Source organism: Polyodon spathula, chromosome 1 (genome assembly GCF_017654505.1).
Source record: "Polyodon spathula isolate WHYD16114869_AA chromosome 1, ASM1765450v1, whole genome shotgun sequence".
Taxonomy (NCBI): Eukaryota; Metazoa; Chordata; class Actinopteri; order Acipenseriformes; family Polyodontidae; genus Polyodon; species Polyodon spathula.
Genome location: NC_054534.1, coordinates 101,176,870 through 101,248,958, shown reverse-complemented (window position 1 = coordinate 101,248,958; position 72,089 = coordinate 101,176,870). Strand labels below are relative to the sequence as shown.

The window sequence follows — 72,089 nt, the reverse complement described above, 5'->3', positions numbered from 1 at the left end:
GCACCCTGCTTGGTACAACGTGGTATACAAAAGAACATTTGTCATCTTTATTTTTTTTCACTACACTCTCACAAAGGGTTTAAAACCTGCCCTGATAGCAGCCTCTGTCAGGCTGCTGGTAGGGTGTTGGAAATTACATTTCAGTGACATTTACCGCTATGTTCTGCATTACTGTACAAAACCAAATGGCTTTAAGTCAGAACATCTTTCATCTCCCGTTTTATGAGTTTATGGTTTGTAATGTCAAGGCATATACTGCAGTAGCCGACAGTAGTTGCGGAAAACTGATTTTGACAATTATAAACAAACTTTTGGAAAATTATTTGTGAAAATTGTTTGTCCTCTGCAGTCACTTCTATCTCTAAATGTCATCAGATACATGTCAGTTTTAGAAAGATTTCTCTTTTAGTTAGATGTGGCACAGAGGAAGCTGTACTATGAGCAGCAATGCTTAATATTTCATTTTTTTCAATTAACTGCTCTCAGGTGGAGCTGCGCCCCATCTCTCCTGAGACCCTGAGCTTCTGAAGCTCTTCCAAGAACCGGAAACAACAGCAGATGTCTTCGCTATGCTGGATTCACAGTGGTAAGTGTGTCGTCCAGAAGTGTGCAATCAGAAATCACACACTTGAGCAGTTTATAGTCACTTTGGTAACTCCTATCAAAATGTGCCGAGGTCCACCCCTAAAATCAGTGACGCACCTATGACTAGTTGCCAGTTGTATCAGGTAATGGCTGATTCTATGAAGTGAAGCTCAGAGCACACTTGTGCAGTTCAACTCTACTAAGATGGCTGCTGCATGAGGTCACAGAGTTAGTGAACACAGTGCCACCACCATACAGGAGACCAGGCTTCCCTAGGCGGGATTACCTGCCTGTCGCACTGTTAAACCATGCACCCTGCTTTTTATCTGGCTCAGCCACAACAGGAATGGTGCACTGTTGGTCTTTACAAATATGTTTATCCGACTTCAATATTTCTTCAATAGTCTCAATATTTGTTAGGATCCTCTCAATTTAAAAGTTCCTTGCTATCAGGTTTGATCCTGCAAAGAGGTCAACTCATGTATAGGATTAACAGAAAATGACTGTATTTGCATTGTGTAGTACCTTCAGTAGCGACATAATTTCCGTTGCAGCTTGCTTGAGCTGCACCATGATGTTGCTATTCTTCTAGTAGTTAGCTAGCCAAGTTTAGTGTAGAACTGGTTGTGAATTAAACACTTAACAAAAAACAGTGCATCACTGTCTGCCACACTGTCTTTTTTAATCAGATAGCTTTGCTTCCGTGGATTAGTAAGTAAGCATTTACCTTTGATGCTGAGGTAATTATATTAATATTTTAGTAGTGTGCCCTTTTCCTGAACTGCAGCAGTCTACACTACAGATCAAGTGCCTTGATGAATTATTTTTTTAATTTATGCAAGGAATGTTTGAAGGGTATGGCTGCATCTTTTGAATGAGATTAACTGTACTTCAACTCTAATATCGTCACACAGCGTCAAATGGGTAAACAGTGTTGCAAAAAAAAAAAAAAAATAACTTAATATATTGAAAAAATCTTGCGATTTCTTACATTTTAAACAACTTATCTCAAATAAATTACGAAATCAGATTTTGATACTCGCTCACTTGGGTATCTTGCACCCAGTATATGAACCCTGATGATGTATTGTTTGGAATACAGTTTTCCCTGTGATTTTATTGAAAGAAGAGAAATGTGCCATGTTTTGCAAGAACAGACACTAACCTATGCATGTGTGTCATCGTCTAGGAAATGTGGAACTCCAATTTCACTGGACTGTCATCTGTTTAACTGTGGAGCTCCAATTATACTGGACTCTCATCCGTTTAACTGTGGAGCTCCAATTCCTCCAATTTAATACTTTGTGGAAGCACCTTTGGCAGCAATTACAGCTGTGAGTCTGTTGGGATAGGTCTCTACCAACTTTGCACACCTAGATTTGCCAATATTTGATCATTCTTCTTTACAAAACAGTTCAAGCTCTGTCAAGTTCCTTGGGAAGCGTTGATGGTCAGCAATCTTCAAGTCATACCACAAATTTTTGATTGGATTTAGGTTGGGGCTCTGACTGGGTCACTAAAGGACATTTACCATTTTGTTCCTTAGCCACTCCAGTGTAGCTTTGGCTGTGTGCTTTGGGTTGTTATCATGCTGAAAGGTGAATGTCCATCCTAGTTTCAGCTTTCTTTACAGAGGGCAGCAGGTTTTCCTCAATGACTTCTCTGTACTTTGTTCCATTCATTTTCCCTTCTATCCTGACAAGTGCCCCAGACCCTGCCGATGAGAAACATCCCCATAACATGATGCTGCTAGATATGGATGGTGTTCTTTGGGTAATGCGCGGTTCTGGGTTTGCGCCAAACATAACACTTTCTTGATTAATTGCTTCCTTCTTGTCACCCTACCATACAGGCCAGATTTGTGGAGTGCTAGGGATATTGTTGTCACATGCACACTTTGACCATTCTTGGTCATAAAAGACTGTAGCTCTTGCAAAGTTGCCATTGGCCTCTTGGTAGCCTCTCTGATCATTCTCTTTCTTCCTTGGTCATCCAGTTTGGAGGGACGGCCTGATCTATGCAGGGTCTTGCTGGTGCCATACACCTTCCACTTCTTAATAATCGTCTTGACCATGCTCCAAGGGATATTCAAAGCTTTTGATATTTTTTTATACCCATCCCCTGATCTGTGATTTTCGACAACTGAATATTATATATACTATTCAAATTCACAGACAATTTAGAGGCTCCATGAAATGAGATGCAGGTTAATTGCTTATTAACCAGTGCCAGCCCCTGCTTGTGGTGTGCTGGGTTTTTTTGTTGCTGTGCTGAGTTTTAAACACTCAATTACTCATCAAGAAGACTTTCTGTGTATTGATCTGTTTTTAGTACTACTAAAAATTAATACACATAGCTACAGTTACAGCCATGGTCTACTGGCCCAGCTTTGCAGTGAAGTGATGTAGAAACTGTTTTTTGAAAAGCTTTGTTTGAGCGGCGCTTCTCTATCCTTGCCACCAGGTGGCAGATAAAAATGTAAATGCACAATAAATAAGAGGCCAGTGGGGTCCCAGAGGGGGGTCTTTGCTGGGGATTTTGGAGGGAGCGTTGCATCTGGCGCTCCTGCTGGTTAGGGAGGCAAAATTGGCAGGAACTTTTTTCTCCTAAGTGTGCTACAGCAGACCTTATTGGCCAGGGGCCCAGTGAGCTCAGGCCGATACCTGCAGGGCTGGCCTTTGTCCTCCAGAGGATGTAGCTCGCTTGAGTTCCTGGGTGTAAAAGAGGGAATTGGCTCGGTCGTGGGATCTGAGGAAAACTAGTCATAAGGCTGAATAGAACATGGGAAACTAACGGTTCATATTGAACCTTGCACATGTAGAGTTCATTTCCAGTCACCTCAGCCTGGGATTTATAACAACACTGCAGTCTGCCTGCTTTGCTGCTTGTCTAGTTGTCTGTTACAAGGGCTTTAAAAGGCGTACAAGCCCAAAGAGATTGCTTACTTCCAGGTAATAAAAAATAAGCCGTCTTAGCTCTTTACTGCCGGAGTGGCAAAAATCTGACAGTGCAAAGTGCTCCTTCAGGCTAGAGATTTGATCAATATTTGGAAAGCTTGTGTTCTGAAGCCTCTGTCTCTGGGCTTTACTTAACCCTGGAAGGAGTCCATGCTTTCATCCTTTCAGTGTTAACTCGTTTGAAGCCACTGTTGCTAATTCAGCATGTCTGGTTATATAAGAAAGCTTTATTCAAATGTTATGACTGATAGCTCTATATTTAGAGGTTCTAATTTGAGATGTCTAAATGTGTGACTTTTATTTCACTCTGTAGCTTGACAAATCCCTCCAGTAAATCTGGGTTATAACCAAAGATCAGAATACATTTTGTAAAAATAAATAAATTAAAGGTATTTTGAATGGTTGATTAATTAATTAAAGGAAATTCTTATCAAATTTGAAGCTTTATTTGTTTCCCTTTAGCTGTGTCTAAGTGCAGAAGTACTGTAAAACCAGATTAAAATCTTTGTTTTTAAATTATTGAAAAGCATAAAATGTCCCAGACGGTCACACGCATCCATGGGTTTATGTCTGTTCTTGCAAAACATTGCAAGGTTTAGTAAAGTGAGAAGACAACTGCCAGTCATTCAAAAGATACCACCTGCAAAGAGAAAGTCTAATGAAGTCATGTCTTAGGGTTGTCTTAGCAATTAGGTGAATAAAGCTTTTGCAACAATTGCAAAGACGGCTGTTTGGTTTTCTGTCCATTTATTGGTAAACATTACAATCTGTACATGCACGTTTCCAAAGCAACGCTAAGCAAACAGCAGAATTAAGCAGAGATAACAGAAACTGCAGCAATCATGCACAGCTTCTAATATGTTGTAAGCAAGTATGTTAGAACACAGCTTTGTAGAATACGCTTTTGTCTGTCATAAACTTTCTGTCTTTGTACACTGCTAACATAAAGGTTAAAGGTTAACACTCTCCTCTACCTGAGGAGTGCCTAGAAACCGATAGGCAGAGAAAAAATGAAACCTCTGGGAATCCGTGGCTAAACAGACCACCCTTCCTCCAGGCGGCTAGCTAGAGGTGTTATTATCATCACAGAGAGTGTTATACAGTATTGTTCATAACAGCATCCAGTCCATTCTTGAAGGATCTGATAGGGATAAGGATTCTGCTTCAGAAACTCTGTCCGGCAGCCTGTTCCAATGGTTCAGCACCCTTTTTGCTCCTTCTCCCCTCTGTTCTGAATATGCCCTTCTTCAACTTCTCCCCTCTGTTCTGAATATGCCCTTCTTCAGCTTCCACCCCTCTGTTCTGAATATGCCCTTCTTCAGCTTCTCCCCTCTGTTCTGAATATGCCCTTCTTCAGCTTCTCTCCTCTGTTCTGAATATGCCCTTCTTCAACTTCTCCCCTCTGTTCTGAATATGCCCTTCTTCAGCTTCTCCCCTCTGTTCTGAATATGCCCTTCTTCAGCTTCCACCCCTGGCCCCTGGATCTGTTCTCTGTGACCTGTGAAAAATAATCAGCAATTACTTTGTTAAACCCCTTGACAATTTTAAATACCTAAAGTCACCTCTGGCTCTCCTTCTTTCTAGGCTATACAGATTCAGCTCTTTCAGTTTATCTTCATATGACATACCCTTAAATCCTGGAATTAATCATGTTGCTCTCCTCTGTACTCTCTCCAGTACCTCAATGTCTTTCTTATAGGGGGAACAAACTGGACACAGTATTCTAGGTGTGGCAATACCAGTGTATTGAATAATTAATATAACTTCTTTAGATTTCAATTCAACTGTTTTGTATATATAACCTAACATTCTATTTGTCTTTTTTATAGCTTCTCTGCACTGTCTAGTTGACTTAAGAGATTCATCCACTACTACTCCCAAGTCCTTTTCATACATGGCCTCCTCCGTTCATGCTTCACTTGCCTCTAATGTTTTTACACCTTATGTGCAAGACTTTTAATTTATTCACATTGAGGGGTGATGTAAGTATAGGCGCAGTGCAAATAATTGCGGATGCAAAATTCAAATTGGGGCCAGTCAATTATTTTGCACTGCACCCTATGTAAGTTTAAGAGCAATGCAAATTACTCAACACGGACAAATAATGATCCACAATTATGATAATGATGGTTTCAATGATCGCAACGGTCTAGTTAGCACCCGCACTTGCAGTTAGGAGTACAGTGTGTGTGTCACTGTATGACATTTGTGGAGCACAAATACACAAACCAAAATAAATGTCAGAGGAAGGGCAAAGTCCTGTTGGTGCACAGAAAAGAAAAGAAAGTTTTCTGAGAAGGAGGTATATTGTTCAAATCCTCCTTTAGATGTATTGATTAAGTACATTTGAGATTTGGTTGTCTTTAGTCACTAAATTACCACTGCTCTAACTAAACTATTGACTTCCTCTTTTCGATTCCTTTTAGTGTTAACATATTGAAAAAGCCCTTTTGGATTAAGTTTACTATCTACCGCTACTTGTCTCTCTAATTGGCTTTTTGCTTTCCTAGTCTGCTTTTTTATGTCCCTACAGGCATCTCTGTATTGTATTTGTGAGATTTAATAGAAATATATCATTTTTTTTTATTTAATACCCAGCTTAATAGATCATTTTTGGGATAAAGATCTTGTGAATATGTATCCTGTATTTCTAACATTATATCACAAAATTTAAAGGTTATATAAGGACCTTTTTATTGTATTATGTTCCCATGTGTTGCTACAACTGTAAGTAAGGTGTGTGTATTGTTTTATTATTTTTTCAAAAACTTTTTTTTCCCTGCCTCAAGATGGCTTCACATGTACCTGCATTTCCTATCATTCTCCTGCTCACTTGTAAATCCATCTCAGTTACAGGAGGATGATGGGAAATGTAGTTCTGAGAGGTCCATGCGGGTACATGAGAAGCCATCTTGAGGCAGGGGATGCAATTTAAAAGTTTAAAAAAGTAGTCAAAATGTAAAAAAATAAATAAAACAATATACACACCTTAAGTAAACAGTTGTAGCAACACATGGGAACATGTAACACAATAAAATAAATAGTCCCTTATTGTTTTCAACTTCATTATCCATTAGTATTTTATCCCAATATACTCTGTATTTCTTACAGTACTTCTGAAAATACAACATATTCAGCCATCATTCCCATTGGATGGATTAACCTTGCCTGTATTACGATTTGCGCAATCGACCTGGGCATCTTTTTAACTTTCTGTTTTATCCATCCTGAATGCAGCCCCAAACCATAACTGTACTTTAGCAGGTAGACAAGCTGACATCGAGGAACACGTTGACATTTGCTAAGAAGGGTCTGCAAAATGTCTGCCATTGAAAGACTGCCTGGGTTTCCAGTTGCTTTTGACAGAATGCTGCAGACTGTAAGAAACCTCATGAAAGAAAGATAATTGCCGATTACAACCTTAAAATACCAGCAGGTAAAATCAGGAAGTACGAGTCACACGCTAAGTTGTATTTTAGATGTTTTAAATGAAGCTCTACATGTACTGTGCAGAGACCGGCGTCAACACACTCAGCCTCTCGTGTTTATAAAAGTGAGTAAACTTCTGAAGCACTGCTCTAAGATTTAATTTGATGCAGATATTTGTCTTCAGGTCTGTCTAGTGTAACACTACATTACTGAAACAGTATGGTTTAATCTCCTGCTTTTCATTTAATCTTGAGTAAACTAAATTACAAAGAGGCTTGACATACTCTGTTAGAACTTCAAATCGTAATTATTTATTGTATTGCATAAAAGAACAGTTAACTATGAAAATGAACCAATTCTACCTAGATTTTCCTTTTTTTAATTGTATTTATTTTTTTATTTATTATAGATCTTAGTAAGGGCTTTAGCCCAGATGTTGATGTGATACTGCCACCTGAACTGGTTTTGTTTCAGCTGCTGTAGTTTATATTAAATTACTTTGTGTCAGATGGAAACAGGGGACACTGTTTAATTCATCTCATTTAATTATATATTGTAAAATACATGTTAGGGTGGATATCAGCTTTTATCATACAGCACAATACACAATGTTCAATACTGAGAGCAGAAAAGGTTCACAAGTAGGACAGCTTCAGACCGCCATCACTGAAAAACTTACATTTGCCTTATAAAGCGGTTATGTCTCAGACAATCTAACTGAGTATCTGTCTGGATGTCAGTTTGCGGTTGCTTCACAGCCTTGCCTAGGGTTCTCTTTGCCTAATGAACCAGGGATGGGAAAACTCAGGCTAGCAGTTTCTTGCATAAGAACAAGGAGAGAGGATGACACCATCTGCAAAGGTTATTAGTTAGGAGGCAGTGGGGTTCCAGTGGTTAAAATCCAGGGCTTGTAACCAGAAGGTCACCTCTGCCACTGACTGTGTGACCCTGAGCAAGTCACTTAACCTCCTTGTGCTCCATCCTGCGGATGAGATGTTAAATCTATGTCTTACTGTAAGTGACTCTGCATATAATGTACAGTTCACAGCCTACTCTGTAAAGCGCTTTGTGATGGTGGTCGACTATGAAAGGTGCTATATCAAAATAAAGATATTATTATTATTATTATTATTATTATTATTGCTTTTCCCTGTATATTTATCATTTGAGTGTTTTATAATAATCACTTGTATAATATATTTAATTGTTAATTACCTATTGGTTGCTCTATGACCTAATTTGGGCCAACTAAAAAATAAATAAGATATGATATTTTGGAGTTACTTGGCATTATGTTTCAGCTATAAATGTAGCTGAAAAACCAAATAGTTGCAACCCTCATATTCACTGTGCTTCACATACCACTTTCAGTGAATTGATCCTCCATTGTAGGGTGAACATCCAAGATTGTGAGCAGCAACTTAGTTCAACAAGTGATCCGATGGTAAGCAATAATAACACATTATTAAATAAATCACCTCCTGTATAGCTTGGTCCTACAGTACTTAGCAGTGGTTCTCGAATTGGGGTCCAAATTCTAGTATCCTCTGCTTTGTAACCCAACATAAATATTGAATATATTTACTGTGTACTTTCACTGCTGTGCCTCTTTACTCTCTTGTTAGTGATTTGCTTTCTCCACACTGTAACATTTGGTTGGCCCTTTTGAAAAGTGTTTTTGAAAAGGGGTCCCCTGAACAAAAAAGTTTCAGAACCCCTGCAGGATAGTTTTCCAGGGTATTTCTCTAACTTGGTGACTACAAATTTATTCTGATATTTGCAGCCCTCTTAGTTTATGTCGTGACTGTGAATGGTATGGGAACTTTCTATTAAAAAAAAAAAAGTAAATCTTTGCGCAGTATTTTTGCTATGTTTAGTTGTTTTTTTATTCCATACAAATGATATGCATCTCCTAGAGTTACCGAGAATGTTGTTAAAAGTGAGCAGTGATTTCCAAGAAGGATTATAGTTCTGGTTTAGAAAACAGCATTGCTGATTTAAATTTCTAGAGATGACTTATGATTGAAACAGTCTAACTTAATCTGACACTCATTTTTATACGAGCATTTGAACATGATTTAGAAGGTCAGAGCTGAAGCATAGCCTCGTAATAGTTTTGCACGGCATAATTTTAAAATGCTGTGCAAACTTGATCTTATGTTATCTTTCTAGGAAGCCGTGTCCAGGTGTCTGTTTCAGTCTATTTAGGCATGTGCACCCAAGTACCTGAAATTATACTCCGTGGGGCCGATGTAAGGATAGGCGTAGTGCAAACAATTGCGGCTGCAAAATCCAAATTGTCTAGCGGCCAGGCAATTATTTCGCACTGCGGGTAAGCTTAAGAGCAGATTACTCAACACACACATATATTGAGCTGCAATCATGATAATGAGGGTCTCAATGAGTGCCGCCTGTGCTTCGGGTTATTTAGCGGCCTCGCCTACAGTCCAGAGGTCAGGTGAGTTAGGAGTACGCTGCTGTATGAGACTTGTGGAGCATGAAAATCAAATCAAACCAAACAAAAAATATGTTGGAGAAAGAGCAGCAAAGTCCTATTGGCACACAGAAAAGAAAAGTTTTCTGAGGAGGAGCTGAGAGTCCTTATGACTGAGGTCACTCAGTAGGCAATTATTTGGAAAAGCCTCAGCCAACATCAGTTATGCTACCAAAGAGGCCATATGGTACTCTATAGTGGAGAAAGTCAGTGCTGTCTGTGTTACTAGGAGGACAGTCAACCAGATGACGAAAAGGTGAAATTCAGCTATTAGGTCTAGGATGACCTGCAGAGTGAGATGATAATGCCATACCTTCATCTCCCGCGGCAACCCGTGGGTTTGAGTATGTGGGGCCTTTTTTGCCCTTCTCCTCCCAATGTTTTCCTGCCTGTCCTCCACAAGCCAAGCATCTTCACATCAGGAAGTGTACTACAGCAACCATCCTGAGGCCAGTAACAGTGCAAAGATTTTGAAGGGTAAGAAATTGTCCAAGTGGCAAAACCCTTACATCTCATTATAGCGTTTCCACCCGCTTTGTATTCCAGATCCCCGCCCAATTCCATGCTCTTTTCTTCATTTGAATTAATGATGGCAAAGTGCTATTGATAGGGGTGCAGAACAACAGGTGAAAACCATTTGCATACGCCACATTTTTAGTGGCTGCTGAAGTCCAACTTTATGGTCGCTGAACATGGTTTGGGCGTGCAAAATGCAGATTTTGGCCTCAATATGGGTGTTTTGCAGTCGCAAATTACTTTACATGTATACTTACATCAGCCCCTGTGTGTCTATAAATTACTTACCGTACATGTTTTAAGAAATTCACTGCAGTCAGATATGTGTATTTTCATAAGGAATGTGCAATTAAGTAGAATACACTGTATTCCTTATCTTTTAATTTTTAATATATATATATATATATATATATATATATATATATATATATATATATATATATATATATATATTAAGCTTCGACAGTGGTTTCCAGTTTAGCTAGCCTGTCACCAAAGGTCAAATATCATCTATATGTATCATGCATTTTTTGTGTCAATACCATTTTTAATGGGAATGTTTTTGCATTATGTAGCAAATCCAGGGCAGCTTGCTTCAAAATGTTCCTTGATGTTTAAACTAAGCACCCCTGACAAATGTGTTACTCTACAGGTTTTAAGATTTACTACAGCAATTTGGGCACCTGTGACCCCTAATCATACAGTACACTAGGTAGTTCGAGAAGATCAAGTTCTGACCAATTCAAACTGGTCTGCTGACAATGAAAATGGATGAACCCCACTGTCTAATAAAAAAATACAGTCTTCGTAGACACAACAAGGGGGCAGCATGTCCAATGTGGATTCTCTCCCTTCGTAATTAACAGCTGCTCCTGACTTGGAAAAATCTGCATCACTGAAAGAGCAACATGTCTGCCTCAGGGTCAGCCAAACATCAGTACATCAGGGCTTCACCATTGCTATCAGGACGCTGCCAGAGCTCTGGCACAAATACAGTATGCCTACATGAAACATTGATAGCAGGTTGCATTTTATGTGACTGTGCCTCTTGAAAATACAGAGCAATGACATGAACATTTTAACTCATCCTCGTAAAGGTTCATTTTAGCTGCACTGCAAATATAAGGAAATGGATCAATTAAATCAGTTCAGACTTTAAACAGGCTAAGTATCTGCCACCAGTGGAACTGCTTTTATTAAAATGATACAAACGCAATTTCTCCATTAGCAGTTTTGATGTTGCCATGTAGCGACAGGGAGTAACACATCCCACAAGCTATGAAAAAAGACCACAATTATGAAACCTAATGGCACTAAAAAGCAGCTATTAACCCTCCAAAATGTATTGCTGTTGAGCAGATGTCATTTATAAAAGGAGAGCTTCCTATATATAAAAGTGGCCTTGGTTGTGTCCGGTTGATTTTATACTCCGACAACTCGTTCATTTTCACCGCATTTTAAGTTTTTTTTTTCTTCTTTTTTTTTACTTGCTTCACTTTAGTTTTACAGTGCTCAGTAGTTTAGGTTCACTATGTCAAATTAAATAAGAATCAGAACATAAGAAAGGTTACAAACGAGAGAAGGCCATTTGGCCCATCTTACTCGATTGGTTGTTATTGATCCCTGAATCTCATCAAGCAGCTTCTTGAAGGATCCCAGGGTGTCAGCTTCAACAACATTACTGGGGACTTGGGACTTGGTTCCAGACCCTCACGATTATCTGTGTATTTTCTGTTCTGAATGCCCCTTTATCTAATTTCCATTTGTGACTCCTAGTCCTTGTTTCTTTTTTCATGTTGAAAAAGTCCCTTGGGTTGACATTGTCAATACCTTTTAGGATTTTAAATGCTTGAATCAGATCGTCGCGCAGTCTTCTTGGTTCAAGACTGAATAGATTCAATTAATTTAGCCTGTCTGCATATGACATGCTTTTTCAACCAGGAATAATCCTGGCTGCTCTTCTTTGCATTCTTTCTAAAGCAGCAATATCCTTTTTGCAGTGAGGTGACCAGAACTGAATACAATATTCTAAATTCCAGACCGTTACATTCATGACCTATGTAAGGGTCTGGATGGAAGTTTAATTGGTTACTAGTGTTAGTTTTTATGTACAAATTTCCAAAGTGGGCAAAATGCTGATAAATTGTCCACATCGAATTATATAAGTTGCGTATGATGTGGTCAGTCTTCCCACAGTAGAAACCTTGAGCCCCAGTGTGCTAGAATGCAAACCAGAAGTTGATCCCTTTAAATGTGCTGCTTATTTGTTGTTATGCAAACTGCTTCTCTCTTGCATGCATTGTAGGAAAGGGATTCCTCAAGCAGAGGCGAATCGTACTGACAGTGAATAAACCAAGCACGTTGTCTACTCTGTTGTGTATGGAGTCGGTAAGATCATTACATTAAATATTGTATTAGTATACCAGTCTGACCAAATGCGGTCTAATCAGTTAAAACAGCTGAAAAGTGATAGGAGATAAATAACAAATTTATTATTCTCTCCATTTATGCTTTTAACATTCAAGCTGGTATGAAAAGTTAAATTATGAAGCAAACCTATGATAACAAACGGCATGCTACAATTTATTATACCAGTATTCTGAGACAGACACGGAGTACTGATTACAGGCCTGGGTCTGGTATTATGACATTACAGTCTCAGCAGTGACTTTTTCATGCTCTTACTGAAGTCAAGCAAGGCAGAGAGCTAGCAACTCTGCTGGAGATGTGTCATTTGTATGCCAACTTCAATTTAGTTGTACATATGGAAATTAATTCTGGCACATGTTTAATAGGGTTAGGCCTACTCCAGCAAAGAATTAATTTCTGTGAAGATGCCTACTCTGTAGGTGACCTGAGCAAGTGAGAGCAACATGCTAATAATGAGCAGCTGCTTCAGCATCTATCAGAGTATACTGATCATGTCTTAACATGAATAAATATTTAATCAAGAAAGCAAGGTGGTTGTTAATTTAGCCGTGGCAATAAATAAAAGAATTGCTTTTACATCACTGCAAAGCTTTGAGTTATTGTAAATATGTATTTGCCCATTTAATTTAAACAGTATCTACCTTGTAAATACGATGTATTCCATCTTACCCGATTACTCTATGCTATTGTATAGTGTAGTGAATAAACACTGATTGAACTGTGTGACCATTGCATGTGAATCCCAAAGAGAGGACTGGTTTGTTCTCTCCCAACCCCTTCTTAAGTTTCTAATTTTTCATTTTTTGTTTAAAGATCTTACCAGCTGATTTTGGTAAGCATACAATTAAAGTAGAATCTTCTTTAACTATCTTCATGTTCTTTCTTTATTTATTTATTTGATTTTTCCCCCCTAATAATTCAACAGTGGCAATCTAATAAACTGTCATTATTATAATTCTCTGGGTAAAATAATACCATTCTATATTTAATGTACTGGCACCTTTAAAGAAGGGCAATTTGTAAATCCTTATTCATCCAGCTGTGCTCTGTGCTCTTTGTCTTCAATTTTGCTATGTTGGTAAATACATCACTAAATGTCAAGCAAAGCCTAGTGCAGTATGTCCCTTATGACAGGTATATAGTGGAGCTGTGTCATTTATCATATATAAAAAGCGCTGATGACGGCAGTTTTCACAGCTTTGCTTCACTGTAAAGGGCATTAAGCCACTAGTTTTGAAGGTAGATACGTCACTTGTTATAATTTTTTTTTAAATGCTTGTTCACAAACGCTGCTCTGCAGTGCAGCCACAGAACAAGCTATGAGCCACGTACTCCGTTCTGATGCCAGCTTTACCACAGAGTACTAGGGTGCATTTTTGCACTATGACCAGGCTGTCGGGTCATCTGCTTGTGTGTTTTCGTAATGTTGTCATGGGTCCACAGAACCAGTGAACTGGGTTTGTGGCACGGTTCATGGTTGTAACCAAAGGTGTTGTGGGATAGTGGTTTCCTGCCAAGAGGGCAACGCAAGTTTTACAGCTTGTTTGTTTAACCTTTTCTAAATTATTATGTAGATTATTTTAGTTTTTCTGTAAATAATAAAAACGGTTCAATTGTGTCAATATGTTTAATATTTTAATGTAAGATGGTTTGTGTAGATTATGAAGTCATGCATAGTAATATATGATTATATATGTAATCAAGAGGCTGTCAGTTAGAGAATAAGGTACTGTGTAAACCTTTTGTGTGTGAAATAGCGTGTAAAAATTGTTTTTGTGATCAGAAAAAGGCAGTCCGATGTTCCACCGTCTTCAGTAAGCTAGACCTGCGTCACGGATCTCTTCAAGCCCCCCTCGCCCCAGTCAGCAGAGATTTGACAGCCTTTGTCACACATGCAGGAGAGTTTCGCTACACTCGGATGCCATTCGGGCTCAGCTCTGCCCGAGTTGCTTTCAAAGAATAATGGCCTCCATCTTTGCTGGCATCCTGGGGTTTCTTTTTACCGCAATGACATTGTGGTTCATGGCCCCACCCAGATGATTAACAATGCCCGTCTGCTAAAAGTTTTTCAGCATCTTTCACATCACCATCTCACATTGAATGAAAGACACTGAGTATAACTGCTGTAAGGAGAGTGAATGTACAAGAGACAGAGAGAGTGTAATAAATATGTAGCTGTTCAAAGAAGCATCGTCTGTGCGTGTTTATTAACATTGATCACAAATGATAAAAAAATAAAAATAAAGTTTCACATTACTATAGTGAAATACAATTAAAGCACTTGGTACTACCTATAGTCCATATACATAGCAATGCAGTCCGACATTTTTAATGACCGGGTCCGCTCTTGCATTGTGGTCATGTTCACGGTCGCTTAACTCGGCTCTGTTGTGGTCAAAACACGGAAACGCACCCCGGGTTAGACTCAAGTTGTTAGCCTTTATCGCCACAATTTAGAATGTCCAAACAGGATCCTTTGCTCCAGCCACTCCCCACAGCAACCCTAGGAGAATTGAAGGTTATGGGTGTGTAAGGGGTGTGAACTTCATTGTTTCTGTTGTACACTTATTTTGTATTTATTATTTATGATCATATGCACCAAAAGCAAGACAGAGGTGATCCGACAGGGTTGAAAACTGCTAGATCTATACAACTGTTAAAAATTGCTATGACAAAACTATGATCAAGGCTGGTACATATTCGACTCAGCTAAATCTTAACTACAAAAAAACAAAAAAACAAACAAAAATAGAAAAAGTAACTTGTTTGTAATAAAAGGTTTTTCCTTGCGTTATCCTGAGATCGAACAGTTTTTCACGAAACAATAGGAGCATTGCGAATAGGCTGGTGGCGTGACGTCACTATACACTCTGGCCAATCAGGGTGAACTTAGTACACCATGTAAGGATAGGCGTAGTGCAAACAATTGCGGCTGCAAAATCCAAATGGTCTAGCAGCCAGGCAATTATTTCGCACTGCGGGTAAGCTTAAGAGCAAATTACTCAATGCACACATATAATGAGCTGCATTCGTGAAAATGTGGGTCTCAATGAGTGCCGCCTGTGCTTTGGGTTATTTAGCAGGTGCACCTATAGCCCAGAGGTGAGAAGAGGTGAGTTAGGAGTGCAGAGAGCTGTAGGCGCTGTATGAGATTTGTGGAGCATGAAAATCAGATTAAACCAAACAAAAAAATATGTCAGAGAAAGAGCAGCAAAGTCCTCTTGGCGCAAGCAAAAGAAAAGAAAAGTTTTCTGAGGAGTAGCTGAGAGTCCTTACGGCTGAGGTCACTCAGCTTGCAATTGAGTTGTTTGGAAAAGCTTCAGCCAACATCAGTTATGCTACCAAAGAGGCCATATGGTACTCTATAGTGGAGAAAGTCAATGCTGTCAGTGTTACTAGGAAGACAGTCAACCAGATGACGAAAAGGTGAAATTCAGTTATTAGGTCTAGGATGACCTGCAGAGTGAGATGATAACGCCATACCTTCATCTCCCGCGGCAACCCGTGGGTTTGAATATGCGGGGCCTTCTCCGTTTTGCCCTTCTCCTCCCAATGTTTTCCTGCCTGTCCTCCACAAGCCAAGCATCTCTGCATCAGGAAGTGTACTACAGCAGCCATCCTGAGGCCAGTGACAGTACAAAGATTTTGGAGGGTCAGCATCTTCCCAAGTGGCAAAATCCTTACATCTCATTATAGTGTTTCCGCCCGCTTTGTATTCCAGATCCCTGCCCAATTCCTGCTTTTGTTTTCATTTGAACACATTTCAGTATCATTTTAATTGATTCATGATGGGGATCATTTGATAGGGGTGCAGAACAAGAAGTGAACAGCATTCTTTACATAAGCCACATTTTTAGTGGCTGCTAAAGTCCCACTTTATGGTTATTGAACATGGTTTGCGCGTGCAAAATGCAGATTTTGGGCGCCATATGGGGGCAAATCACTTTACACGTATATTTACATCAGCCCCTGTAGCTCTATAAACAAAGGTCAAATATCATCTATATCTATCATGCATTTTTTGTGTCAATACCTTTTTTAATGGGAATGTTTTTGGATTATGTAGCAAATCCAGTGCAGCTTGTTTCAAAATGTTCTACGATGTTTAAACTAAGTGCCCTTAACAAATGTGTTACTCTACAGGTTTTAAGATTTACTACAGCAATTTGGGCACCTGTGACCCCTAATCATACAGTACACTAGGTAGTTTGAGAAGATCAAGTTCTGACCAATTCAAACTGGTCTGCTGACAATGAAAATGGATGAACCCCACTGTCTAATAAAAAAATACAGTCTTCGTAGACACAACAAGGGGGCAGCATGTCCAATGTGGATTCTCTCCCTTCGTAATTACCAGCTGCTCCTGACTTGGAAAAATCTGCATCACTGAAAGAGCAACATGTCTGCCTCAGGGTCAGCCAAACATCAGTACATCAGGGCTTCACCATTGCTATCAGGACGCTACCAGAGCTCTGGCACAAATACAGTATGCCTACATGAAACATTGATAGCAGGTTGCATTTTTATGTGACTGTGCCTCTTGAAAATACAGAGCAGTGACATGAACATTTTATCTCATCCTCGTAAAGGTTCATTTTAGCTGCACTGCAAATATAAGGAAATGGATCAATTAAATCAGTTCAGACTTTAAACAGGCTAAGTATCTGCCACCAGTGGAACTGCTTTTATTAAAATTATACAAATGCAATTTCTCCATTAGCAGTTTTGATGTTGCCATGTAGCGGCAGGGAGTAACACGTCCCACAAGCTATGAAAAAAGACCACAATTACGAAACCTAATGGCACTAAAAAGCAGCTATTAACCCTCCAAAATGCACTGCTGTTCCAGCAGGTAATCTTGCTCTGGCGGTGGAGGCGGGAGCAGCGTGTAATCTTCCCCTGGTGGTGGAGGCTTAGTCTTCCCCCTCTTTGACTCTGGATGCTCGGCCTCTCTCAGGTGCTGCGGATGGCAGTGGCTTCGTCTCTTGCTCTTTGTAGACCCTGTCCACGACGTCCGTCATCCTCTCCAAGGCTGACATAAGCCTAGGATAACCTCTCCTGATCCCTCTTAGCTGGACTTTGGGTTTCAGCCAGGTGAAATCTATGAGGATATACAAGTTCATCCTCCACTGCCTCCACTCCGTTCTCAACCACAGGGAGTGTATTCAGCCAGCCCTCCTATCTCTCCATTCACTCTTCAAACAAAATTAAAAAAATAAATATATATATATATATATATATATATATATATATATATATATATATATATATATATATATATATATACACACACACCCACAAACTAACTAACTGTATAAAGGTGTACTGCTGACTATTTAAGTATTGCTATTTATTCATCTTTGTAATCTTGTGTATGTTCAACAATCTGTTGTTTAAGTTTTCTGTGCAATAGTCAAATTTGCATTATGGGTTTTAAAGGTGTGTTTGAGTAATGTTTTTAAATACAACATTTAGCTGTTATTTGGGTTTTTGCCTTGTTTTCTTGCCTCCACACATATGACTTCCTCCTTGACTGTAACGAATCTGTATTGTAGCTATTCGGAGTGTTCACATCCCGAATTAGCATGGTAGCTCGAACCTGTCTAATTGAGGGTTAACCAACTGATCGCTTCCCCCTCCCCGGTTCAGGTGCCCATTGTCTCTTTACACCCAGGATCTCAACAATGATTGTCAGTGAGCTACTGGCTCTGTAGGTTTCAGTTCAAAGTCACCAGGGGCTGCTTTATGGTGTGAAGGAGAATGGAATAGAAACAGTCTGCCCATTCTACCTCCCTAACTGGTATATCTGGCAAAGATCGGCATCTTGGCACAACCAAGACACGGATTTACCCTTCCCTGGACGACACACCCAGCATACCAAATGGCTGTGCCACTGCCTGATTAGCCTGTCATGGATCCCATAGTAAATTAATACATTTCTAATTAATCTGTAAGTCTTCTGGGAGCACGACTTTTATTTTTTTAGTAATGTGTTTAATACTCATGTTTTCACTTTTACTGAAGTAGCACCTAACCTTACACAGCACTACATCAGAGAAACCCACATCCCAAAGGTAATCTGTTAATTAATGACTTATTAACAGGGTACAGTTAAATAGGGGGGATAATTATTTTCAGGGTTATTTTTCTCAAAAAAGAATCTTGTTCATAGTTCTCCTGGAGGCACTGTTTTTTATTAAATAATCCGATCAGTTTTTAAGTCATATCCCACAAGCGAAACAGCTGACCTTATTAAAGTGCATTAGTTGTGTGATGTGGGTTTGTGAAAGATGTTCAGGTCTTCCAACACCCACTCCAGTGGAATAAATCATATTATGATAATTCCATTAGGAGAATTCCATTTAAAAGGTAGGGGCTTGGCTCTTAGTGCGGTTGAAAAGTGTCTAAGAAGTTGAGGGTTCCCTTTCAAGTATGAAATGTAACTATTACCTGATTGGATATAATCTCTTATAGCCCGAATTACCTGAGCACTTATATCAAAGCTGCTCCTGTAAGAGCCCTCTATGCGTTGGACATCGTCTCCGCCCGCAGGATATCAATAAGAGTGACGCATAAGGCCCAGCGTCATTTTTTCTTTTAGCCTTGCCTTTAAGTCATAACTACAGAGATTAGTTAATTTAATTAACTTTCTCGCTCTTATTTCATATTCTGAAATAATTCCTCTTTTTAACCCCGCCCTTTCTCAAGGATTCAGTACCTTGTTGCTACTCGGCTTTTCAAGAGCCGATATTAAAATTATTGCTAGCGCCTTTTCATATATCTACACGCACACACATGCACACCAAGTTTCTAATTATTTAATTATTTTCTGTTTCTTTCAGAAATCCAGTGCACGCAGGCTGTCTCTCTGTATTAGAGTCCACCTCTGTACACAGACAGTATACCCGGCTAGCCGTCTTTTTTTCCAGTCAGCTTTTCGTGCTACAGAGACATTTAAAAGCTTTTAGCTACACTGCTCTGTCAAATTGGCAGGAGTCTTTCAACTGGACAATATTCTGAGTGTCTCCATGCCGTTGCTGTGTTTGCTATGCTGCACTGACAACGAAGGCTACTAGATTTTTTCTAGTTAGCAGGCCACTGTAGCCCCTGTCTGTTTTACAGTGCATGCTTTGCAAGTGGCTTTTTCAGGTCTTTACCTAATCGTCACTTGTCCTGGTACCAGCCCGGTACCAGTGACTCAGAACCTGTACCCTGGTCAGTACCAGAGCCTGTATCAGTTGGTACCACAGCCCGTACTAGAGCCGGCACTATAGCCCGTACCAGAGCCGGTAAGTATGTAGACTCTCTCGTGGTGGAAACAACCAGCTCATCTGTACTTTGGCACATCTCTGCGTTGTGTCATGAGGAGAGAGGTGGTGACTACAGATGCTTCAAACTTAGATGAGGGCGCTGTCATGAACGGCTTGGGGGTACAGGGAGTGTGGGAACCCCCATGGGAGGGTCTCCACATAAATGTTTTGGAGCTGCGGGTAAGTATTCTGTCCCTGCAGCAATGTTTCCGAGAGATACAAGGAAGATATGTGTTGATCCATACAGACAACACAACAGTGGTCGCTTAAATCAACCACCGGGGGGGGGTCTAAATCTTTGGTTTCAGTCATGTTCCCCACGGGCTTTTGCTATGGGCTCATGATCACTTGCTTTCAGTAAAAGCAGTTCACTCTCCAGAGGTGGCCCCCACAGCTCGGAATGGCATCTTCACCTAGAGGAGAGGTTTGGGTGCGCATTGTCCTCACTGGTATTCCCTAGTGGAGAATGGTCACCTGTTGGGCATAGACGCTCTGGCCCACAGATGGCCCAGGACTCTACTCTGTGCATTGTCACTGCACTGCAAGATCAGGCAAGATTGGGCCCGGCTGCTCTTAGTAGCCCCAAAGTGGCCTATGAGAACATAGTTCTCGACACTGGCACAGTTATTGGAAGTTGCCGGCCCATCGCAACCTGCTGAGCCAGAGGTGGGTGACTCTGTGGCATTCAGATCCAACAGTTATTGAGACCCTTCAGAATGCCAGAGCAGCGTCTACATGCTCCCAATATGGTTACAAATGGGGTTTATTCCAGACATGGTGTCAGTCGTGTGAACTGGACTCCACGACTTGCCCCGTGGCAGCTATACTGCAATGGCATCTTTTCGATGAAGGGAAATCTCCCTACACACATAATGTCTACCTGGCAGCTATCTCGGCTTGCCATATTAAAATTGACACTTTGGCAGGACAGTTTCTGAAGGGTGCTCAGAGACCTAGGAAGGATCTTGTCTCTCGCTGGCGACTTAATGTAGTGCTGCTTACAAAACCGCCATTTGAGCCCCTACATTCAGCAGAGTTGAAATTCTTGTCATTAAAGACAGCTTTCCTGCTTGCTATTACCTCCACTCAGTGGGTTGGTGAAAGACAACCATTCAACAACAAAAGCCTGTTTGTTTTCTGCGGAAGCTAGAACTACGGTTTCTCTCAGCACTAATCCTGCTTTTCTCCCTAAAAGCATTTCTGCTTTCCATATCAATCAGTCAGTTGAATTGGAGGCCTTCCATCCTCCTTTCCAGTCTGACAGGGAGAGAAAGTTCCACATGCTTTGTCCGAACCACACCCAGAGTTTGAAATTGTTTATTTGCTTCAGGTCTCAGTGCCATGGCCAAGCCCTGTCAACAACACGGTAAGGATTGCATATGATCTAGACAACTTTCCTCCACCAGAAAAGATTGCAGACATTTGCAACGCTGCAGTATTTTTCATGCCTCATACTTTCACAAGGTTCTACCGACTGAATGTCGTAGATCAGCAGAACCCTGGTTTTGGGACCAGAGTGCTAAAAGCAGCCACTCATTCTGCTCTAATACATTATCTATTATGTTCCACTTTAAGTCCTGGGGTAGTTAGCCACACACCTCTTGGATCTCTGGTGTTAAATGCTGAGGTTACTCAGTATACCCTTGCAGCATATACACTGCATGAGGGCCCTCCCTCACTGTACTGTGAACTATATGCCATGGGTCCTCATCAGACCTTGACCAGAAAGCAGTTATCCTTCTTTTTTAGCACATCTGCTGGTGCTGTAAGTCCTTCACTTGCGACGACTTGGGTATTCTGTCCCATTAGGTAATGAAAGAGAATATTAGTTTATTATCATAACCCTGGTTCTTTGAAATAGAGATGTAACCTTTACCCTTCAAGGTTGCTGCTGAAAAGAAAATGGTGCTGAGCCTTATGCATCACTCGCATTTATCTCCTGGGGTCAGAGTCAACATCTGACAACATTTTGAGATACCAGGATAAAACACAGGTGGGCCAAATGGCCTCCTCCCATCATAAATCTTGTGATATGCCTGTGTGCCTGGCCGAACTTTGCATTCCAGGACCAAAATGAGAACCAGGGAACTCTTGCCTCGTCTCATCAGACTGACTGAGTCTGCTCTGATTTTTAAGTCTTGCATGAAGGCACAATAGTGCTTAACAGCTTGCTGCTAATAGTTTCTGATTATGTATCTGTAACAAAGTGCCCGCCCCTGTGTATATTATCTGTTATGTGTTGCGTGTGGTGTGTTTAAATGTTGGTGTATAGACATTGGTACACGGGATATAAACGGGTCTGTGTAACACGAGTGTTTAAAAATGTATATGTGTATTTAGGCACGAGGATTGCACAGCACTTCACGTGCAAGTAAAATGTAGTAATATGTGAGCACGGGGAATTGCACTTTATTAATTCACGTGCTGGGATTCAAGTGAATAATTAATTGGTAATTGAATCCCAGCACAATAGTATATATAGATGCACGTTGTCACATACTGTGGTTGGGTGTTCGGTGAGCGGAGAACGGGATTGGAAACGGAGGAAATAAGCAGTAGTAGTAGTAGTAATGATAAGAGGAGAAAGTATCCGCTCACCGTGTTTGTCAGTGTCTGTGCGTGCACCGTTTTGTTAAGTTTAGTCTGTTTTTGTTTGTCTATTTATTTTGGCGTAGAGTGCCGTGTCCTGTGTTTTTCGTGTTTGGTAAACCTTTTATTTTGTATTAAACCGGCGCCAACAGGCGTCTTCATCACTTCATTTCATCCGTCCTGTGTTTTGTGTATTGCATTACTTTCCTGGTTCTGACGCCGCCCACTTCGGCCGTCTCTGTGACAAGTGGTGTCCTGCGTGGGATTTAACAGCGCCTCCAAGCGTCAGACCAGGAGAGGTTTTTTTTTTTGTGTGGGAGAAAAAAAAAAAAAAAAAAGGGGCGTCTTTGGATTACAAAAAAAAAAAAAAAGAAAGAAATGGGGAGAAGCAGGAAAGAGGATAAAGAGGTGAGGGACAGGGAGGAGGAGTGCCGCCTAAGGGCCAGACATCCCCGGCGATGTAACCAGTCCTTGCCGGGGTGCCTCCTCTGCAACCAGGACCATCTCTTTGCCAATTGTCCCTTCCGCTGCCCCTACCAGGAGGGAGAGGAGGAACTGCCGCAGGAGAGGAAGGTGAGGAGGTGGCAGAGAAGGGGAAAGGGGAAGAGGAAGGCAGAGGTCCCACCGCTGTCTCCACAGCCGCACCAGTCTCCTGCAAGGGAGGAAGAGCCGCACCAGTCCCCTGCAAGTGAGGGAGAGCCGCACCAGTCCCCTGTATCAAGGGGAGACTACACACCGCTCCCACCTCCACCACCAGGAGACTACACGCCGCTCCTACCTCCATGGGCAGGAGCAGAGCAGCAGGAGCTGCCTCTGCCTCCGCCACCTCCACCGGCAGGCGCAGAGCAGCAGGAGCTGCCTCTGCCTCCGCCACCTCCACCGGCAGGGGGAGAGCAGCAGGAGCTGCCTCTGCCTCCGCCACCTCCACCGGCAGGGGGAGAGCAGCAGGAGCTGCCTCTGCCTCCGCCACCTCCACCGGCAGGGGGAGAGCAGCAGGAGCTGCCTCTGCCTCCGCCACCTCCACCGGCAGGGGGAGAGCAGCAGGAGCTGCCTCTGCCTCCGCCACCTCCACCGGCAGGGGGAGAGCAGCAGGAGCTGCCTCTGCCTCCGCCACCAGCAGAGGGTGAATGCCTGCTGGGTCCCTGTCCACCAGCAGAGGGTGAATGCCTGCTGGGTCCCTGTCCACCAGCAGAGGGTGAATGCCTGCTGGGTCCCTGTCCACCAGCAGAGGGTGAATGCCTGCTGGTATCACTTCCCCCACCAGCAGAGGATGAATGCCTGCTGGTATCACTTCCCCCACCAGCAGAGGGTGAATGCCTGCTGGTATCACTTCCCCCACCAGCAGAGGGTGAATGCCTGCTGGTATCACTTCCCCCACCAGCAGAGGGTGAATGCCTGCTGGGTCCCTGTCCACCAGCAGAGGGTGAATGCCTGCTGGGTCCCTGTCCACCAGCAGAGGGTGAATGCCTGCTGGTATCACTTCCCCCACCAGCAGAGGGTGAATGCCTGCTGGTATCACTTCCCCCACCAGCAGAGGGTGAATGCCTGCTGGTATCACTTCCCCCACCAGCAGAGGGTGAATGCCTGCTGGTATCACTTCCCCCACCATCACGAGGAGAGGAGCTGGAGCTTCCTCTGCCTCCACCTCCATCAGGGGGAGAGGAGCAGGAGCTGCCTCTCCCTGCACCACAAGGGCCAGGACTAGATGCTGGCGGTCCTCAGCAGCCCTTGCATAGGCTGCTGAGGGAAGCACGGGGAAGAACCTCCCGGCTGCAGTGGCCGAAAAGAGGGCCAACACCCGCACCCCAGCTTGTCCTGACTGCCAGCCTCGCTTCGCCCAAGGATGCCAGCCTCGCTTCGCCCAAGGATGCCAGCCTCGCTTCGCCCAAGGATGCCTCTGCATCGCCTGGGGTTGCCCGCCGCTCTGCATCGCCTGGGGTTGCCCGCCGCTCTGCATCGCCTGGGGTTGCCCGCCGCTCTGCATCGCCTGGGGTTGCCCGCCGCTCTGCATCGCCTGGGGTTGCCCGCCGCTCTGCATCGCCTGGGGTTGCCCGCCGCTCTGCATCGCCTGGGGTTGCCCGCCGCTCCGCATCACAGCCGGAAGTACTGTGGCCGGAACCCCACGAAGGGGAGCTGCCGGCCACGAAGAAGGGGGAGGAGGTCTGGAGACCGCCAACCCCAGCAGCAGTTTCGCTGCCGGAGGAGGGGGAGGAGGTCTGGAGACCGCCAACCCCAGCAGCAGTTTCGCTGCCGGAGGAGGGGGAGGAGGTCTGGAGACCGCCAACCCCAGCAGCAGTTTCGCTGCCGGAGGAGGGGGAGGAGGTCTGGAGACCGCCAACCCCAGCAGCAGTTTCGCTGCCGGAGGAGGAGGTCTGGAGACCGCCAACCCCAGCAGCAGTTTCGCTGCCGGAGGAGGGGGAGGAGGTCTGGAGACCGCCAACCCCAGCAGCAGTTTCGCTGCCGGAGGAGGGGGAGGAGGTCTGGAGACCGCCAACCCCAGCAGCAGTTTCTCCGCCGGAGATCGTGGGGGAGGTCCGGAGACCTGCTCCCTCTGCAGTTTCTTCCCTGCAGGAAGAACGGTGGTTGAAGCCCCACCAAGGGGAGCTGCCAGCGCCGAAGGAGGGGGAAGGTCAGGAGACCACACCCCAAGCAGCCTTTCCGCTGCTAGGACTACCCTGGCAGGAGAATGCTACCCTGCTGACAGCATTACGACCTGTGGGCCCCTGGAAGCCTCTGGTCCTGGCCAAGGACTTTGGGCGGGACTTTTGGGCTTTTAAGGGGGGAGGTGGCCATTGAGGCCATGTGTGCTTTGCACAGGAGGGGGTATATGTAACAAAGTGCCCGCCCCTGTGTATATTATCTGTTATGTGTTGCGTGTGGTGTGTTTAAATGTTGGTGTATAGACATTGGTACACGGGATATAAACGGGTCTGTGTAACACGAGTGTTTAAAAATGTATATGTGTATTTAGGCACGAGGATTGCACAGCACTTCACGTGCAAGTAAAATGTAGTAATATGTGAGCACGGGGAATTGCACTTTATTAATTCACGTGCTGGGATTCAAGTGAATAATTAATTGGTAATTGAATCCCAGCACAATAGTATATATAGATGCACGTTGTCACATACTGGGGTTGGGTGTTCGGTGAGCGGAGAACGGGATTGGAAACGGAGGAAATAAGCAGTAGTCGTAGTAATAATAAGAGGAGAAAGTATCCGCTCACCGTGTTTGTCAGTGTCTGTGCGTGCACCGTTTTGTTAAGTTTAGTCTGTTTTTGTTTGTCTATTTATTTTGGCGTAGAGTGCCGTGTCCTGTGTTTTTCGTGTTTGGTAAACCTTTTATTTTGTATTAAACCGGCGCCAACAGGCGTCTTCATCACTTCATTTCATCCGTCCTGTGTTTTGTGTATTGCATTACTTTCCTGGTTCTGACGCCGCCCACTTCGGCCGTCTCTGTGACAGTATCCCAGACTATGTCCTGAACTGTGAAATCAAGGCCCGCTGGGTCACACGTCTTTTAGCATTTGCCAAATGCCACTGATCAGAAGTGGGAGAGACGGTACATTTAGAAGATTGTGGCATATGAAAAGCTTCATTCAGTACACCCAATAACACTAAAGGGCTGAATGAGAAGACTGTACTGAGTACTGAGATCGCAGTCATTTTATTAGGTTAGTTCAACAATGGAAGAACATTAGAATGTCCTAAACCTTAACTACAAGCACGTTGGATCTCATTATAATTACTAACAATCAATTCAATTGGGTTATTTCTGAGATCCTATCATACTGTATATAGCAGTATGCACTGTAAGTACCTAAAACTAAGAATGGAAGCTGTAAAGGATCATGCAGCTAGGGCGGAATGTGTTTTATGTGTTATACAATCTAAACAAGGTTTAGCTACTCTGTCTTTTTTTCTCTATCCTGTAATCCAATCCAATACGTATTCCCTACATAGTAAACTGCAAATAATTTCTTCTGAAAGGCTTTTACAATCCAGCACTCTGTTTCTTGTACAGCGTTTCAGCAGACATGCAGTGAAGAGCATGTTGTTTTCATCTGCATCTGTGGGGTGAAAAAACAAGACAGAGCCTCACAGAGCTACAGCTTTCAACTCAGGTAACAGATGCTACAATCAAATGTGGACACAAAACACGAAGAGCTTTCACAATCAGAAGGAGACCAGGCGTTGAATTGACAATGCTGTTTGCTTTGTTGTTTTTTTTCTGTGCTTTTTCCAGTTGCTAGGATCACGATTTCCAAAGGCACCTTTGCCTGTAACTCTGGCTACAAAAATAAAGAATATATGATCTGGATCTAACTTTTAATAAGGCTGTAGAAGTTTTAAAGTTTAAACAGTAAACTAAAATAAATAAAAAAATTTCAACGGCATACAATTTTTTTTCACATTTCACGTGGCTGGTAAGAATGATTTTCATATACAGTTATATGTTATATATAAGATATATATATAATATATATATATATATATATATATATATATATATATATATATATATATATATATTATAATTACTATCTTTTAACTCATCACTTACTGTTACTTCCACATACAGTCTATTATTATATTGTATTGTTGTATATGTTGTATGTCAGGATCAGGGTTCTGATTCCTCTTACTGCTCAGAGACCTCCTGAAGCAAGCAACTATTGCATGAACTCCTTGTTCCGGTACATCTACATTCATGGTGCAGGGGAGCATGCTAAAGTCAAGAAAGAGCATGGGGACCAAACCAGTGCCTATGCTGAGTAACGCTAGTATAGAAAATGAAAAATACAACAAACAAAACACACAGGTACAGTGGGTTGTGAAAGTATTGACCCCCCTTGGAATTTTTCCTATTTTGTTGCCTTACAACCTGGAATTAAAATGGATTTTTATTTGGATTTCATGTAATGGACATACACAAAATAGTCCAAATTGGTGAAGTGAAATGAAAAAAATAACTTGTTTCAAAAAATTCTAAAAAATAAATAACAGAAAAGTGGTGGGTGCATATGTATTCACCCCCTTTGCTATTAAGCCTCTAAATAAGATCTGGTGCAACCAATTACCTTCAGAAGTCACATAATTAGTTAAATAAAGCCCACCTGTGTTCAATCTAAGTGTCACATGATCTGTCACATGATCTCAGTATATATACACCTGTTCTGAAAGGCCCCAGAGTCTGCAACACCACCAAGCAAGCGGCACCATGAAGACCAAGGAGCTCTCCAAACAGGTCAGGGACAAAGTTGTGGAGAAGTACAGATCAGGGTTGGGTTATAAAAAAATATCTGAAACTTTGAACATCCCACGGAGCACCATTAAAGCCATTATTAAAAAATGGAAAGAATATGGCACCACAACAAACCTGGCAAGTATTCAAAATCAATACTTTGTAGAGCCACCTTTTGCAGCAATTACAGCTGCAAGTCTCTTGGGGTATGTATCTATAAGCTTGGCACATCTAGCCACTGGGATTTTTGCCCATTCTTCAAGGCAAAACTGCTCCAGCTCCTTCAAGTTGGATGGGTTCCACTGGTGTACAGCAATCTTTAAGTCATACCACAGATTCTCAATTGGATTGAGGTCTGGGCTTTGACTAGGCCATTCCAAGACATTTAAATGTTTCCCCTTTAACCACTCGAGTGTTGCTTTAGCAGTATGCTTAGGGTCATTGTCCTGCTGGAAGGTGAACCTCCGTCCCAGTCTCAAATCTCTGGAAGACTGAAACAGGTTTCCCATAAGAATTTCCCTGTATTTAGCGCCATCCATCATTCCTTCAATTCGGACCAGTTTCCCAGTCCCTGCCGATGAAAAACATCCCCACAGCATGATGCTGCCACCACCATGCTTCACTGTGGGGATGGTGTTCTCGGGGTGATGAGAGGTGTTGGGTTTGCGCCAGACATAGCGTTTTCCTTGATGGCCAAAAAGCTCAATTTTAGTCTCATCTGACTAGAGTACCTTCTTCCATATGTTTGGGGAGTCTCCCACATGCCTTTTGGTGAACACCAAGCGTGTTTGCTTATTTTTTTCTTTAAGCAATGGCTTTTTTCTGGCCACTCTTCCGTAAAGCCCAGCTCTGTGGAGTGTACGGCTTAAAGTGGTCCTATGGACAGATACTCCAGTCTCCGCTGTGGAGCTTTGCCGCTACTTCAGGGTTATCTTTGGTCTCTTGATGTCTCTCTGATTAATGCCCTCCTTGCCTGGTCTGTGAGTTTTGGTGGGCGGCCCTCTCTTGCCAGGTTTGTTGTGGTGCCATATTCTTTCCATTTTTTAATAATGGCTTTAATGGTGCTCCGTGGGATGTTCAAAGTTTCAGATATTTTTTTATAACCCAACCCTGATCTGTACTTCTCCACAACTTTGTCCCTGACCTGTTTGGAGAGCTCCTTGGTCTTCATGGTGCCGCTTGCTTGGTGGTGCCCCTTGCTTGGTGGTGTTGCAGACTCTGGGGCCTTTCAGAACAGGTGTATATATATTGAGATCATGTGACAGATCACGTGACAGATCATGTGCACACAGGTGGACTTTATTTAACTAATTATGTGACTTCTGAAGGTAACTGGTTGCACCAGATCTTATTTAGAGGCTTAATAGCAAAGGGGGTGAATACATATGCACCCACCACTTTTCTGTTATTTATTTTTTAGAATTTTTTGAAACAAGTTATTTTTTTCATTTCACTTCACCAATTTGGACTATTTTGTGTATGTCCATTACATGGAATCCAAATAAAAATCCATTTTAATTCCAGCTTGTAAGGCAACAAAATAGGAAAAATGCCAAGGGGGGTCAATACTTTCGCAAGCCACTGTAAATACTATTTACGTCATCTGCTTGTGTGGGGTTATTTTGTAACTATACTTTAGATTGAAGGTATAACAATAACTCATGTTACACTTACGGAGTACAAAGCATGGCCCAGGAGCTCACCTAGCGAAGGCACTGCTGCGTGGAGTTCAGAGTGAGTCATGCAAGCAGGAACTTGTTTGTTCGAATCCTGGTCTGCTTTCCACCAGACAGGTGGAAACTCAAGCTATTTTGCCTGTCTGAGACACAGCTGACCCTACTTTCAGGCAGAAGACAAGTGGAGACCAGTCAGGCTGATCTATCATACAAGGTTTCTATATCTTGGCAACATCACCTGCTTATGTATCACTTTATAAGAAGCTGCTCAAAAGTTAACCATCCAATAAAGACATTGTGTAGCTTGTTCCTGTGTGGAAAGTCAGCTAACTCTAGCCAGGCCTGGAATAATATTTACAATACAGTATATAGCATGAAGTTTTTCAACACATGTTGTTAGTTGTATAGACGACCTTGATCCAACACACATTGTTCTGAAAGCGGGAATTTCACTGGCTCCCAATGGTATACAAAGCACCAAGGGCGTCGTTCATTCCAGGAGTTTCAGGAGTTATCCATGTGTCACTTGATAACTGTATGTTAAATGACTCTGCTATTTATTTAAAGGGGATTTAGTCCTTAAGCTGTCTCCTATTGTGTGTGGCTGGAAAGCACTACCCTTGGAGATTTCCAGCTTCCCCATAATTTCAAAATGTACTGCATCGACATTTTATGAACCCTTGTATTTGCTTATTACACCGTGCACAAGGGATGGGTTTGGGGTTATCAAATGTGTTGTTCTGCTTTCCGGAGCTTGGGGATCTATGGAAACGCTGCATATCACATGAGTCCATCCTAGAATAACAAAAGAAACCAGCTGACAGTTATATAACATGTTGCAGGGCTAGATCATGCAAATGGTTCAAAGCCATTTTTGGTGATTCAATTTTTTTTTTTTAAAGTACTGTCGCTACCCTGCGCTGGAACACAAATGGTTTCCTGTCAAATTTCTCACATATTCTCTAAAACTGGTCAAATAATAAATTATTGATAAAAATAAAGGTTGTAACCATGTTTCATTTACAAAATTATTAAGTGCTGTCTCTTTCTGGTTGGGTGGCGTTTGAATCTTGTTTAAAATACAGGTGTGAGGCACTGCAGTGCCATTCTTCTAAATAAAAAACAACACATTGATGATTGTAAACATTTGTTTAAACCATAATTTCACCATGTTGTATTATTCTTGATTTTTTTATTTGCATGTTGTATGTGATTTCATCCAATGGACAGTACAGCTCTCTCTCTCTCACACACTGTCAGAATATTGTGCAGATAATAAGAATAAGTGTGCTGTCCTTAAGGAGACTATGCTCTTACTCTAGTCATGAATTAACTCCTTTCTTGATTATATTTTTAAAGGAGAAAATGTCAAAATTAATGTTACAAGACTAAGAAGCTAGAAACTTAAGAGTGAATTGTATTACAATGTGGTTTGGTCCTAGCAAATTGAACAGAGGTTTTTGTCTTTTAAAAAATAAACTTAATTAAACACTTGAGTAAACACTTTGAAAATGTGGTCATATGGCTATTAGAGCATCCTAGTTATCTTTTCTATAAAAAAAATAACCTGTTAATGTTAATCAATACGTGAGATGCAGATCTGTGTAACATATTGTCACGAGCAACAGATGTGCTACAGTGGCACCAGTCACAGAAACCTACAACACTGGAGAAGAGGTGTGGGAGGTAGTATGGATTGCTGGTTTCTGTAGCCCTGTAAAATATCCTATGTCTTTAATGTGCCTTAGGCATCAACATAAATGCACACTGTGGTTTATCCTGACCCTGGTTGCTTTGTGGGATAGTATAACTCATTTTGTGAACACAAGAATAATGAGGTGACTCAGAAATGACAGATAAAATGTCTCTCTCTCTCTCTCTCTCTCTCTCTCTCTCTCTCTTTCCCTCCCTATCTCCCTTTGTTCAGGTTATGTTGTTTTTATCATCTAACGTAGATGACCGATGACTCATATCAGAGCATAAGACTACACCATTCGCACCCACACAAAGAGACATATAGTCAACTTTGTGGTGCAAGAACAGAGACCATTTCTAGCTTTGGCTGTTCCTAATCCAGTTGCCCTACCCATTAGTTTCAGACTTGAGATCCCTTGTACTTTGCAGTCAATCATTTGTTTTTCTTTCTCACTTCACATGTACCATATTGTTAATGTGTATTGTAAGAGTCTATGTCTGTGCAAGGGTTATTAGGACATCCCTTTATCTCATACATTTTTGTGGACTCCTTGCTCCCTGACCCTAAGCTACTCACAAGCATGTTTCCATGGTGTGGAGTGGTTGTCATGGTAATTGGAGGCATAGAAAGCAAGCCATGTTTATTTTTGTTTGTTAACAGTACATGGTACGTTGATGTTGCAGATCTAGGTCTAATCCATTCAATTTTTTTTCGTTCTGCAAGCATTGAGTCCTAAGAGAAACAGAGCAATGAAACCCAACAAGGGCTGCAGTTGGAAAAGGTTTGAAAAGATGTTGCATGTTAAATGGACAAGACAACAAAACTGAGATATAAAGTCTATTGTGTAGTGCAGCACACCACTGCCCCTGCACATTTCCAGTAGGGCTGAGCCATGATCGATGATTTTGATAATTAGTTTAGTATATAATAATAATAATAATAACTATGATAATAAAAATTTTCGACAGCTGTACAGACCTTGTCAGCCACACCCTATCTATTCGAGCATAAGCTGTTTTTTATACTAAAGGGAAACAAATTGTTTTACTCTTGACATAATATATATATATATATATATATATATGATATATATATATATATATATGATATATATATACCAATAATATATATTTGTGTTGTGTGTGAAAAACCAACAGCTCTAAAAAAATAAATAAATCCATATCCATATTACACATATGTCGACATTAGAATGGGACCTTCATGTCTGGTTTGCAAACTATTGAAACATCAAAGGCTTTCTCTAAGATCATGCTCATTATAGATAATAGATAGATAGCTAAGACCAAATAGATTCCCCCCTCCCTGACAAACTCTGACAAATTTAATGAAACGACTGAAAAGCATTTTCAAAAATGTAAAAGCTGAATCAGAATGGGCAAGAAACTACTTGTTTCACTGCATGCTGAGAATAAGAATTCTCTAATAAGAGGCTGCTTCATTCTTCCTTCCTGTAAAGCAATTCTGCTGTGTGTCAGAGATGAAAAATGACTTGAATCAGCTGGCGTGACTCCCCTTGTTCTACTTCATTGGGCATATCTCCAGCCATCTTTATCAGGAGAGAATGCAGTGGGCAATTGTTTTCCCATCTAGAGTAGGTTTCTGCACCACTGTATTATGGGTTTCTTACCTATTACTGTGAGTCTTTCAGAGTCTCCTGTTTGCTCATGAGTTCAGCTGCTTCTTTAGTTCTTTTGATTTAAAGGAATTATAACCAGCGCTTTAAACAATACAGTTAACATTAGCAACATTATTGCTGGTCATCCCTTGACGTGTTATATAAAGGCTGGGCATTGCATCAGTGGTATGCAGTATACTTCGGTAGCAGTATTCCATAGAGAATACTATTGTACTCAAGGCAACTCAGTCATGTACGTTAAACAAAGGGTGCGCTATATTCCAAATACTGCGGTATGTTAGCAGAACCAATAAGAGAGGCAATGCTTTACAGACAAGGTTGTGTTTTAATAAGCTGGTCAATGGATCATGATCAGATGCTGGTGGTGCACCGGATCCATGTGCTGCAAAGATACTGAAGCAGGGTCCCTCAGAAAAGAAGTGGAGAAGTTATGGGATAGACCAGGTGGATGAGGGAAGATGGTATTCAGAAGGTGTGGGGGTCTCAAATTAAATTTAAAATCAATTCACACTACAAGACAATCTCTGTTCCAAATATGCAAACATCCAACAGAATAGGAATTCATCCTTAAAATCACCGTCGTGAACATAAAGTGCAAACACTATTAACTGTGCTCAGTTAGCAACCACAACAAATAAAGGGTACCTGTGGCCTTACACATCTCTTTTTACAAACGGATGCACTTCTGTTCAAAACCTCAGTCTCATTCGCTCTTAAGCGGCTGCAATAGGACAGTGAGACAAACTGATTCTGTACCGGTTTTACTGGTAGAGCTGGACATTATTTGCAGGAGAACCTGCTCAGTGCACGGTCACTGAAGATGTTATAAATGACTTTTTTGGCAAACAGAAACAACATTGCTTCACGGGCGCTTTTAGCGCCCTGATTGGTCTGCAGTTAATGCATTGCTTCAGCTGCTGAGCAATCAAGTGCTCTGGTCTCAGTAGCCAAGCTAACGCTCAACTCCAGCCAATTGTCTTCAGCCGGGTTGACAAAAAAAACAAGACAAAAGCCTGCGCAATTCAGACAAACCTGAATCAAACTAGCGTTAATGGAAAAATTGTGAGGTCATTATTTATGGTGGGTTTTTTTTTTCATATAAATTATAAAATAAGCACAATGTCAAGTCCAGATGACAGGATTCCACCATTCTACTAAAAAAGTGATTTCTGACTAAAGCAGAGGCACTGGATTTTTATTTTTGAAGCGTCAGAAAGCTGGTTCAAAGAAGGATTGGATACATTATTGTATTGGTAAGAGCTGGTATATACACATTTCAGTTTTTGATCAGAAACAATAATCATAGCATTTATACTTAAATAGTAGTTTTTGAAGTAAATACATTGCTGCAGACAGGTGTGTGTGTGACGTCATTTTTTGAAGGCCAGGAATTTAAATAGTTTGATTAGCATCTGAAGATGTTCTTTGTCAAGAACAGAGAATTGTGGGAGTCTGGAACCAACTCCTCAGTAATGTTGTTGAAGCTGACACCCTGGGGTCCTTCAAGAAGCTACTTGAAGGGACCAAACGAACAGGATGGGCCGAATTGCCTCCTCTGGTTTGTAAACTTTCTTATGTTCTTACTGTATGTTCAACACCATTTTAGTTTTAGCCATTTGCATCTTTACAGCAGTCGCAGCATTTCCTGTTTCAAATTTATTTTATTTTTTTTAGAAATATAGCAAACATATTCCAAGCCTGCCTTCTGCTTTGTCTTTGGTTTGCAATAGGAATAAGCTCATGGAACGTTTGGTAGTAAGCTTGCCCCAGGAGAAAGTGTCTTGAAACCCCTTCGAAGTGAATGTGAGTCGGTAGAACTGCACGCCGGCCAGTGTGTTATTGTGTTTATGAAATGGACTACATTACATTGACTGTAACATTTTAAATAATAGTGTGATGTGGTACTAAGACTGGGAGCAGTGTTGTGGTACCTAGACAATTTTGGCCAACCAGAGAGTTTGTCCACACACTCTGTTTTCAGTAGTGCACATATAGCACATGTGAAGGGCTTGAGAGAAACTGAAACCTCAGGGTTTCTAGATTTTTTTCTATGATAACAATAATGCAGATGAAGGTTTTGGATAATCTTTTGTCATGAAAGTAACTGACTAATCACCTCAAAAACAACAGGGAAGGAAAATCTACAGTTGTTGTTTTTACCTTTCATGTGCAAATACCCCTGAGCACTTGACATTGCAGCAGTGAGGTATAAAACTCTGCCGAAAGTCTGCCTTGAATTTTCTTTTGTTATTTATCTTTTTAATTATTTACCTATTCAACCCCCGGCAAATATTCTCATTTAAAAAGAAGGCCTCGATCCCTCAGTGCAAAGGATTCTCGAGTGTTTGTTTTTTGGTCTTTCTTTGAAATAAATGTGTTGAATTTGGTGCTGTCATAAACCCATGGAACTGGAGCCACACTGTGAAACACAACAAACTAAAGAGGGCTAAATCATAGTTCAGAGTCTACGCCAAGCTCGTTCCTGTTCACAAAGATTCAAATAAATACAGCAGTCTGACTGCGGTGCGACCAGAGTAAGGGTGGATATGTAAAAAGTCACATAAATGAATCCTGTTTTAAATACCATCAACACAGTTGTAACAAAGACTACATTCACACAATTATTGTTTTGAGATTTCAGTGACAGGCAGGAGATTGAGACGGAGGTTTAAGTTGATATTCCCCGTAGGTGAACAGGATTTATTTACATATCAGCACACTGAACAGCTCACGTGACTCTACCAGCAATGGCAGTGTAAGGAGCGCATACTACACACTGCATGAAATGCTGTTCAATAATAAACAAACTTCGGTTACTGGCCTGGCTGTCGTGGTTTCGACTTGCTTACTCAATCTTCTATATCCAACCCTGGTTCTGGTTCTCACTCACCCACTCGCTCACTTACTCACACGTCAGCAAATTTCAGCTTTTAGCCCAGTTGGCTTTGGTTTTGCAGCAGCCCTGAGGTGAATAAATTGAATCTTTTTATGCCTGACGACCTGCTGGAGCACACCTGCCTGCTGATTTAGATTCCAGACCTGATAATCACACACAGCAGGCAGACCCTCCCAGGAGAATCAGACACATCATTAATTCATTACAATAAATACACACTATTTACAATATACATTTACGCAAAAAAAACCTCTTCATGCCCTGCCACAGTGCTGTATACACTTATATTAGCGTCGGTAATTTACACAGCAGCAAAATTTGTAGGGTTACAAAAGAAAAGAAACTTTGAATTGCAAGCACAACAAGCTTTCGCTTTCCTGTAGCCATTTTGCATAGCGCTGCACATGTGGTGACGTTACTGAGAGAGATTGATCATGGCAGATAAACAGTTAGGGCAGATATGTGATGGGTGCATACTGGACGGATTAAAAATTGTTTCTTTGATTGTAGTTTACTTTATTAAATCCCAATGTCACCTATTACACTCTGTTATTTCTACTTATCTTTTAAAGTCTTGACAAACATGGTCTTCCTTGCAATCAGAAATCGTTTGATCGTTTTTTAAGGGCTTTGGTTTGGTGTTAATAGCACTCGATACAGCCTTTAGCTTTTGTATGAAAAGTGTTCCCTTTGCTTAATGGGATTGAAGAACATTTTCACCATGTCTCTCCTTACACCATGACAGTAGACAGTGTGAATGGAAGACTTACATGTACTGTACAGTGCTCCTTTCTGCAGATTTCACTACAGCCATGGGATCAAGTTCTGAATAACCTCACCTAGAATTTTAGGATTTAGACATCATTTTTTAAAAAAAAAACCTATATGAACAAAAATTAGATCTTTTATTTAACATCATGCAATCAAAGAAACTACAAGATGAGATTGCAAAAGTCTACCAGAAGCCATAATAGTAGTACAATATTTCATGCTAGATTTGGAAATGTCCCAGTTTTTGAATTTGTCAGTTTTCCATAAAGTATATGGAAAACTACAAAGTGGTATGTAATTCAATATGTTAACATAACATTATTCGGCAGATTTGACTTTATGAAGCCAAATTAGTTCATTCTATAGGGTGGTGCAAAACATTTGGCAACAACTGTAGCCTATCTAACAACACCGCTAAACATACAGCTATTGGGACATATCTGGACTATACATCCTGTGGTGTGTTTTTGCTTTTTTGTAGTGCTCCTTTGCCTTGTTGTCATAAGAAAAATTGTATTTACAGTATAGTGCAATAGTGTATAGCATGTGTTTAAATGTTAAGGGGTGTGTGTTTTAGGAGGTTTCTTGACTAGTAAAATCAAATAAGAAATGTTACAACTTGTCACAAAGACGGCCGAAGTGGGGGACGTCAGACCAGAAACAGGAACCAGGAAATAACCAAAGAGAGGTGGAGTTTTGGTGAAGCTGAACGCTTCCTTGTGCTCAGCATTTAATGAATTAACAGAACAGTAAATAAAAAGGTTGTAACAAACAAAAACAAAGGACAAAGCACATTCACCAAAACAAAAAAGACAAACAAAACAGACTATACAGGCAAAACACGATGAGCTTCTATTTTACCTACTATTATTATTATTATTATTATTACCTCTGTCTCCAATCCCATTCTCCTCTCACCGAACACACAACCCCGAGTGAGTGAAAACATGCTGCTTTTATGCAGCTGTACCGAGACTCGATTGCTAATCAATCATTCAATTGGAGTCTCGGTATAACTGCATGTGAATTAATAAAGTGCAATTCCCCGTGCTCACATATTATTACTTTTTACTTGCATGTGAAGTGCTGTGCAATCCTCTTGCCTAAATACAAATATACATTTTAAACACTTGTGTTACACAGACCCATTTATATCCCGTGTACCAATGACTATGCACCAACATTAACAAACAACATACAACACCAAATACACACAGGGGCGGGCACTTTGTCACACAACTATAATTTGATTAATCAAATGATCTGATTATGCAGACAACCCCTGGTCCCAATTAGTTTGGATAACAGAGTAACAGAGGTTTTGCTGTAGGTAGTTCACCTGACATATATATTTTTTAATGGTTCAAACTGACCTAGGGAAATAACTATTTTGTCACATATTGTATTTCTCAATAAATATGACAGGAGCATGAGTTTAGCTAGCCTGTCTGAAAAGGTTAGATGTTTGGCATACTGCCAAGCTGCCCACTTGCGTTACAGAATGAAGCACACAAATACATCTTGAGTGCTTTTTCTTACAGGCCCCTATTTTCTGATTTTATTTTAATAGATGTTAGCAAACATTCCTGGAAAGACACAAAGAGACAACAGCAATCACAAGCACACACAAATATGATTTGATAAGTACAGAACAGCCAATGACCATAAGCAATAACATTTATCATAAATAGGGGTACTGATTTTCAGGGGGAAATTGGGCATGGTATTTGTTTTGATTCTTTGTTGTTTGTTTATTTTGGCCACTGTGCCATTCTGTTTTGTGGCAAAGTGTTTTGTTTGTGTTCTGTTTAAAATTTGTATTTGATTATTAAACACGAGCACCAGTGCTTTATACCTCACAATATTGCTGTCATTCTCTTCCTGCTCTGATGTCACCACCAAGCTATCTGTGACATAAGCTGTCCGGAAGTGGGATACAGTGCCTCCATGGACGCAGGCCAGGAAAAGTACTGCAGGTATACATTTTATTTTTATTTTTTTTGTGCATAGAATGGAGGTGGACACGATCACCCTAATGGAGTGGTTCCTCAGAAACAAAGGGGCACCCAAGCAGAGGGTCCCCATGGCCATTAACATTTTGGAGCAGAGGGATGGGGACCGGTGGACTCCTTGGGAAGAGTGGCACAACCCGACAACATTGCCGGACATCTCCGAGATGGTCCTCTGGTATTTATATACTAACCTGGATGATCCACTATCCCCGATGCCAGAAGACAATCAGAGGACGTCCAAAATAAGAGGGTCCGGAGGGGAAAAAAGAAGCCTGTACTAGCTCCAGAACCCAAGAGGGGAAAGCCCAAGCCTCAAGTGCGATATATACCAGAGTGGCAGCGATCGAGGTAGAGCTGCACCTGTTGCTTCCACCTCCACCACAAAAGGAACTGGAGCTACTTCCTGAGGTTCAGCTCCTGTCCTGTCCTGTCCTGCAATGCCTTGGGCTGCCGAGCCTGCAATGCCTGGGGACGCCTGCTCGTCACCCCGTGGGGGTCTTTCAGTGCTGTGGCCGCTGCTACTGCTGGAGTGTCCCGTGCTGAGAGCAGCATTGCAGTGCCAGCACCACCGCCATGTCTGGACTGCCCTGACCTTTGAGGCCATGTGTGCTGCACACAAGGAGTGGCATATGTGACGGGGTACCCCGGCCCCTGTGTTTATATGTATTATTGTGTACTTGTGGCATGTTATTATTATTTAAATGTGTGTATGTATTGGTGCATGGGGTGTGGTGTTATTAGTGTTTAATATCTATGTATTTGTGCACAGCTGTTTTAAGGGCTAATTGTCATCCCTGCCAAAGTACTTCAAGTGCAGACTGTGCCTGGGCCTGACTGAATGATTTAACAAGCAATCGAGTCCAGGCACAGCTGCATAAGAAGCAGAAACCTCAAATTCTAGATTGGGGTTTGTTCAGGGGAGGAACAGAGAAAGTGAGAACTGAAAAATACAGAAAAACAACTTATCCTGAGCTGATGGCTGTACCGCATAGTATTTGTTTTGATTATTTAATGTTTGTTTATTTTGGCGACTGTGCCTGTTTGTTTTGTGGCAAAGTGTTTTGTTTCTGTTCTGTTTAAAGTTTTTATTTGAATATTAAACTCGGGCACCAGTGCTTCATACCTTGCAGTATTGTTGTCATTCCTGGTCTGATGTCTCCACCAAGCCATCCATGCGACAAGGTATCAGCTGGTTCACAGTTATTTAATAGCACTGTTTCACACTTTTTTTCATAAGTTAATACATTTGTGGTTCAGAGGTGTTAAGTTACCAGTATAATTACCTAATTTGATCATAATAATTAAATTCCTTTAGATGCTTCCCATAACCCTTTTATTTCCTTGTTACTATGCTTTGAATATTAGTTCCATTTCCGGGGGTGAATGGGAGAGAGGATGTTTCTTTATTTCTTGTATGGCAAGGCAAAGGCTGTGATGTTAACAAGCTGTCTTATTATTCATTTAACAAATGGTAGCAGAGGATGGTTAACAACTTCAAGCTTCCACCTGCATCTGATGAACAACGATGGTGGAAAATTGAACTTGAAATTTGGCGGCATGTTACAGACCTAGGTAAGGAAAAGCAGACACTGGCTGTCTCACTCTCTCTCTCACCGGGAAAGCCAAGGATATGGTGCTGGAGATTGCCGCGGCTGATTTGAATCGAGATACCAGTATGAAAACTTTACTGGATGCTCTTGACTGTGCATTTCTGAAGGAAGCTAAAGATAATGCCTATGAGGCTTATTCAAACTTTTTTGTAAGACAAGCTTGTCTTACCAAAGGAATACATTGAAACAGGACACAATGTATTTCACTGAACAAAACATAAGTGGAGGTAGTTCTCGTTACCGACAGCAAAACAGTTAATCAGTAGCAGGAGTGCAATTGAAATCCATTGAATAGATATGGAAAACGAACACGGTGCACAATTTGTCAAAGCATTTTTCATCGGGCAAAAGACTGTCCTCACAAAGCTGAAAATGTCAATATGACAGAGAAAGATCCCGATGTAACTACTGGTAACAGTGCTGAACAATGTAATATCACATTGTTTACCAAGGACTCTCCTTCCGATGTTGAAATCTTTGTAGTTGAGTCATTGGGATCAGCTGTAATTGATACTGCCTGTAAATGGACTGTTTGTGGAGAAAAATAGCTTGAACATTATTTGAAAACATTCTCCAAATCACAAAGTAATAAAGCCTTCAATTTGGAGTCATACACTCTTTTCAACGAGTTACAATTCCTGCTAAAACTGGAAACACTAAGTGTAATATCGATGCAGAAGTGGTCCCAGCAGACGTTCCTTCACTACTGAGCAAAACTTCCCTAAAAAGGGCAGGAGCATTGTTGGAACTCCAAAATGAGAAAGCAGTCATGTTTGAGCAACCAGTTACACTAGGGCTCACCCCCAGTGGACATTACTGTGTTAACATTCTCAGCAATGACACTGAAAGGGCTGTTAGGGTTACAGACAATGATGTCCTAGCTGTCACAGAAGACATGACCAGAAGTGAAAAACAAAAAGTGCTGGTAAAGCTTTACTGTTCGGTCATGCCTTGGTGGACAGACTTCAGCAGCTGTTGAACTGTTCAGGAAACACAGACAGTGACAATTTTGATATTTTAAAGTAGATTGTGAATAGTTGTGAAACATGCATGAAATACAAGAAACCACAGCCCAAACCTGCCATTGGTTTGCCCATGGCCACAGAGTATAATGAAACGGTAGCAGTGGACCTTCTTGAGCTGGAAAACAGGGTGTAGTATCTACACATCATAGATCACTTCACCCGATTCAATGCTGGAAGCGTATTGAGGACAAAACAACCCTCTGAAATTGTGAAGAACAGTCTTCATTAATGGATAAATGTACTGTAAATGGTGCACCACAAAAACTGTATAGAGACAATGGTGGGGAATTTAATAACAATGAAATGAGAGACATGACTGAAAACTTCAATATTTAAATCAAAACTGCAGCTTACAGTCCCTGGAGCAATGGTCTGTTGGAGCGCCATAACCAAACATTGACAAAAATTATTTTAAAGGTGAAACACAACAATGGATGTGATTGGGAGACTGCACTTGATTGGGCCCTTATGGCAAAAAATCAATGTTCATGAATACAGCCCATGTCAACAAAATCCAAATCTCCCAACTGTGCTGATTGACCGACCTCCTCATCATTCACACTGGCTGAATGCTCAGACAGAACTTGACCAAATGAAGAGAAATATTACACAGGTGACAAGGTGTTTTTCAAGCACCCAGACAATACAGAGTGGAAAGGGCCTGGTACTGTCATTGGCCAAGATGATGTGGTGATATTTGTGAGGCATGGGGGATCCTATGTTGGAGCACACCAATCTAGACTGCATAAAGCTGCTCCCAAAGAGGTGACTAGCACAACTGATAGCAACCCTGACTTGGCATTAGCCAATGCTGATAATGCATTACCAAAGGAGACCATGTGTGATACTGAGACTGGTGATAACACACCAATAGTGACAGATTATGCATCAATCCATAACCTGAAATATTATAACCTGGTTTCCATATCTGGGTCAACAGCTTCTGTCGACCTCTCTCGTGTAGACAGTTTCCATGTTATATCTATGTCCAATTTAATTTGGGAAGTCGCATCCGAATTTGCACACACTGTGGTTCCACAAATAAGATCTGTCTTTCAGGTGGGTTGTGAAGAAAATGACACATTCTCCTATACAGACATAGGCCTTACCCATGTTGAGGGAGCAATATTACTGCAAAAACACGACTATGTTAAGAACCTGCAAATAGATCAGCCAAGAACCTTACAACGGGACGCTCCTTTAAATCAGACAGAGATTGACAAGTTCAGATCTAAAGTAGATCAGATAGTCTGGGTGGCCCGGTAGAGTAGGCCTGATGTGATGTTTGATGCTTGCAGCTTAGCGTCGTCCATTAAACATCCTACAGTACACAGCATACATGAAGCTAACAAGGTCATTCTCAAATTAAAATCAGATGAAGTAACACTGACATTTCAGTCACTAGGCAATGAAGAATCGCTGAAACTAGTGGTTTTTAGTGATGCATCATTAGGCAACCTGCTGGACGGAGGAACTCAAGGTGGACATTTCATTGTGCTGATGGGAAAAAATGGACACTTCACCTCTTTGTTGACAGTCCAAGATGATCAGACACATCGTTCGAAGTACCTTGACTGGAGAAACCTTGGCCTTGCTGGATGGAATTGACAACAGCCTCTTCTTGGATTCATTGTATTATTAAATTTTTTTAATTTAGTAGTCAGCAGTTGTTTTTATCATTTTCTCCCCAATTTGGAATAGCCAATTGTTTTTAGGCTCAGCTCACCGCCACCACACCCATGCTAACTCAGGAGCGGCGAAGACGAACACATGCTGTCCTCCGAAGCGTGTGCCATCAGCCGACTGCTTCTTTTACACACTGCAGGCCCACCAAGCAACCAACCCAGAGCTACAGTGTTAGAGGACAACACAGCTCTGGGCATCTTACAGTCGCAATACCAGAAGTCATCGCCTTAATATGGTAGGCGATGTGTCAGTCACGAATTGGAGGATATGGGATTGGCCGCTCCACCGAAAGAGGGTGTGACTGAGGGTATTTAGGGGAAGTGGCCGTGCTATCTGTTCCTTTATTTGGTTACTGAAAGGACCCATTTAGAAAATGGAAGTAATTGATTATCATGAGTTTAGTGTTTTGTTAGTTTGATTGTGCTGTTTGTCTTTTGTCACTGATAGACGGCTAACACTAACCAGGAGCTGTCGCTACCAGCCAGCACCAAAACCCAGACTACACTGCACCACTGTTTCACAAACTTATCTTTCACCCCACCAGCACATGAGCACTCACTGTCTGGAGAAGTGACCGTGGCTGTGTTGGGTGTTATTATAGAGTGTCGTATTATTTCAGGACTGAAACCTTTGTTTTGCATGGAGAGATGCACGTGGCTGTGTAGAGCCATGTTTTTGACACGCAACCCAGCTAAATAAAGGAGCTGTTTTATTGAACTTTCACTGTCTTGCGTGTGTTATTCCTGAGCACTACACCTGCACACTGCAAGGCACTTCTCCACACACTCCTTGGCAGCAGTTTCTCTTCATTAATCAGTTTTGTCCTGATAGCTGGAATTCCTCCCTTGCCTTGCATGCAAACAAAACCTATTAAAGTACAACTTACAACAATGATTACTATCTGTTAAAGAAAAAAAAAATCTTGCCAATACACTTTTTTTCTAAACAAGGATTCACATTCTAATAGGGTAACTAAACGTGGCTACACATATTCATCCACCTTCCTGAGTTGCCTAATGATTTCATGCATCATTTTGAAACATGAATTATCATTCTGATGTTTTTTGTTTTTTATTTTGTTGGAATTAAGGAGCCTAGTGGTTTGATGTTCATTCCAAACTTGTATATAATTCTTGATTACATGCAGTGTGCTTTGCTAAGGGTTGTATGGCAGTTAATCAATCTTTGGTTTGATTCTACTAGCTCATCAAAACCTTTTGTTACGTAAGATATGAGAAAATTAGACAATTTGTTAGTAAATGTTAAACTTCCATCTGAAATAACTCCTTGTTCCTTACAGGAAAAAAAAAAAACATTTTGGAAAGGATCTGAGTAGAGAGCATTTTTACTTTGTATTCAATACCCTTGCTTTCACAGTTTCTACACAAACATTGGTTGTGTCATTGGTTCCTCCTTGTTTACGTTATTCATTTGTTATTGGAAGATAAAATGAGAGACAGTACAATTGTGTCAGTAAAGCATGCTCTTAAAAAATGTGTTTAAAAAAATGGAAATGCTCTATGGTTAAGAAAATGTGTCTTTCAATGCTCACCTTTTTTTGCACCTGTCATATAGTTGCAGAGATTGGGGTCCAGCATGGTGATTATGAAGGTAACAACAGAGCACTTCTTCATTTATTTAGGATGTCCCTCATCAGATTTGCAGTGCATATGTTATTAATAGCCTACCTCAGAAAGCAGTAACGCGTATGATTACTTTTCACATGTTTTTACAAAGGAAGATACTGACAACATGCCCCACATGTCATCCAGTTCCTATCCAGTTTTAAATAACTTTAGCATAACTGAGGCAGAAGTGTTAAAGGGACTAGGAGCTCTTAAAATAAACAAATCCCCTGGGCCGGATGAGATCCTCCCAGTAGTACTCAAAGAAATGAAAGAAGTAATTTACAAACCGCTAACCAAGATCATGCAGCAGTCTCTTGACACAGGGGTGGTACCGACAGACTGGAAAATTGCAAACGTAATACCGATCCACAAAAAGGGAAACAAAACTGAACCAGGTAACTACAGACCAGTAAGCCTGACTTCTATTATATGCAAACTTATGGAAACTATAATAAGATCCAAAATGGAAAATTACCTATATGGTAACAGGGTACTGGGAGACAGTCAACATGGTTTTAGGAAAGGGAGATCGTGCCTAACTAACTTGCTTGATTTTTTTGAGGATGCAACATCGATAATGGATAATTGCAAAGCATATGACATGGTTTATTTAGATTTCCAGAAAGCTTTTGACAAAGTCCCGCACAAAAGATTAATTCTCAAACTGAACGCAGTTGGGATTCAAGGAAACACGTGTACATGGATTAGGGAGTGGTTAACATGTAGAAAACAGAAAGTACTGATTAGAGGAAAAACCTCAGAATGGAGTGTGGTAACCAGCGGTGTACCACAGGGATCAGTATTAGGTCCTCTGCTATTCCTAATCTACATTAATGATTTAGATTCTGGTATAGTAAGCAAACTTGTTAAATTTGCAGACGACACAAAAGTAGGAGGAGTGGCAAACACTGTTGCAGCAGCAAAGGTCATTCAAAATGATCTAGACAAGATTCAGAACTGGGCAGACACATGGCAAATGACATTTAATAGAGAAAAGTGTAAGGTACTGCACGCAGGAAATAAAAATGTACATTATAAATATCATATGGGAGATATTGAAATTGGAGAAGGAATCTATGAAAAAGACCTAGGAGTTTTTGTTGACTCAGAAATGTCTTCATCTAGGCAATGTGGGGAAGCTATAAAAAAGGCTAACAAGATGCTCGGATACATTGTGAAAAGTGTTGAATTTAAATCAAGGGAAGTAATGTTAAAACTGTACAATGCACTTGTAAGACCTCATCTTGAATATTGTGTTCAGTTCTGGTCACCTCGCTATAAAAAAGATATTGCTGCTCTAGAAAGAGTGCAAAGAAGAGCGACCAGAATTATTCCAGGCTTAAAAGGCATGTCATATGCAGACAGGCTAAAAGAATTGAATCTGTTCAGTCTTGAACAAAGAAGACTACGTGGCGACCTAATTCAAGCATTCAAAATTCTAAAAGGTATTGACAGTGTCGACCCAAGGGACTTTTTCAGCCTGAAAAAAGAAACAAGGACCAGGGGTCACAAATGGAGTTTAGAAAAAGGGGCATTCAGAACAGAAAATAGGAGACACTTTTTTACACAGAGAATTGTGAGGGTCTGGAATCAACTCCCCAGTAATGTTGTTGAAGCTGACACCCTGGGATCCTTCAAGAAGCTGCTTGATGAGATTTTGGGATCAATAAGCTACTAACAACCAAACGAGCAAGATGGGCCGAATGGCCTCCTCTCGTTTGTAAACTTTCTTATGTTCTTATGTATGTATAAAGCCTCTGTGAATATCCTAAGAGCATTGAAAAGGCTACTTCCAGATTTTAAATTGGATCCAACTATCACAGGTAATAAAACCATGTCCCAGGGAAGTGTTTTAACAATGGTGTGTCTGTCATTCATCAACTAGCTGTAGAACATGCTACCAATACAATTATAGTAATATTGTATTACTATAAAATACTACTATGATGTAGTATAATTTTACTATAAAGTACTGTAGCGCTTCTTGGTAAGGGAGCAAAGGTGCATCCGCCAGAGAAAGTGAACAAATACAAACAATATCTGGTACAAAATGTATTTAGATAAAAACAAACATACTTTAAAAGCAGTTACATGAGATACCAGCGCAGGAGTTTGAAACATGACACATCATTTCATTAAATACCCCATTCAGACAGACGCTGAAGTGCAATAGAATTTTAACATTACATACATTTTAAAATTACACACAGTTTAAGCTTTATTTCTGCTGTTGGTTATTAATGAAAGCACAGTTTTAAGCTTTACTTCCTTGTTTATACAACTGCCATACCTCCCACTACATACTACATACCATGTGACAATTTCAACTTCCTCTACGAGACAGCCGCTGCAGGCTGCATGCAGTAATACCCTATTGGGCAGGAGAGGAGGCAGACAAGCTGTGCAGCAAGATTGTTATGCATATTTTTACACAATAAGTTTAAATTTAGTGCTTATTTCAGATTTTTTTAATGTGTATGCCTATCTGGACCGCTGCCACAAGGTCCATTTCTATTTCAGGGAACCAGGGTTATGACAATAACCTAACGGATTCTGTCCCCTGTCAGCGAGATGAGAGCTTTATAAAACCACATATCGAGCCTGGCTCTTTCATTGTGGTTTAGATGCTCTCTTGGGCTGTGTGTGGTTGCTGGTCCCTGCCCTGCCACCCTGTTCACCGGTGTTGTGACTCAGATCTCATAGATTGGCTGCAGATGATCACTGAGGTTAAAGGGGAGAGAGAAGTAACAGGCAGTGCTGTGTAAAACTTGAATTCATTATTTGCACCGATGCTCAGGTTTTTAAATTTTGCAATAAACGCTGTTCTTGAGAAATTGTAAACCAAATAAAAAAAGATAACAAAGGGCCTTGATAGTAAAGCATAGTGAAAGCAAAGCGAAGCACAGGAAAGCTTGCTTAAGCATATGGGGGTAGGAAGTTGTAGCGATCACTCTGCGCAACTGAGAAGCAGTTGTACTGTCCTTCCTAAGGAGATACTACTGGCCCAATAACTACAATTAAGTCAGCAAGAATGACAGACGGCAAAAGCAGGGACATCAGAGGTGTCAATTTCACGAACAAACGGTTTATTGTTGTAAACTTTAATGTAATAAGTGAAATATAAGGACAACAACTTATTGCAGAGAACATTTAGTGGAAGGTACAGGTGAGTAAGAAAGTAAAGAGAACTAAACAAAACATCCAAACAAACTAACACTAAAGAGAAATGAATGCGGTGTCCGGTGGGCCTCCAATAAACCCAAAACCACACCAATACAAAACCAACACACTGACAGGCAAAAGAGAAAAAGGTGAATGAATAAGTATACGGGAAACCAATCACAAAGACAGTCTTGATGGCAATGGATGATAAATGAAATTTAGGCCTGACAAGTCCAGTGAAGCAATGCACATGAAAGCCAAAGTAACAAAACAACAAAACCAAAATGACAGGAACCAAAGTATTAAAGTAAAGTAGAAAAAAACCAACAAACAGAAAATGGATAATCTCACCAACAAATAAAGAAGTGCCGAATAGAGTCCTGTACTGATGACGATGGGTGAAGATTGATGAAAAAACAGCAATCATAGAAAATGGTGAGTCGAGTAGTACCGGGTTGAATGGTGAACAGCCGTTTGAAAATTATCAGGAGGATCAGGAACAAAATGAAGACTGAGCACACTAACAAAAACAAACCCTAAACAGACCTTGAACAGCAACTAAACTTAAACAAATAACAGTGTAAACATAAAAGAAAGTTTTAGACAAAGTACAAGATTAACAAAAGAGTAAATAGATGCACCTGTATTTATCTAAAATAAAGTTACAGTTACACTGTAATTAAATAATGTACTGTTTGTAAAATGGATTCCTCAAGAGAAGAAAGAGGCTTTTTCCTGGCCTAGCCAGCCAGCTTTAAACAGGTTTTGGCTTCCAAGGAGCTCTGAGATTGGAGGAGTGGATATCTGAATGAGCCAATGGGGGGAGAGGATGAACAGATGGTGATAGCAAGGAACTATGGGAATTTGAGTTTTAACCTGGCCAGGCTACCACCCTAATAAAAAGGACAGGTGGGTGAAACTTACACCCACTTTATGGAGCAAGTGAATTGCTACAAAGTGACTCGTTGTAACTGCATTTAGCTACTGTATCACTATATAATGCTCACACTGCAGTTAACACCTGTTACAGTAGAGTATAGTGCTTGTACTGTCTTCACCGGTAACAAGACTGAACAAGAAAACAGAAATATATATACAGTGCCGTGAAAAAGTATTTGCCCCCTGTCTGATTTTCTGCATTTTTGCACATTTTTCACACTGAATTTGGTCAGATCTTTTTGTGAGTTGTAGTAGTATATAGAGAGAGTCTGAGAGAAAAAATGACACCAATGTTTGGTGCTTCTTTCATTTGTTTGGTGTGCAAGGTAATCAAACATTCAATCTACAGGTGTGAAAAAGTTATTGCCCTCCCCCCCACAGTTAACTCAACCCAATTAAAGAGATAATTAGTGTCAGCTGTTTGAATACTTTGGTTAACAATCAGGCCTGATTTGTGTCAGCCCTGCCCAATATAAATCTGACTAACTTTGGCCCTTACCATCAGAGTGAAATTGTCAGCACACAGGTTCTAGAGGCACATCATGCCACAATCAAAAGAAATTCCTGAAGACCTCTGGAAAAAAGTTGTTGATGCCTATCAGTCTGGATAGGGTTACAAAGCCATGTCAGAGCCATATTGTCCAAATGGGGAAAGTTTGGAACAGTAGTGAATCTTCCCAGGAGTGACCTTCCTGCCAAAATCTGTCCAAGAGCAAGGTATAAAATCGTCCAGGATGTCACAAAGAACCCTAGAAAAACATCCAGGGATCTGCAGGCCTCTCTCGCCTCAGCTAAGGTCAGTGTTCATGACTCCACCATCAGAAAGACACTGGGCAAAAATGGAATTCATGACAGAGTAGCAAGAAGGAAACCACTGCTCACTAAGAAGAACATGAATGCTCGTCTCAAGTTTCCCGAAAAGCACCTGGATGATCCTCAAGAGTTCTGGAACAATGTTTTATGGACAGATGAGTCAAAAGTGGAACTCTTTGGCCAACATTGCCCCCATTATTCTGGCAAAAAACACACACTGCATTCCACAGCAAGAACCTCATACTAACGGTCAAACATGGTGGTAGTATTGTCATGATTTGGGGATGCTTTGCTGCATCAGGACCTGGATGACTTACCATCATTGAATGAACCATGAATTCTGCTCTGTATCAAAGAATTCTACAGGAGAATGTCAGGCCATCTGTCCGTGAGTCGAAGCTGAAATGCAGCTGGGTCATGCAGCAAGACAATGATCCGGAACACACAAGCAAGTCTATATCAGAATGGTCGAAGAACAAGAAATTTAAAGTTTTGGAATGGCCTAGTCAAAGTCCAGACCTAAACCCCATTGAGATGTTGTGGCAGGACCTGAAACGAGGAGTTTATGCTCGAAAACCCACAAATGTAACTGAGCTGAAGCAGTTCTGCATGAAGGAGCGGGCCAAAATTCCTCCACTGCGCTGTGAGAGACTGATCAATAACTATAGGAAGCGTTTGGTTGCAGTTATTGCTGCTAAAGGTTGCATGACCAGTTATTGAGTATAAGGGGGCGATTACTTTTTCACATGGGGGCATTGGGTGTTGCATAACTTTCTTTAATAAATAAATGAAATAAGTATATATATATATATATATATATATATATATATATATATATATATATATATATATATATATATATATACACAGGCAGGTACCATGAGTCTGACCTTTCAATTATGTCTCAGCCTCAAGGAAAAATTGCTGTGAAGAAAGACAGTGTCACAATGGAAACACAGGCAGAGCTTTTAAAAGCTGATTAAACCATAGCAGTGCTGGGTGCTTTCCTTCCACCCCTGCTAATAGGCATCAGCATGCCTCATCTAAGAAAGTCACACTTACTGTACAATGCAATCAAATAAAATGAGCTGGCTCATGCCTGCTGTCACACTTCTGATCCTCAGAGACCTGCTTCCTTCTTCTGCTTACATCCTCTCTCTTGGCAGCTCTGTTGATAATTGCAAAGAAAACTGTTTCATGTACTTGATGATTTTGGCAACTGTCACCGTTAGAGGTTTTTAAAGGGCCAAAACTATTCTCTGAATCAACAGGAAAAAATAATCCCCAAACTTTGCTTGGCTCTCTAGTCTGATCGGCTGGTAATTGTATTTCTTGCTATTTCGCTGCTTAAGCTCTGTGTTTGTGACTTTGCTCTTTCATAACCAGCATCCGGAGTATATATATAGCATTTTGGAGAAAGGAAACTGAGTGGTAACATCTAACACACAAACAGACAATAGCAACAAATCATCCATGCCCTGTTCTGAGATAATGCAATTGCAATTCCAACATTTAAGGGGGGAGGGGGTTGGGGGGGAGGAAGGTTACTATTTCATGTTTGAAGTTATTCTAACTGGTTCTATTTGCAATTACTCAAATAATTATCAACATGACTCATCACAAAATACAAATGTATTTCTTTTTTTGATTAATCGCAATAAGAAACACTAACAATGAATAGCCAACATAATAAAAGGTCATTTCAGACATTTAAACTTGCTCTGGCTGTAGATGACACATGCACTTGCACTGAGGGATTGAATTAGCAATTCATAAAAAAATAAAAATAAAAAAAGGTTTTAAATGACAGTGTGTACAACTTAGTGTTTTGAACTACAGTAGATGGATTTTATAAACAAGACGTTAAGATATAGGGTTAATTATTGAAGCTAACAGAAATGTACTGTCTAGGCTCCCATTAATTAAGCAGATAATTCAATTCAATTCAACTCAATGGATTTCAAGATGCAGTTGGTGGAGTAGCAGCAGTACTTGCAGGTCTTGCTGTGCCCATGCAAACCAACCTCAGAACATGCCTTTCTCACCACTGTGGAGCAGCAGCGTTAATCTGGTGTGGATACCTCCTTCACTTCCTCGATAATAAAGGATGATTGAAAAAAATATATAAAAACTGCACTTTCAATGGCAATATTCAATTCAACATCTATAAATCACTTTACTTTTATTTTTTATTTTTTTTAATTAATGCATTTGGGTGGGGGCTAATGGCTTATGGAGGGTAATTCGACCAAAATTAAAAAAATAAATAAATAAATGCATAACGAAATACATAAATAAGCGATTATTTCCTACTACTTTTAAAATTAAAATAATTAATTATTTCATTACAATTAATACAATCATTATAATAATTAATAAATTACCTCGCATTTTTAAAAACTTTTAAAACCGGTACCTTAATATGAGGTATCTCCATAGTTTTTGGCTCAACCCTAGTTTCACAAATAAGATAAGGAATTCCTGTTAGTAAAAACCATCTCCCTATTAGGTGATAATCCTATTAAAAGTTTTTCAACAGTTGACTGATACAATCTATGTACATACTGATGAACCTTGGACAAATTCTAATACATATATATATATATATATATATATATATATATACACACACACACACACACACACACACACACACACACACACACACACACTGAGATAGAATGAGTTAACTGATATAATGTGCATCTGACTCCCCTCCTCCAGTTTAGGTGTTTGCAAGCTAAATCAGTCATCTGAAAGTAGTTTCAAATTATTTCTGAAAAGACACTGGCTCAAGGCAAAACCCCTGCAGACTGCTCCAGTTTTACACGAGGTACAGATTCTAAAACTGTCTGCTGCATGTTTTCTCATCCCTACTTTAATTTTGCTGTTATTCCTGAAAGTCCATAATGTGCAATGTGTGTTACAGGGTTGTGTCCTACAACATATAAAATGAGAAGCCTTATCTCTGCTCAGCCAGCACCTTGAAGAGGCCATCCAGACCTATTACATCCAGAGTCTCTGTACTTCATGTAACAAATATCCATGTTTTATCAAATCATAGCAGGTGACCATTTCATAAGCTATAGCCTTATTTAGCCCAACCAATTAAAACATAAGTAGCCTCGTAACTAAGACTTAAAGAACTAGGGCTAAGAATAAGCATCAAAGATTCACCAAATAAAAGGTTTGCAAGATGTACCCCAAAAAATGTATGTGGGAGGTACCAATGCCTCCACTATATCCCACTACCAGTTCACTATGTATATGCTATAAGAACATCTCATACACAGGTTGGGCTTAGAGAGAAGCTTGTTTCCCTTTAAATAAGATATACCAGCCAGCACGGCTTGCATTAATAGAAGAACCACAGAAGGCTCCAGGCCTTTAAAAATAATTCCACCGGCACACAATAGTTGTAAACAAATATGTACTAAACTGAATTTCTGTTCTATTTGGGGTTACAGCATCATTCACAAGTATTAAAGTCACTCTTTGTTTTCTTTGTTTTTTATTCCATAGAGACCTGAATAGGCAGTAATGTTTTGTTCCCTTTTCCCTGACTTTCTGCATGCTGCATTTTGGGGAGTGTAACATTTCCAAGGTAGCAGTTAAGGAGTAGCTAAAATCCAGAATCCTTGCTGTACAAACCTCTGTCATTTTTCCTTGTCATTTTTTGAATAATTCATTTTTTAAACAGGTTCCCTTAAAAGTGATACTTTCCACTGGAAAATAGTGTGATTCCCTGACTGAACTGCTGGACTCAAGGAGCGGCAGCCATTACTGTCAACTATACTCCCGCAGCATCGTGTCTGCACAATTACTAGGCAACCACTCGGCTGAGCTTTCATCAGAACCTGATTCCTGTTCATTTCTCCTTTTCAGTCTGTCTGTAGCCCAGGGCAACGGGAGTAGGATAATACTGGTTTTTACCAGTTTTTTTTCTTTTTTTTCTGCATTTTCTCTAGGCCAAGATAACCAATGGGGATCTGCTACTGAAAAAGCTGATTCTCCTTGTTAGAGTAGACTGAACCAAGTTCAAATTAGACACGGGGGGAGGGGAGGCGTAGCTATCTCAGTCTAGCTAGGGCATCCTTTTTTAAAAGCAGTGCAGGAACTTTTTGTACAGTATTGGAACGAAGTTATTGCAATAAAATGTTTTACTATTTACTATTTTTACAGTAGCCTTCTTGTGGTATTTGACACCCAGTCTCTTTTTCATCTGCCTGTAACAGACATGTATATCAAGATAATACACCAACCTTTCCTGAAGGATAAAAGCTAGGTGCTAACAGGAAATACCAGAAGACATGTAAATGTTTCGAGGTTAAAGGACCGATGTACTTAATAGTACTGACATAATATATATATATATAAGAGATAAATTATATATATATAATATATCTATTATATATACTATTCCAAGGTTATTTAATCTACAGCTACTTTACTGCTGTTTCTTATTAAATCTCTTTGTATTATTTCCAGAAGTCTTCTGAAATTGAACATGCTTTTGTTTAATTAAGTCTGAATTCAATCAGTCTGTTCTGTTATCACCCAGCTATTATCCAGTTAATTGTTGATGAAATCATTAGAGAACAGTTTCTGCCAGACCTTTTCATGTTTTTGTAATCTTTGTAATACCTGAAACAATATGTGGCCAGGATGATGCACCACATTTTTAATGTTGCAGGCATGATTAAAAAATACAGTCATTGTTATAGAGTTTGAATAAAAAGCAGTTTTATCACCTGCAATTAACTCTTGCAAACAAGCCCTAGCCTACATGTTTGTATTCTACAAAAAAAACTATGAATCACTAATACTGAAAACTCAGTAAAAGTAAATGCACCAGTAATTAGTCACCTTTGGTTTGTCCTCATTTTATTGAGATTTTACGAGAGGTGTTTTCAGTTGTCCATCCTGTATAGAGCAGTTGTACTGTATGCCCATGGTGGTGCTGTTTGATATCTATACTCAGTGTCAGTTATAATTGAACATTTTTAAAATATTTTCTGTGATGACTTATTTACCTGCTAACACAGAAGGGACTGTAAATAGGAAATATTAAAATAGCAAATCTCCAGTCAGATATCCTGAAGTCATGCGTAGGGTTAATATCTTAAATAAATAAATAAATAAAAACATACTTCTGTGTTTCTCAATGTGAATGCTCATTATGAGCCTTATAGATCAGCTTAGGCTGTGAAGCCTTTGCCAGTAAGGATCGTAACTGCTGAACTAGTAACCATAGCCCTAGTCCCAGAAGCTAGCTAGCCAAACCTGAAAACTCAAACTTTACTTCAATACCCTTTCAGCTGTCTAGCTAGAAACAACTATTGCATAGTATTATTGCACAGGTAAATAAATCACTGACAAAAATATATAATGCAATATTCTACTACTGAAAAAAAAAAAAAAAAAAACACAATTCTGAACGAGCTTTCATTTTTTTATTTGATACATTATTTACATCCATTGCTTTCATAATGCAATAAAGGGCTTTCACAATGTCCCCTTTATTTATATATATATCAACCAAAAAGCTCCTAAGAGCTCAGCTATCCCAGCAGACACACTGCTGATATATGCCATGTAGATTCTCAGTCACCTGGCCATCTGGAATCCGACTAAAGTGCCTGCAAATCGTGTAAGTGCTCTAGTCTGCATTTTTGTTTCCTGTTACACATATACACTGTACAGACTGAACTGCAGAACAGAAGGCGCAGTGGGGTTTACAAATATGACAGAAGATTCAATTCAGAGCTACTGTTCTGTGACAACAGCAGGGTACCATAATCTGGTTTTCATCTTGCAAAGCAAAAAAACAATACAACTGTAAGAAGAGTGATTTGCATGCCAGGTGGTAATTTGTATGTCATTTCTAGAATTTGTTTTTTGTTATACAACACAACAATCTGGGTGCTGTATTTACAGTGGATTACAATTACATTTCTTACACAAAAAGTTAATAGAATCATGATCTGCGTGTTTTGTAGTCTGACGAGATAGACTAGGAAACAAATATCACTTATGAGATGATAATTTATTTTCATCATTCAAGGGAATACTGCCATTTGAAACAACATATTTTTATCTAGAACAGGGAAAATGCTGTTTTCCAAAATACTGTATTTTGTTAATCTGGGTTACTTTTAGAAAAGACATCTGCTGCTGGTGAAAATAGAACTCACTACAAAATAAATAAATAAAATCATGCGATAATAGATTTTAAACGGTAAAATTAAGAAAAATTCAAGTTCACAAACATTGCTGTTCTTCCAAATATTGTTTTAAGAATCACACATCTTCCTTTAGGTTCAATGACTTTTTGAATTGTTGCTACTTATGTGTACAAAAACGTACCATGGATCCATCCTATCCCAGTTAATATACAGAATTATCCTAAAGATCCAATGTTGGTTTTATTGCTGGATTAGATGGCTAAGGCTTCTGAAAGATATAGATATATATATATATATATATATATATATATACATATATACATACACACACACACACACACACACACACACTAAGTATGACAAAACATTCTGAATGAATGAAAAAGGTTACTTTTGGCAACATTATATCAAACCTACAATCAAGCAATAAATTAATTTCGTTTTATATATGCATTTACAATAAATGAATAGAAAATCGTTCATTAGCCCACTCAGTGGCCAAAGACACTGTAGTGCTTTAACTTTCTTTTACTGCATTCAGAGTTCCCATTCAACCCACTGCGCGCCCAGGCGCTGCAGCCAAGTCGCTGTCCTCTGATCTCCACTCCGGGCAGCCTGGGTGCTCTCCAGAAAGTAAAGGAACTCAGGAACCGCCTTAATTCAACTGTCCCCCCCCCTGTTCAGCTGTTAAGTGCAGAGGGATAACTCCATTCCCAATGTCGTTCAGGAGTTAATACAGCTTGAGGCAACTGTCTTCTGGATGTAGGCAAGAACCATTTTGTTAACCATTAAAAAAAACAAAACAATAATAACAGTACGCTACAGCTGTAATATACACCCTGTATTCACTAGCAGCATTGTATTGTGCGAGTTACCCATCAGTGTAAATGGTGGGATGGAAAGGGAGGGATTTTGCTATAAACAACAATCTTAATAACATTCGTCACTGCTGTGAAGGCTTTTCATTGTGTAAAACTGCTGTGTGTGTGTGTGTGTGTGTGTGTGTGTGTCTATGTCTATATATTCCTCTGGTGTGTTTTTTGTTTCCCTGCCCCACCCCTTCTGAAAATAATATGGTAGTTAGTTAAAAGAAACAATAAAAAAGTCACAATTTTGCAAGCACAAAGCACCACGCCTCTGACAGAGTATTGGCCAGTCAATAGACCTCATTTGCTGATTTCACTTTTCACTACCACAGCAGCACACACACGTACTGGTTCCACCCCCACTGTTTCCATCACAAAATAAACAGGCACACAACATGTGTCTATTGCGAGAGTCACAGCACACTGAATTAGTCAACATCATTTTGTGATTTATGAATACTTAAGTATTCAGAAGCCACGATGTCGTGTTAATGCTAGTTTAACTGTGCCTTCTCAAATGAGCACTGAAAATGTGGTCCTTTACCTCCAAAATTAAAAAAAAAAAAAAATATAAAAAAAAAAAATATATATATATATATGAGACAATATCACGGTTAAAGGTTAAGGTAATTTCAGGATACCTTTCTGTAAGAAATGTTATTGATCAAAAACCCTACCCATTGTTTTGTTTTTGTTTGTTTTTTGTTTTGTTGTTGCTTTAAATACTAGCTGCATTTCGCACTGAAGTGTAAACTGATTCAACCCTGAACAATTTCTTACTATTATTTTTGTGCCTTTTAGATCCAGATACTGTATTCAATCTACAATGGCTAACACACAAAAATCAGCTTGGGAAAAAAAAAAAAAAGTTAACCACTGCAGTACACTTAAAAAAAAAAAATCTCTCATAACATTTGGTTCAGATTGCTTTGTTGATTTTAACAAATCCATACAAACGTACCATACCAAAACACATGGACTTGTGTCAGTTGCATATTTAATACTTGTTAAGTTGAAACGCATCATTTTTATTGCAGTCTCAATTCAAGAAATGTAGCAGTTTGGAAACAAAGTCTGTTTGAAGTTACAGTAATGTAACCCAACTCGCTGTGCTTTAGACCAGTTCAATATTAAATACGTCTGCAAGGGAAGCTCCGAGAAGCAATAACTGTGATGATTTTTTTTTTTTTTTTTTTTTTTTTTTAAATCTGCTAAATCCAGTTATTACATTTCGTATTGGCGCATTCTTAGAAGAATCCTGTTTGTATATGTCAATAAATTCAATTAAATTTATGACTTTACCAAAAAGAAACCACATGTGGATTTGGCATACTGAATGTGGTTCACATATCAGTGATGTACCACATGTAGGTACCAGGACTGGGAAAGAATTTCCACGTACATCCAATTTCACTCATATCACTCGCAGGGAAATGTACAAAACGATACTGTGTAATTTTTTTTATCCCCCGTACGTTCCCACCTCTACAGTAGCATGACTAAATTGCATTCAATATATTATTTCATTTCAACTTGCATTTTTTAGATTTGTTTTTGTTTTCTTCCCTCGAAGACACATGCAAAACAGTTATTCGTTTGAGCACATAACACACAAATGTATATTTTAGGATTTAAAAAAAAAGGCTTCTATATTTCTAGTTCTTCTTCCTCGCATTGTTGTCGTTCTTTATAACCCTACACATACTCCAGGCTCAGACACATGCCAGTTCTGCATTGCTTTTGTATTCTATATTTAAAAGGTGTGATGTCATTAAAGCAGTTCATTGTTTTTTCAAGCAAAGGCTGCAGCCAGGAATGTTTACACATTTACTGATAATATTTAATTATTTTTTGTCTACTCACAGGCAGCTAATAAATGAAGCTCTATTCCTCATGAAAATGATCACTTCTCAGTCTCTGTTTTGGCCCGGCATGCACGCTGCACACATTAATGTGTAAATGTATCACCACAAACTGAAGCCACCTGCCTGCTCCAATGACATCATTCAGCACAAGCAAAGAATTAAAACAAGGAATAAAAGAGCAGCAGAGTGCAGACTCCAGTGCACATGCAGAGGTCTGGCCCAGGGTTGCAGATTACTGCGCATAAGAGACAAGGCAAGGACGTTTAATATTTCATATTAGTTTATACTTTTTTTTTTTTACAATATGTAACAAAATAGGCTCAGAGGTTAATTGTCTCTCCCTTGCTGGCTTGTAAAATCAATAGGAATGGAGAGAATTCAAGGGGTGCTTTTTTGGATACACCAAGTTTGTCATTTTTTTTATATATGTATTTATATTTTTATTTTCAGTAGTTTGGCAGAAGACGGCGCATCCAAAAGAAAGTGCAAAAACATCATTGCCTTGTTGGCAGTGAGGAGTGTGTGCAAACACGTTGGGCCTCATACAGCAGATCGGGCTGAAAGGTTTTTTTTTTTTTTAAAACTTAAATTAATTATATTAAAAACTTAAATTAATTATATTAAAAAATATACAAAAAAGTTGATCAACCAGCAAGCCTTGAAACATTGATATTAATAAACAAGGATTTTTAAAATAGATATTTGACTGTATGAATCTATTTTGGTGTGAGAGAAAAAGAGTGCACTGTACTGTATTTACCAGGTTGTCAATACTACTGTATTCAAGTTGCTGTACTTAACTATATAGGTACCTGTGTATGGTGTAAACAAAGGGACAGGCGAATAAGCGGCACCCGATCAGTCATGCTGAAGTACTGAGTTATCATACATCACGCAAAGGGCCAAAGTGCTGCTGAAACCTGTAGCACCACCTTCCTACATCAAGATGGGGCAATCCTATTCTCCTTTGTGTACCATGAAGCCCGATTCAACTTAGACATGGATGAGTGAGGGGGGGGGGGGGGGGGGGGGTGTCATGGATGTGAGTAAAGTTGGGGTTGGGTTCGAGGTTCGGGGTTGATCGGCGAACGCAACAATCATATAAATAGCAAGAAGTGTATTTTGGGGGTTGTGGTTTAGGAGTGGGGTGGATTGGGGGAGACAAAAAAAAGGGTATTTATTCTTCACGCAGCTGCAGGCGGTAGCGGTGGTAGCGAAGCTGGAAAAACATTCTCTCCACGAAGGAGTGGCTCATCCCCGGCAGCGTGTATTCTTCTGTGACACCCATGTGCTTGAAGCCCAGGGACTCATACAGCTTGTGGGCGGCCAGCTTAACCGCAGTAGTGCCCAGAACGATGGCCGAGTAGTTGTTGAGCATGGCAAACTCCAGCACTTTGCGGCCCAGGGTCTTGGCGATGCCTTTGCCACGGTAGCGCAAGTCCACCGACATGCGCCGCAGCTCCACCGTGTTGTCCTCCTCGTTGCCCTGCGCTGCCACGATGCCAACAACCTTGCCCTGCAGGACTGCCACCCAGAAGCAGGAGCCTGAAAAAGAGAACTGTCACTTAGTAACAGCCTGTGGAAGGCCCTCTGGGTAAAACAGCTGGAGCGAAAGTGCAGCAAAACTGGTACCAACAGACAAGAGCAGTGTAATGCAACTGCAGCACTTTAATGAGCAGCTACACCTCTACTTACTAAATTCAATGACAAAGTTTTGACTACCAACTACCAACTACCAACACTCTACTGTAGAACAAAGTATCTCACAATTACAAATACACTCAAACCTGTACTGGTGACCTTCATATAGTGACCACTCTGTTGAATCCCCATCTACAAACATTGCCAATGTTAAATCAATTGTAAATAAACACTGACCAAAACTGGAGATTACAGCAGTTGTGTGGTTGTAAATAAACAGGATTGACTGTTTATTAACTCATTATTCAAAGATGATGAAGCATGCCAGAGAAAGAGTTATTTTACAGATTATTGACATCATAATTTCAGTCCTATAATATTTGTTTTTTCAAACAACTTACTTACCAGTGAATTGAGAATATGCTTCTCCGTATGAGTGAGTGGTTCCAGTATCAGCTTTAGTTTTAAATAAACTAATTGCATTCATCACTTCAACTTCTGAATGTAATCATATGGCACAGAATGACACTACTGGTGTAATTGCTTTATCCTCTACTTCACAGATAGCAGAATGAACAAAGGGCTCATTTGAAAAAAAAAAAAAAAAAGCACCTGCTACAGGGCTCTGTACTTGAAAGCATAAATGTTGCGGCACATTCATAAGTCAAATCAGAAACTACAACGAGGAGACCCAGATAAAGATAATGCACGTAACCCAAAGCTCTTTAATGAGAACAACATGGAGGACCACGTGGGTTTTAATTTAAGTCAGCCTTTTCAATAATATAGTATTGATGTTCTGCCCTGAATCAGCACTTTTCAATCCTGTTAAAAGAAAGCAACCCTTTTGCGCCGACAGCTCTGAGCAGATGGACTATAAAAAAGCAACGTGTAAAAGATGGTGGTACAAAGGTTGTAGTCAACTTGATTTTGTTACCAATAGAACAGGAGAGGAAAACATTCTGTATTCTTTATCAAATGACCTAAAATAGGTGGCGACTACTCTGTAGCTACAGTAATGTACTGGTTATGTCAGAACAAACATTCACCACGCAGCAATAAAACTGGCTGATTATTCTGATTATTTTTTTATTAAAAAGATAAGCGGGTAACCATACTTTGGAGCACCTTTGGAAAATAAAACAATGTCATAGTTGCATTTATTTAATTATTACCCAAACCTTGTATTTAATTCAAATCTCATTTGAAACAACAGATGTTTATAAGGAGAAAGAGAAAAATGACTGAAATATATGTTGCTACAACAGGATTGCTTTAATAAGGGTAAATAAGCTATTACTATTATAAGGGTTACTATTATGATCCTGCACATCTGTCTTTTGTAACTAATGCTATCACATTGCCTTTACCATATTTAATGTGATTAATGTTACTATATCCATCTAAAATCTTTATCCATTTTAAAATTACTTTTGTTCAAGTAAGATTTTTTGTCAAGTGTTCTTTCTACTCTGCCATTATCTTAATTTCTGTACTGCAGTGTGTGTGTGTCTGGTCTCTCCTCTCCTCTCCTCCGTCTTTCCCTGGAGAGCATGCTGTGTGAATAAATCTCAGACTGATGTTACTTTAACATCACCTCTTCCTCCAGCCCTGCCGTCGACCTCATGCTGTGGGAGGCGCTTGGAAGATATTTCTAATTCTTCACTCCCCATGCTAAACCCCTTCCCTGGGACAGAGAGCGCATGTGCTCACTAAGAGACGTGCATTATAAAATTAACACGGCTACAGTGATATTAATGGCTGTCAGGGGTCCATTAGCCTTAGAAATGGAAAACGTTTTTGAATTAAGCTATTCAGATACTGGTACTTTTAAATTAAACAATACATGAACTTCACTATCTATTTAGCAGCTGTTAGTTGAATTGTGTGTTAAAGTTGTGTTTTTAAATTTTCCAGCTTTGTCAATCAAATAGGACTAGGAGATACTGTATTACTATTAACAAAAATCTGAAGATGTGCACGTGGAGAGCACGTGAACACACTACTAAGGAAGGGATATGGGGAGATGTTGCCTTATTCAGCAGGGGGTGGTTTAACATTGTTGAATTTAGGTCAATTAATCCAGGTAATTCATTCTGGAAAATTATACTGTTGCACTGAACAGATCCTTTCTAAACTGTCATTTGAAAATTAAAGATATGATTTGTTCAAATGAGTTTAAAAAAGTAGAGAGAAAAAAAACATCTTACATTGACATGTACCATGGTCCAATTACTGTTTATGTTTTAACCAGGCCGACAGAACCAGCACTTACTATAAACATAGTTTAAAAATAAACCCTTCTCAGTTTTAGTACTTAGTTTTAGAACTCCTAATATACTCTATTTTATTTTTTATTTTTTTAATAAAAGTAAAACCAAAACAACTTATGGTCCTGTATGCCGAGGACAGGCAACATACACCTGGTCTACCAGGTTTGCTTCTCAGTCTAACATTTAAATAGGATTCTCAATGGAAAATACAGATGTTCATTTTTTTCCCCTTCCTCTCAGTTTCAGTCGGGCGAGACAGAAAAAAATGGATCTAAATTGACTTGGCCCCTCTGAGTCACTCTGCAGGAAAGAATACCTGAGCCCAAGGACACACTGTTCTGTCTTAAACTGAAACTGCGTCACTGGGCAATGCAATGAACAGCACTGTACCCGAGTCCTGATATACAAAGTCAGCTTTCTGCACAAACAACTAGACAGCAAGGCAAAGTGTTTGAACAACCTAAAAGAAAGTGTTGCTATAAATATAGAAAATGATGACATTATGGGTATCTATGCAGGTCTGACAGAATCTGCAAACCCTCACAGTTAAAATCGAACAGAGCTGCTCAATTTATTGGCATACATTTCACATGAGTCTCAGCTCAACTCCTGGCATCTCGCTTATTTTTAGGTCAATCACACTGTTCCTATTCAAATATGTGTTTTTTATTTCACTGCTAGTCAGACCTATCATGAATCATTGCATCAACTTAACAAGAACTAAAAGAACACTTGGCAACTCTTTCAAGCAATCTAATTCAACAAAAAGGTGAAAGAAACATGCTCACATCCTAAATGCGCGTACCAGACTAAAACTAACAAGGAATGCAATGAAACATGCTCTGCTCTGACAGTAAAGATGGTGTTTTAAATGAAATATAACCCAGCTATCGCGACATATGATATAATATGATATTAAATGGTCATGCACAGAAATTGACTAAAATAAGAGCCCTACCTATTTTTAAAGCATGAAAGGAAACGCAAGGAAAGATTCTTAGTGGTACGATTAAGGCAGACATGCAGGTTTAAGTTACATACCCTGGTCAGTAAAGATCACTAGGTAGAGCGCTCTTTTATCGACTGTTTTCTGTACAAAGCCATATTAGCTTGCTTAGCTGTTTCTGTTATTCTTGGTCCAGCACTATGAATTCCTAATAATTACATTACAATTCCGTGATTTAACCCTTTAAGGTACAAGGGGACATGTGTCCACACAAATAAAAATGAAGCTAACTTATTTTTGCAATGAGGTGCGAGGAACAGGTTTAAAAAGTACTGACAGCTTGGATATGATCTTCAGTCACTCAAATACATATGAAGAAACCGTCTGAACAACCGCAAAATATCTTCTGTACCTTATGTGTTTAAAAAAAACTGTGTTCAACTACAGAATTGTATTGTTTTCTGCGGATATATATTTGATTTTTTTTTATATAATACTGTACACTTACGTCTAAGTGAACTGGGGGGGGGATACTGAAAACGTAATAGACTATACATTTAGCTGTAATAAAATATATTGTTTTGACCTTCCATGTTACTTAATTTAGACCATCCGAACCAAAAAGAAGTGCATTAGCCTGGTTTAAATAATGAATGTTGCTCTCTTCACGTAACCAAGGCACCCTTACCTGCAGGTTTCATGTAATACTGCTCAATATCAGCCATGTCCGTGTGTAGTGCGCAGTCGAGAAAGCTGAGGATAACCTTCCTACTGAAGTAGTACCTCGCGCCCATTAGAAGGACGGGCACGCAGCAGGTCAGCGCCACGGATTTGGTCAGAACAAAGCACATTACTATGGAGATAAGGGAGAAAAATAAACGATACCTGTCAGAAAAGAGAATCAAGTGTTGATTTCGGAGAAGAAACCCCATCGAGCATAAGTATACTAACAAACAGCATATTGAACGAGAAAATAAAAACACAAAACAAACATACCATATACTATATATTTGAATACATCTTCAATATATATATAAAAACACAATACACATACCATATACTATATATTTGAATACAATATCATATCTATATTATATCTAATATATATATATTATATATAGATATATATATATATTATATATTTTATTTAAAAACACTAATATGGATAAAATACAGCGTCGATTGTACTTATACAGTGCATTATATTCTAATATCAAGCTCAAAAACCTTTAAAAAAAACAATGAGCTAACAAATTGTCACGAAGAGCATAATCTCTGCTGTATTACTGTATCAGATTTTTTTTTAATACACAAATCTCTCTCCAGGGGGCGCCATTGTAAAATGCTAAATAGCTGCGCAACATAGCACTTTTTGCTTCTCTGCAACCGACCGCACTAGAATATCGATTTGAGCCGACTGCACCTTGCTGCTGAATGATAGTACAGTACTGAATCTTTTTTTCTTTCAGTTGTATCTTGTATTCATACTTTGGTGCAAATATTGGCAAACTATGTCTTTTGGTTTTGAATTATCCTTTTAAAGCAGTTATACAAATGCTTTTATTTTTGTACTGTGCACTTATTACAAATTTGTTTAGGCTTTGAGTAAGCAATGCTTAATTACTGTATTTGGTGTTCTGGTAAAATCACATTCACAACTAACTGTACCTAGTTAATAAATGACTGTGCTATATGGTGTATTTTGAAAGTGTGTTTAATGGAACAGTGCCGGGTGAAATGCACATGCGTGGATCATACTGACTTGCAGCAAAAAGAATGGTGCGCGCGCCGAAACAGCTAGACTTGAGCGCGCACTCACTGGGTTCATTCATGCGTCCACCCGGCATAGTACGCACTGTATGCAATCGCTGTTAGTAGGGTGTTCATCATACGATACCATCTTTTCATATTGCTAACAGCAGTGTCCTGTCTGTCTACTTAAATTCACCTTTGGATGGTTCTGTTCTTTACACAAAAACAAAGTGTATTTATCTTGATAAATAGCGTATTTGTGAATAAAACAGATACGACGCAATAAACCCATGTAGCCAGTAAGCCTGGCATTTGCGGGCGGTGTACAGGCAAGACCATTTATACTTTCAATTACAGAAAATCACGGGTCTACAAATGATGTCTATGCGGACGACCCACATTATAGAATCCTTATAGAGATCTGTTATGAGGTACAATGACAGCTCATGTCTAAAACCAATCACATTAATTTGAAATGACATTTCGTAAACAGAACGGTCTAACACCCTGTTCAATGAACATTACAGTCTGAAATGGTATTCCAGCAAGGACCACCTCGGTTCAGACCTTGTAAGAGAGGTGGCCACTAGTCTTACTGGTTCAAGAGCCGTCTGGTTGAGCAGCACTACATTTGACGCCCCTTTACTGTGCATTCTAATGAGAAGACTGTCTGCACTCTGATTAATGGATATCTGCTGTTGACCCATACTGGTAAAATAGTTATATATGTGTTCCAATCCCCAGATATATTATTGGGTAAGGGTTCCAGTTTAATTTGTCATATACTGTATTATTGGTGTTAATACACAAACGTCACTTAAATGCATATATTATCAATATTTACAGTTATATACTGCTCGTGATACAATGCTGGAGGTGCTGTGCACACACGGTCACTTACTTGTTATACATGTATATAGAATTTGCATTTTGGTTTGTTGTTTTAACCCCCGAAATGCCGTATTGGGTATTCTCTCCATTATCCCATCGTAAAAGATGCGGCGGACATCCTCGTGGTCAGTGAGCTCAAACTCGCGGATAAAAACGGTGTCTTTGTTCAGGTTTTCCTCGAGACTGTTCGGAGATGATGACGATGAAGTCCACATTTGAGAAGCAGACACAATAATGGAATCTTTTTTTGTCCCCGGTATGGAATGTTCATCTGCAACAATTTTAGTCTCGCAAACCATTTTTGGAGACAAACAATGCATGCAACTGGCCTCAGAAATACTTAAATGAGAAAAAAAAGAATGTATATGTATGTATGTATGGTTTGTACTAATAAAAGAAAAGCAAACAATGCTGCAACCCTGGGCTTTTCACACGAGCAAGAGAATGCGCTGCATTTTAAAGCACTATTTATAATGTGGCATAGCTGGTGAATTCAGATTCTGGGGCACCAGGGGTTCCTAACACTCTCGAGATTGGCTACACCGTTCCACCACGTGACACCAGTAGGAGGAGAATGGGAAATCGACAAAGAAACTCCCAGATTCTAATGTTTTCTTCCTTAAAATTGGATTGTTTTCTATTTCTGATTACTACGGCGATTGCTGTTTCTTTATATCTGTTAAACACTGTCTTCGGTTTCTGCTGAAGTCCACACAACATCACCCATGAAGTTTGCTTGCTTGTGACATCAAACCCCCGTGTTTCAAATAAATAACTGCAGTCTATTGTGTTTTCGATACTCAGCGCCGGCAATGAGGGGGGCAGCGCCTTGAGACGTTGACATTGTAGCTAGGATATATTGCTTATCATTGCATCCTTTTCAGTTGCTGACAATGACAAAAAATAAATTAAAATGTGGTATCTAACGTTTATCGTTATTTATACTAATAACGTTATTGTTTTTATTATGTTCATAATAATAATAAGAATAATCAATACCTATATCGCGAAGTCTGGCAATAACATATAATATATTATTTTTTTAAAATAAACGGTTTTATTAATTATTACAGTATAAAGTCTTTCGAACCGCTTGGGAACTGCCTTTAACGTTTATCCGTTATGAGGACACCTGTGCCGAAAATTACTTCGGTTATGTGAGTTTTTTTTTTTTTTTATTTTATTATATATATATATATATATATATATATATATATATATATATATATATTTGTGGTGCGCGTGGTGTTGGACAAAGGCTTCATAATGGAAATTACTTGAATGGGCTGCGATTAATACTAATACTATATACTGTGTATGCTTATCGTACTGATTCAGTCACCTTCAAAGTGAAGAACTGGTTGCGTAATTTCCAACCACTGCAGTCTCATTCTGCAGGGGCACGCACGCACATTTAATCTCCTTTCATTGAAATATCGGCTATGCACAATTTAAAAAAAAAAAAAAAAAAAAACATACTTATAATAAATATGTTTTTGTTTGTTTGGTTTTTACATGTAGCTCTGTTTTTTTTTCTAATAATATAATACAAATTATTTGATAATTAACAAGAGACAAGCCTGCAGAAAGTAAGATAAAATATTCAACATGGATATTGCATATTTGATTTAATCTTCTTCTTACAATATTATTTCTTACAGTATAATACACTGCATTTAATTCACTGTACAGAACAGTGCTTTGAGGTTTTGAAAAAGTGGCTTTTATGGTGTTAAACTTCTTGAGCGACAATAAAACGTGAAACATATTTATTGTGTGTTTGTTTGTTTTTTCAGTGGTGCACAGCCGATATTACAATGAAACGTGCGTGCTTTATTTAAAAATAAATAAATAAATAAATAAACTCTAGTGCCCAATGCTAGGAATGCTAAAACAGCAGCATCATGGGAGTGCCGTCTGATGGATGGCAGTTCACGACTGAAGGGTCCTTTGCCTTTTCACAGCAGCAGAACCTGCCGCATCAGAGTCAGGCAGGCAGCGCTTTCCTTGAGTTTGCGCGAGCGAAGTCGGGCACACGCAGTTCAACTTTAAAAGCGACGCCGACTAGTGGGACTTTTGCAGACTGATGTGCGAAATTTTAAAATTCTGTTATTTCACGGTTCAGTGTGGGGGGGTCGGGGGGGGAAGGGGGGCACTGCCGTTCCAAAATACAAGAAGTCTTTTCCCAGACTCGGACATTCCCAGGGAAATTCATCCAAATATTATAATTAACATTTTGACATTCTCTTTATTTATAGGTTATTAGGCAATAGTATTATTTTTTATGACATAAATTAATTACCCAGTGAGTAATTGGGTTTTTTTTTGTTTGTTATTTTTTTAATGTTACGTTAGGGTTTTTTCCTTCTGTCAATGGCTGCCAGTGATTGCTTTCCTTTGACAACAGCTGCAATATGAATGCGATAAAGTGTTAGGGTACTATTTAGCATTAAAACGAATCTTTACAGTAATGCATATGTAACGGGGTGTCACTTCCTTTAGGCACTTTTTATTAACATTTTAAATGATAGTAATCACCTTTGCTTTGATGTTACTTTGTTTTGATTTTATCACCTTGTTTTAAAGCAAGTTTATTTTGTATTGCACATTGCTTTTGTAGTTTAAGAATAGATCTCACTGGCACGTTGATGCTCTCCTGTTCTCAGCCCCCATAGGCGTCAACTGGATCATTTGGAGAAGCTAAGCACCTGGTTTAAAAGTTCCTGATTTCATCCATTCGGGAGACTGGATTTTGTCGTTGATGTGAACCCGGGTTTGTCTGGAGTGGAGGCTGGACACACAGCCAGCAGGAGAGAGAAGGAATTATTATTGTTTCTGTTCGGCGTGGGCTGGGAGAAGAATGAAAGAAACAGTCGCAGGCATTTACAGCGAGGCTCCTGCTGTGCTTCCCGTGTGTGTGTATTTAACTTTTAGATTTAGCATTTTTAAAAGGCATTAGGGATTTTTGAGGAGTGGTTGAGACGCGTTTATTTATTTATTTATTTATTTATTTAAAGTACTGGTTTTATTGTTGTTTTTAGTAAGCCCCGTCTCTGCAATCGTACTGAGCAGCAATGCAATTTATTTTCAGTTATAATTATTATTATTATTATATATATTTTTTTTATTATTGACTAGTGCAAGCCCCATGCCGTGACTGTGTATTCTAGACTTGTGCTCTTTATTAAATATATTTAACCACCTGTACTTAATAAAACGATGTTGGTTGCTTTGCATGTTGTTGTGGTCTTAGTTAATTTCCTTCTGGTATTCTGCCTGACTGATCCCACCCCGATAGAAAAGAACGAGTGCCCCTCCCGGATGCTACACATGTATTGTAATAAGAAAAGGAAACGACTGATTGTTAAGCCAGAGCAGAATGAGAAACTGGGGCACTATTTGTGCTACAGTATACTTTTATTTTATTTAACTGCAAATTCAGTGGGTATTTCAAGTTTTCTCAGTATTGTTGTACTTCTTATATCACGCGTAAAAACAACTCAGTAAACACAACTAACATGGCAGCCTGTTTAGCATGACACCATATAGAGAGAACAGCGATACATGGGCAATAGACGTTTTGTGCTGATGGACAGCTCCTTGTGGTGATAGTGCCTTAACAGTACAATGTTACAATGTTTTTTCTAACCAATCTAAAGCTGAATTCATACAAATCCTTATTCATTTATAATTACATAATAATGTTCCACGGGGCAATGGTGAGTAGCAAATGCGATGCTTCATGACAGCTCGGAGAGCGTCAGGGAGATAAAGGGATAGAACAGGAGTCTTGCTCTCGGCGATAGAGAACCTTATAGCTGAATGCTGGTCTGGAGACTCAAGACCCAAAAACATATACAGTAGATAGAATCCTCCACTCTGCAGAGAGCCGCTCACGTGGCGGCTTGGGAACAGAGCTACCCATAAATGACAGAGGGGACCTCCGAAGGAGAGCCTTGAAAGGAAAAAAAAAGTTACAGAGGGACTTTTCATGAGTCCTGGAGTTAGAAAGAAATAAGTAGAGATATCAAAAAGAGATCAAAGGGTTGCAAGACAGACTTCGCGTCGACAGCTGAGAAGGAGAGAGAGAGAATCCAGAAATTAGTATAGGGAAAGCGCACGAGCTGCGACAGGATACAGAGAGTGTGGCTGGGGGTCACCTCTGGCCCGACACAGAATCTCCAGCTCGAAGGGCGTAGCCCAGGGAGGCCGGAGAAAGTGAGCCTCACTAACCCCCCAGAGGGGACCGGTGCAGGGCTGCTGAATCGGAAAAGGAGGAGGAGAAGAGGAGGAGGGGAGGAGGATGGGTATGAAAAACAAACACTAGAATGGAAAACGGCAGACTTGAGTGATTGACAGGGAGACTAAAGATAGGGGAAAGATAGACCCCACTCAACAGCACCCCAGAAACTCAAACTAAAGGTTTACACTTTAACAACTGCAGGTTTGAGACCTATGAAATTGATAGGAATGCACAAGAGATAAGGCTGCGGTATGCATGTCTCTAAAGGATACTCTGATAATCCTCTTGGTGGATGGCACTTTGCAGGAAGACAAGCTGCTGCAGTACTGTATCAATGTTACTGTCAAGCGTAGATTTGTTAGTGTTATGGTGTGGGTGAGTTTTGCTGCTGTTATTCACTGGCACGTCTGCTAAATTAGGGGTACCATGTGCCAAAAGGATTGCATTTTTAATTAAGGGGCTTAGCAAGAACTTGGTACAGTTGTAACCAATTGATCATCCTCATAAGTATTGTAAGCCCACCGCTTCTTCTACACACACTGCTGCTAATAACTCAGAACATTAAGTTACAGGAAGTCATGCAGCTGTTTCCAGGTAAATCAGTTTAAATATACTGTATATACAGAGCGTGTGATGAAGGTGTTCATATAGTCTAGGCCTTTGCATTTTGGACTGGATTTGAACACCCCGGAGTGTCTTATTGAGGTTATAAAATGGAATCCTACCAGTGGTTCTGAACGTTCAAAGCTGTGGTTCTGAAAGTTCAGAGGTTAGAATACTAGTTAGCCAATGAGAATGCTCTCTTTATTCTTGCCATTTTATAAAGTGAGTTAATTCTGTATGATGTGTCATGAGGGCTGTTTTGTATTTGTTCATAAAAGTGTAAATGTTTAGGTTAGAAGACATTTGCAGCACACGTCAGCTTAAAGGGTACACGATTTTTCCTTAAAATTGATTCCATACAATAGAACTGATGTGAGTTTACCAAAACTGGTAGAGTTTCTCATATGGAACAAATTTGAACAAAATATATTGCAGTCATTTTAAATGCTAAAAAGATTTCATACTGTATTCTGGAGTTTACATGGCAGTATTCCAAAGGTAAAATATAAGCATTGCAGTAAGGGAAGTAGGCAGGCTGGTTGGCTGGCAGACAATGGCTATAGACAGAAACAACTCATTCAGCACCAGTTAGTATTTCCGAGCAGGTTCACACTGGGATGAGGTCACACTGTTTCAGCAATGGGAGCCGCTAATCACATGTTATCCTCTAGTTACATGGACCTCTCCTAACCCCTGTGTAGAATGGTCAACTCAATTGCTCTCAGACAGACTAATTATCTGTAATGCCTAAAAACCCTTATTGAGAAGCACTGCTGCATATTATTATTATTATTATTATTATTATTATTATTATTATTATTATTATTATTATTACACTATGTAACACAATTTTTGTTCCTGGGTAGTAAGTGTTATTTCCTAATTGCTTATGCCTCAAAAGTATAGAAAATGGCTATTATTCCCCACAAACTTTGCTTTTGTGACCAGGACAGTGATATTTCAAAATATCACTATTTCCAATGGGAAAACAGGCAAATACAGTATAATCGTAAATCTCGAAAAACTACTCACTTCTAAATCTTTTGTAGTCATTTTTGTATTACTTTAGTATAAATACATGTTAATTTGGATTCATATGTTGTTTTTTTCTGACTTTATGTGAATGAAAAGACACACATTTGCCCATTTTCCCATTGGAAATAGTGATATTTTGAAATATCACTGTCCTGGTCACAAAAGCAAAGTTTGTGGGGAATAATAGCCATTTTCTATACTTTTGAGGCATAAGCAATTAGGAAATAACACTTACTACCCAGGAACAAAAAAAAAAAAAAAAAAAAAAATGTTACTCTTGTTTATTATTATTATTATTATTATTATTATTATTATTATTATTATTATTATTATTGTTGTTGTTGTTGTTGTTGTTGTTGTTGTTGTTGCTGTTGTTTTTCCCATTTCAGGGGAAGCAGGTAAAGAACCCATGCATTTTTTTTTTGCAAAAGCAAAAGCAAACACACAAATTGTCTGAAAGGTATAAAAAGGTTTGATTCCTCTCTGAAAATGTACTTTCAGCTTTGCACTTGCTTCAAAGCAGGGCCTTAAGGGACTGTTGAGATATTTTGCCCTAATAAGTGGGCATCGATCTACATTCTAAACACAGTCTATGCAGAAAGAAGTGATGTGACAGCAACATCAGCAGCATGCTGAAAACAGAAAATACCTTAATGCTCATGCT

The 72,089-nt window shown here is 39.8% G+C and overlaps 1 protein-coding gene across 2 annotated transcripts; it reads right to left on the bottom strand.

The window, feature by feature from the left end:
- Positions 1 to 56,764: 56,764 nt before the first annotated feature.
- LOC121325436 (N-acetylaspartate synthetase-like) lies at positions 56,765 to 65,996 on the bottom strand. Of its 2 annotated transcripts, XM_041267907.1 has the most exons (3): positions 65,555 to 65,996; positions 63,590 to 63,754; positions 56,765 to 59,586 (listed from the first exon to the last, which is right to left on the bottom strand). In XM_041267907.1, the coding sequence occupies exons 1-3, from the start codon at positions 65,862 to 65,864 to the stop codon at positions 59,219 to 59,221; spliced, it is 843 nt and encodes a 280-aa protein (XP_041123841.1). In that variant the 5' UTR covers positions 65,865 to 65,996; the 3' UTR covers positions 56,765 to 59,218. The 2 variants fall into 2 exon arrangements, with proteins under 2 accessions (XP_041123841.1, XP_041123851.1); XM_041267917.1 differs by lacking the exon at positions 63,590 to 63,754.
- Positions 65,997 to 72,089: the final 6,093 nt, after the last annotated feature.

Excerpts from the sequence above, each read along its gene's own strand:
- LOC121325436 (XM_041267907.1), bottom strand. The coding sequence starts at position 65,864 with ATGCATTGTTTGTCTCCAAAAATGGTTTGCGAGACTAAAATTGTTGCA. Across the intron at positions 63,755-65,554 it reads TCTATATACATGTATAACAA|TAATGTGCTTTGTTCTGACC; the intron begins GTAAGTGACCGT and ends TTATCTCCATAG. Across the intron at positions 59,587-63,589 it reads GTATTACATGAAACCTGCAG|GCTCCTGCTTCTGGGTGGCA; the intron begins GTAAGGGTGCCT and ends TCTCTTTTTCAG.